The sequence below is a fragment of the Theobroma cacao genome, chromosome 5 (assembly GCF_053813885.1).
Source record: "Theobroma cacao isolate CCN51 chromosome 5, ASM5381388v1, whole genome shotgun sequence".
In the NCBI taxonomy this organism is placed as follows: domain Eukaryota; kingdom Viridiplantae; phylum Streptophyta; class Magnoliopsida; order Malvales; family Malvaceae; genus Theobroma; species Theobroma cacao.
In genome coordinates, this window is record NC_142643.1 from 5,629,971 (window position 1) to 5,702,059 (window position 72,089).

The window sequence follows — 72,089 nt, forward strand, 5'->3', positions numbered from 1 at the left end:
TCTTCTATTTATACACAAAGCTTAAACCTTTAGCACCCAACCTTTGTAGAAGCATTCTTACTATACTTTTTACTCCTCTTGTAAAAGTTCTAACTAAACCTTGAAAAGCTATTTATGGTTTTATGGTTGAGCTTGTTAAAAATCATTATTGAAGAGTTTTGCTTGTTCTCGTGAAAAAGTGTTGTAAGGCTTTTGCTTTCTCCCATGAAAAAGCATTGTTGAGGTTTTTCCCGTCAAAAAGCATTGTTAAGAGTTCTGCTTGCTCCTATGAAATAGCATTGTAAGGGTTTAATGCTTGATCTCGTAAAAAGCACATTTCTTTAAGTGGATCTGAAATTCTTTGGTTCCCAAGGGAGTGGATGTATGCAGTAAAGAAAGTCAAACCACTATAAAATCTTTATGTCTTGATTTTAGTTTTCTCCATTGTGATTTATTGCTTCCATTTACCATAGAAAAATCTTTATTTTGTTATATAAAATATTCTTATTTTATTTCTATTTAAACTTAAAATACTAAATATAAAACTATATATAATGCATAAAATATAAATAGTTAAATACGATATACAGAATCTCACACAATGATTATATATATATAAATAGTTAAATAACATAAATAGAATGAAAAAGATAAAAGAAAACTTTACCTCTTCTTAATTTCACACAACGATTGTGCGTGATCCTTATCTTTCCTTGTCTAAGCTCACAAGCTCATAAATATCTTTTGAAGAACAAAGTGTGTTTCACTAGTGAGTTATAAAAAAAAAAAGAGTAAAGTAAAAATAAAAAGACAAAAGAGAAGAGAAAAAAAAAAGTGAAGGAGGTGTGGAGAAACTTAAGAATTAAGGTAAAATTGAGTAAGACTTGTGGACTCATTTTATTATTTTATTATTTGTATTAATTATTAAATAAAAAAAATATTTTGAGAAGGTTATTAGAAAATATATAATACCAATAAAATTTTAAAAATTTTGGGAGCCATGACCCTTATATATTTACTACCCTTCGCCCTTGATTAAATATATATAATAAATAAATAAATTTAAAAATTTGAAGGGACTACCCTTCGCCCCTAGTTATGGATGTTATGTTGAAGTGAAGGGATTTGAATCTTTAGAAATAAAAAATTTTATACCTTTATCTTTTAAATTTTTTTTTGAAAGAATGATGTAAATCATTGATTCATCAAGACATCTTACAAAGTGAGTATAACAAAAACTTCTAATAAAACATCTCAGTTTATTTGACACCCCCTCTTTATATATAACTAAAAGCCTCGTTAAAAACCTTCTTATCAAAAACCCAATAGGATAAAACCATGGAAAGGGAAAAAGCGTACCCTATAGTCATATAATCATCAGGAAAATACAGTAACCCCTCCACATATTAATGCTTTCAATTTGAGCTCTTAATATCTTGAACCATAACATGTTGAATATTGCTAGACGTATACTTTATTTTCCTCCACGCCACAGCTTCTTCAACCATCTTTTTCACTCCTTTTGCAATCAAATGAGCTACATTATTACACACCTTAGGACCATACTGAACAGATTCACGTCCAACCTCTTACATTAGATCAATACAATCTCCCATTATATTACCTAACACTCCATCAACTTTCTTTTCTTTAATCCAATTAACTACCATCAAGCTGTCCAATTCCAATATAGGTATTGTTAATCCTTCCCTTTCACAACACTGTAAAGACCACAAAACAGCTACCAATTTAGCTTCTGCGATAGAGGTTCCAAAATTCAATTTACTCGCACCAGCAAGAATCAATTTCCCATTCTCATTTCTGAATATAAAGCCCACACCCCGTTTTAATAAAATAGATAATATAAAAATGATAATATAGAATTATTCCTCTTGCGAAAGTTTAGATCGTTAAAGAAAAAAGTGAAAAATTAGTCTTTTTTTAATCAATATAATTTTTTATATAAAGAAAGAATAAAAGGTCAAAGACTCAAAGGGGCCCACGTTGGTCGAGGTGGATAATGGGTAAATATTAAAAATATTTTATATAAATATTTAATAGTACTTTTCATAAATAGGCCTCATGCATAAGGCGTTTTTGAGAATGGTCCTCCCTATAATTTTAACTATTTTTAGCCAAGAGAAAAAAAATTGGACAAAATTGTCCTTAATGAAACCGACCTATTCGCTAGGTTCCGCGCCTTAACCCGAAACCTATTAACGAGTCAAGTATGTCCTTTATGCGGACCACAACTCTTCGATTTTCATCGAGAGATCGTACATATCCTCAAAAGCAAGTTTGCAAAAGCATTCGTCGACAGTTCAACTTTCGAGCATTTTGCCAATGGTAGGAGCCTTTTGGAGTGGTTATTATTCGCATAAAGGTAGTTCACATATTGAGCAGTGTGAGGAAGTTGACATTACGCTAAGAAAGATATAATATTTTTTTATAAATTTTTTATTTTATTTTGAACCATGTAGAGGTTTTTGACAAAATGGTTATTGTTCATGTTTAGGGTTAAGGTTTTTAAGCATAAACTTATACATATTGCACGTTTATATTGATATTTTTGCTGTTTGAAATTTTTGAATATAAACATGAATGTGGTATTGTTGGTGTTGTTCGGGTGGAAAGGTGGCCAGCCATGTGTGACTGGTTGATATGTATGTGTTAGGAATTCGATTGAGGGTTTAGATATTGCGTGAGTGAGGGCGTGCATAAGTGGTTGGCACCTTTTGCATGAGTGGATTTTGGCATGGGGTTACGTTAGGGTTGCGTGATTGCAAAAGGGTTTAACTTAGCGTGACTGATTTCTAGGTTATTGCGTGACTGGTTTCTAGGTTATTGCGTGAATATTGTTCAAGCATGGCGTCAGTTAGTGTGTGCGTGATTCATTAGTTGTTCTTAGAATTACGTGACTTGCTTATAAATCATTGCGTGATTTAATGTTAGTAATTGCGTGACTAATTGATTAGGCATTGCGTGACTATTGTTGTAGGAATTTGCACGAGTGTCATAACTGCATGAAATTTATCTGCATGGGTTCATTCTGCATTATTTTGAGTCAACTGTAATGCTTTAATGTGTATATGTTGATTTACTTAATAATCCATGCTCCACACTTAGATTAATTATTCTGTTTCAAGGTTGTCTAAAAATAATTAAAAATATTGTTAGGGTTATTTTTTGAGTGAGCTTATGAGAAGGGCTATTTCTAAGAAATTCCTGTCATTTTTTTATTAATCTACAATGATGGTATTGACATGACTAAAATGTGAATGTTATCTATTTTATGTTGCAAATGGCCAGCACAGGAACAGAGTAGGAAAACGTGGAATCCTTGCTTTGTGTGCTGAGGCACTGATGGGGGTTCAATACGGGCATTAACATTCACTGTAAGTGGTCGCATCTGCACGTGATACGTGAGATGCTGTGTTAAGTGAACGAGTTGGAAAACTTTAAGAGAACATGCTTTGGGCACATGATGGATGTCGAAGTAGACAAAAGTTTATTCTGCGTCAATCTCATGCACAATCTAATGCTGCAAAGAATCAACGAACCTGATGCCACGAAGGCAGAGTTATGGTTCGTAATAGGGAAAATGAAGGCCCGCTTTTCTAAGAGGGAGTTCTGTTTGGTGACAGAACTGAAGTTTGGTCCCCTACTGGCCTTCATTGTCAATCCCTACGAGGCCCTTCTTGGAGGAATTCACCAACGATATTGAGGACTTAGGAAGGAAGTGAAGATCCAACAAGTTTTAGATATGTTCAAGGGAGGGCAGTTTCAGTAGGAAGGAGACGCGAGCAAGATGGCCTTCGTCTTGATCGCAACCAATGTTTTATTCGGTCAAAACTATAGACGATCTGTGGTTCCATGGTTGTTGTCGCTGGTCGAGAACATGGACAAGTGGAATGCATTCCGATGGGGCACATATGTGTGGAGTCTAACCGTGGATTACTTGCTGAAGGGTTTCAAACCTCCTGTTGCGAGCAAAGCAAATAAGAAGCGCTACCATCTCTACAGATTCAAATGGGTGTTTCAGGTAGTCTACCATAGCCTAATGTTTATCATTATCATTATTGTTTTCGCATAAGAATTTATGAGGTGAGTAAAAATGTTACACAATTAATGTGTAGTTTTGGGCGTTGGAAGCAATACTTGAAATCAAAAGCTTGTTTGGAAGGCAGCGACAGTCCGAACAGGTTTGGCCAAGAATGCTTAAATGGCAATGTGTCAAGAGGCCTACAAGCTTCCATGCCAATATTGCAAGTTTGGAGAGAGAGGGCAAGGTGAGTAAAGAAACCAATTTTTTTTATTTTATTAAATTTTATTTTTATTGTCATAGGATAGCGAGGGCTATACTTAATGGCAATGTATGTTTTGGTGTAGTTGTGGACAGTGAGGACGTTGGAGCCAATGATAGAAAAGATGTTGATTGCATACTAGGTGGATATTAAGGTCAATATCTTCGAGGGGTAGCAATACATTCCATTATGGAAGTTGGAGGGTCACCGAGAATTCGATCCCCAGCAAAGGAGGAAAATAATGGACCGCAAAAGGAAAAGTTTAGTACGATGAACCATTAAGCGGAGACGCACCGAGAACGAGGAGGTCCATTTCAATTTCGGTGCTGCTTAGGCACCTCATTCTCCTGCTGTTGTTCATGGTGCTTCTCCTGTTACTCATCATGCTACTACTCTTGCTTCTCCTCTTCCTGCTTTTGTTGTTGCCCATTCTCCTGTTTCAGGTGCTACCCTTCATGTTGAGCCTCGCAACTGGGCGCTACGTTTGTAAATGACTACGATCATTAAGCGAGAGCTGCAAAAGATGCAGACACAGTGGAAGAAAGACCTCCAGTCACTGCAGACGAATATGCAGATACAGATGCAGTCAATGCAGTTGGAGATCCAGTGAGCGATGCAGATACAGACGCAGTCATTGCATGAGCATATCCAACACTCACTGCAAGGGTTTGAAGATCGGATTATCAGTCTACTGATTGACCGTTTTGAGGTATGAGGTTTTATGTTATTCATCGCGTGAGTTATAACATGTACTATGTATACACTGTTCTAATGTGTTTGATTTTTTTGATCGTTTAGGATCAAAGCTCACCTCCCGGTAGCTCGATTGAACATCATCCCTCACCTATCCCATCTCCGGTAAAGACAACTCAGCAATCTCAGCCCACACCTTCTCCCCAGGCTCCACCTTCTGCATCTGAGGTCGAAGAGGTACCTCATCTTGCGAGTAGTGGAACTATAACTTCCGTGCGTCCTGCTCTTGTCCCAACTCCAACAGAGGGCCCCCCGCATGGTGAGATCACACATTCTGCTAAGGCTCCACCTCGACCTAAGCCCGAAGATACACGTGTGATCTTAGCCAGCAAATACCTTCAAAGCCCATACATTAACCCGCTACTAGTCCAACGCAAAGCGAAGGACGATTTGAAAGACAAATATGAGTCCTTGAAAAATGACCAAGTCAGGAAAAATGAAAACGGTAGACCATATTAGGGTTAATGGTTCTAGGATATTTATTAAACAGTCAGCAATACTATAGTTTTAATTTAACTCTATTTTAAATTTACAAGGTTAAATTCTGGGCATCGAAGGGCAAAAGGGTCCTGATTTTTTTTTTTTATGATTAGAGATGTCGATAGAGTTGATGGACAACCAACAAATTGATGCATGTATCAGTTTGTTGTGTAAGCGGGCGTGCAAGCACCATCCACAACACTACAAGTAGAGAATATTGATCATTGACACCACATTTTATGTAAGTATATTATATTTTACTGAGTTGTAATTATTAAAATGTATGGGGTTTAAGGTTACTTAATTGCATCTAACTATTGTGCATAACGTAATTGACAGCTTATTTTGCTCCAACTGAGCCAAGAAATGCAACCTTCCCCCACCGAGAAGACATTCAAGCCGAGTGCGGCGGTTCTGCCAGACGATGTGCTTGAGTATGCAAAGGGTGGGAGACCTTCGTGGTGTTTGCCATGGCATGAGGTTGACTTAATTCTCGTACCGTGCTTTTTCGACCGTCACTGGGTGGTAGTACACGTTAACTTGTTGAAATGGACTATGATGTTAGTGGACTCATCGTACAGTTGGAAAGAAACACTGAATTTTGGCTTGCGTGATAAGCAAATGAGTCCACTAACATCATTATTTCCCATTATATGCCACCAAAAGGGGTACTTTGTCAGCTCGCGCTGTTAAAAATGAGGTTTGACGAGGATGAAATATAGGTTAAATGAGAAAACCCCAATACAACAAGATTCGCACAATTGTGGGGATTGGTTATAGCCTCGTTGCAATGGTTGATCGGCTAAAAGATTCAGACGCTGAAGACAAACGCCATAGAGGGCATTCGAACAAAGTTTGCCTTTAAGATTTTTGCTAATAGCTCAAGTTGTTGAATTTTTTAATCTGTTTATTCTTTTTCAATCTGTAAATAACATTAGCATTATTCTGTATCATTTCCATATTAGTCTTTGTCGTATCATTTACATATTATTCTTTGTATTCATTCATGTGATAAGCATACGGGTCCAATAAGAACAACATTATTTTTTTTCTTATTCATATCGTAAAGTCTGTTAGTATTCTACACAATTTGCATGACAGCGTTCATTCGTTTGCATATACCAACCCCCCTTTACTTCTTGACTTTATAGCCTATATGACATGTTGAATTGCATTGCATGACATAGGGTTGTAAGCAGTTGCTATTGAATTGCGTGAATGGTGTGGATGGAATCGCGTCACCAGTTGATATTGATTCGTGGGAGTATTTGTTATGGAGTCACATGAGTACTAAATTTTGAATCACGTTAGTAGTTAATATGGAATCACTTCACTAATCCACTTGAAAACGTGTGAGTAGTAAATATGGATCACGTGAACCGTTAAGATTTAGAATCGCATGAGTATTTGATATTAACTCCCGTTAGTAGTAAATATGGAGTGACGTTACTAGTTAATATGGAAGCGCGTGACATGACTTTTTTGTGGAATCGCGTCACTAGTTTATATTGACTCGCGTGAGTAATGTATGTGGAGTAGGGTTACTAGTTATTATGGAATGGCATGAGTATTTATTCTAAAATCGCGTGAGTAGAAAAATGGAGTCACGTGACTAGCTATTATGGAATTGCGTTACTATTTGATATGGAGTCACGTGAGTAGTATATATGGAGTGACGTTACGAATTCTTATTGAATCGCGTGACTAGATTATATGGGATCACGTGACTAGTTGCACTTGCATCGCATGACTCACCTATTCTGTGTCTTGTTCTTCGAATAAGGGTAAGCTAATTATCATCGACAATATCAAACCATAACTCAACCCCAAACACCATCATAACAAAATATCGAGTTGAACACCCTAAACCCTCAACTAGATGAAAGTTAAAGCACATGTTGAGGGAATTTAAAGAAAACAAAATACCACAAGTTAATTATGAGAAATACAAACTACAGTATCCATAATCCAATTATACAAACATTCTCTATTAGCCAATACCTACCACCATGTGATATGTCCCTAAACCGTAAGGGAGAGCACAGATCATTACCTGGTCAATTGAAAAACCAATTGATATGGCAGGCAGTTGAAGATCTAGTTTCCATTTCTTCGTTGATCGTAGGCTAGATTATTCATCATCACCCATACTTTGGTCGCCATTGTCATGGACATTGGGTCTGCTCAAAGATGCGGCCATTACTGAAGACAGTGCAGGACGGTTCAACTTTAGTGGTTCAACTTCTCTTCACCCTTAAATTAAGTTTGGAACGATTGGAAGATGAAACGACAACTATCGATAGATATTGGGAAGACTGAAATATGAACGAAATGGTTGAAAGCTATCTTATGCCCTTTATGTTTTTTGATTACAACGGTCGACATTAAGAACAACTATTACTATTATTATACATTATTTTATGGGCAAAACTATGAAACAAGATGCCAAAATCAATCATGTAAATATTATTAAATTAAATATTTTGTACTTTATTTAATGGTTTATAAAGAAATACAAATTATTAAGGAGTATAATGAATTTGATGATCCAACAAATGGGCCAAGTACTGTAATTGGAATTTGATGATCCAACTATGCAATGGCATTTTCATAAATAAGGGGAATTGTAGTCAACTATAGGATAAATATCTAATTTTTTTCAGCACTTTCTCCTCACTTTCAGTCGTTTATTCTTCTTCTTCCCATCCTTTTTAGTAAGGTCACTTCAAAACGCCTTATAATGTGAGAAAATATCTTCTTGCTCAGAAGTAAACATGTCTAATCTTTGTGTTGTAGCAGTGTACATTGCAGCCATACTAGAATAATCATTCATGAGTCCAGCTGACTTCAAAGGATGATTCTTCTTACCAGCATCTGAAGCCCAACGACGTGAGCCCCTACACTGTCACGTGATTGATGCTGTTTTTCACTTTAAGTGCTACCCAAACCATTTGGTGTATCCTAGCCATTTGAACTTGCTGGTTGATTTGACTCATTAAGAGAGCCTCAACCTTCATAACATTCTGGTGACTTTTGTTGTTCCCAGCCAGTAGATTTGGATGAATCATCCAAGGTTTTCGTAGGAATGACATCTTCTGTTCCCCAACCAAACCGTGAAAAATCTGGTGCCTCCAGGTCAAAAGTCCTTTGCATCAGGTTATCGATGAGGACATGCATCTCCTGCTGGAATATAAGGAACCGGTCCCTCAAAGGCACCTCTTCCTTTTCGGAGGTTGCCTCTTTCCCCTTCTCGACTCTTAGATCTTTGAAGGTCATTTTTCAATTATCTGAGATTGATTAAGATAATTGAATTTGATTCAAATGGTTAATGGTTCCCTTTATTTATAGGTATGAATGTTGACTCTTTGTTTTCTACACCCATATCAGTGCAATGAATGAGGGCTGAATTGATTATTAAGTACCTGTTCGACTTGCCCTTTCAGTTATCTACCTCTTAAAAACAAAAGACAGGCTAAACATCATTTTCCAAGAAATTCTTAATAAAAAGCAACTTAAAGGTTTCCTCTTTTTTTTACCAATCAAAAAAGATTTTAACGTTACCTCTTTTCTCTTTTTCAAGAAATTCGTTATCGTTTCCTCTTTTCTCTTTTTTTTTTTTAATTTAAGCATCATGGTAGACCAACCAAAATCTAATACTATTGCTACTATACAAGTCTGAAATTATATATAAACTTCAAGAATTACATTAGAGCTTATTAGGTTATTGAAGATGACACTCAATATCATTTTATGGTACTTTTAACCAATATTACAACTTATACAATTTATTTTGTTAAACAGTTTAACAAACAACTTTAGCCTATTTCTCTTCTAATTTTACACAATTTGTTATTAAGCGGGTTGAATCAGTAGATAATCACCTTCAACATTAGGTAGCTAAAGTCACACAATGCCTACAAACAAGTCATGCAATGCTCAACAAATATTTAGTCACGTAATATTCAGTCACGTATTGCCTGTCACGCAACGCTCAATAAATATTCAGTCACGTAATGCTTATAAAGAACTCACGTAATGCTCAACAAATATTCAGTCAAGTAATATTCAGTCACGTAATGCCTGTCACGCAACGCTCAATAAATATTCATTCACGTAATGCCGATAAAGAACTCACGCAATGCTCAACAAATATTTAGTCACGTAATATTCAGGCACCTAATGCCAAATAAACAGGTAACGATTCCTAATATCTAGTCACACACCCTAATATCTAGTGACTCAATGCCTAACAAATATTCACGCATTGCCTATAAACTGATTGATTTCGCTACCCCTAGCCAGATTTAAGTTTCCAAACTCATATATTTAGGCACCTAATGCCAAATAAACAGGTAACGATTCCTAATATCTAGTCACACACCCTAATATCTAGTGACTCAATGCCTAACAAATATTCACGGATCGACTATAAACTGATTGACTTTGCTACCCCTAACCAGATTTAAGTTTCCAAACTCATATAATTTACCCATCAACTTTTTCATTCTATGAATAACCCTAAATAAAAGCAAGAACCTATAACAAATACCTTGATGTCATCTCTGCACTTTGATATCGTGAGAAAGTTGGCTGCTGATATAGACCTCGATGGTGTTGGAGAGCTGGACGGAGGGATAGCTAAATCTAAATTGAGATTTAATTTTGAAATTTTAAGCTGAATGGCAAGAGAGCAGAAAGAAAGACACTGAGACGTAACTTCATTTGGATTAATTGGGTTAAAGGGTATTTTTATCAAGTTGTGTCAAAAATTAGCTAAAAACAATTAAAATTATAGAGACAGTCATTTTTTAAGTCACCTTATTATGAAGATCATTTCCCATAATTTCCTCAATATTTAATATGTATAAATAAAATAATTATTAATTAATATTTATTAACTTTGATTTTTCAATCAATTAAGTGGAAAACTTTTCCTATCAACAAACGATCGATTAAACTGCTATAACCAAAGCATCCTAAATAACCATTTGCCCCAATCAAACCGACCAATTCAACTCAGATTGAATTCGGATCAATCGATTGGATCAATTTGGGTTTTTTTTTGCTCACCCCTATAACGAAGTGATGATATCATTTACTTAAGATTCCTTTGCTTTATAACTATTATTGTTCAAGTTCCTTTTTCTTATACCTTTTAGGTTTAAATAACCAAAAAAAAATCCTGAACTATATGCGTTGGGCTCCTATATTTTTATTGTACCTAATTGAGCTCTTTGTGCTAGTATGGATTTTCCAACTGATTACATGGTTACTTTTCCTTTTTTGCCCTTTCACCCACCACTTGTCAAAATATCATTGGATGGTGAAATAGGAAATCGGGGTTGAACAAATTGAGGAAGATTTTGTGGAAGAACAAAACTTTTAATTTTCAAAGAACCCTAAACCCAAACTCAAAATTGGTAAAATTGAAGAACCTTAAACCTAAAAGTGATTTTTAGACTCAAAATCAATAACGAATTTGAAACCTCGAAATCCAGAACCTTGATTTGCTCATTTTCATTTGTTATCTATTATAATTATGAACTTTTTCCAAAAACAAGAAACCTTACAAAAATTTTCTTCTTTTACTATCAATTTTGATTATGAAATTAAGGAGATGTCTTCAAACTCCAATTCATCTATTTCAAGTAGAAAGAAATCAAATCCAAGTGTAAGAAATATATTGCAAACCAAGGTTGAACAGAAATATGAAGGGGAGTCAGTTTATTGTTTTTGCAAGATGAAATGTCTTAAATTGACAACCTAGAAGGAATGGAATTCAAGGCATAGGTTTTATAGTTGTCCCAAGTACAAGGTATAATTCTTTTGTTGTTTATGATATCTTTGAGTATTTGATGTTTGGGTATTTAGGGATTCACAATGATATTTTGATTCTAAGCCATAGATTGTGGGTTTTTTTTTTTTATGACTTGATGAGAAAATAACAAAAAAGGTTTAATTTCTAATATATGAGCTGAAAATGGAGAATGGAGAATTGAAAGTGGAATGAGGTATTAAGGATGATGAATGCTTGTGAAACTTTCATGTCTGATGTTATTGATGAGGGAGAGAATTGATTTTGTCACATAAGAATGCAAACCAGCTGAAAAAAAAAAAAGACATTTTATGCTTTTGGGATGTACATATCTAGGTTTTTTCAATGTTTCTTATTTTTCAACGTTAAATGAAGTGGACTGACGTAAATATACAAATTTGATTTATGAAAATGAATGTAAAATGCTTAATGTATTTTGGATGTTGAAATTATATTATATTACTATTGAATTGTCTTATTGTTGTTATATAAAAATTAATGCAAACTAGTTGCAAAACTTTATATTAACTATAGGTAGTTGTGTTATGCAAGTGATCTACAGACAGTATAAAATTGTTGTAGAAGTTTGCGTTAACAAAAATAACAAAACATATTACTGCATCAATCAGAAGTTTGCAACATAGTGTTTAGCTATACAAAAAGAACCAAAATTAATGTAGCGTTAAATTTCTTGCTAGATTAATTGTGCTTTAATTTGAGTAGAAGTAGAGTAGAGGTGAACGGTATCCCATGGGGTAAATTGTTTGGAATTACATGTTGGTTTTTTTTTTTTTTTGTAAACGGAGGAACTCTTTTATTTTTGAAAGGAAGGTAGTTTCCATGGAGGGACGATTGAATTTAATTCATAGCTGGCCTACGATAGTCCATTCGACTTGTTCTCTCAATCTGGTGGATGGGAATTCTACTTAACTTAGCCATGAGGAACAGCTGATTGGATGGGCAACACCCTCTTTGGGATGGATTGCACTGAATTCTAATGGTGCTTTTCGGCGTTCCACAGACATGGCAACTGCAGGGGGTGTGTTACAACATGCTCATGGAGAATAGAAAGGTGGATATACGCTTCAACTTGGGAGATGCACTACTTATAGGATTGAGCTTTAGGTAGTTTATAAGGGCTTAAATTTAGCATGGGATTTGGGCTATAGAAGGATTGATCTTCAAATTGATAAGAAGATGGTAGTATAAGCTATTACTTATTTGCTGTCTCATCCTTGCTCCAATTCAGATTTGATTTAAGCAATCCAGAGCTTACTTCAGCGACAAAGGGAAGTGATTCCACGTCATGTATTTAAAGAAGGTAACAGATTAATTGATTTCATGGCTAACGAGGGTTTTATTATAGAAAAGAGATATTTAGTGTTTAATAGTCTGCTAATCGACACTAGAGATTTATTGATGTTTGATGTAATGGGACTTTATTTTCCTCAAATGATTCGAATATAGAATGTTCTTCCTTAAAAAGAAATTCTTGTGTAAGTTTTTAATAACAAAAAATAAGATGCATCAAAAGTTTGCAACATACTATGCCGCACAAAGTCTTTAGCTATACATATTGAACTATTTTCATGAACTATTTCTTCACATAAAAATATTCATCAATCACCACATAAGGGTGGATTTAACAATAAAAATTCATTGTTCTATAGTCACCAAATGAGGATGGATTGATAAAAAGAAAAAGAAAACATCATTGTGCTACAATTATTGGTCTGCATTTGAGGATCGATTTTCACTACCTTGAGTTTCAACTTAAGGTACTTTTAAGATTTTGATTACCTTGAGTTCCAACTTGAAGTTAAGTTGCCCTTTGCCCTATTTGTGTAACCTTTATGAAAATGGTCATATTAGGTAAGATTAGTTGCTCCAATTTTTCTCTTTGTAAAAAAAGTCTTTTAACTTGCTCTCCTAGGTTATCAAAATTATTAATATATTTCATGAACAAACCATAAACACAATACTTTAAAAAAGTAACAAGTTTACCAACTACTTACATTCCTGACTTGTTCAAGAGTGTATGATTTGGTATAAATACAAATCTTTTCAAATCTTTTTCTTTTCTTTAGTTTGGGTTTTGTTAAGATTTAAGGTGTTCTAAATTGCCATCTTTTCCTTCCCGTTCCTTTTGGAATCTTCTTACTGTCATTTGTGGATGAGACATTGGTTGTTTTTTGCAATATTCAGTGTCAAAAAATATGGAGAAAATTAAAAATTAGTACAATTAATGAACACAATTATTTAAAGAAATACTTAAAGAATCATATACTTCAGCTATTGGTTAGTTGATTATGGTGCATTTTAGCCATTGTCTTGCGTGGTAACAATGGCAGAAGATCAATGTCCTAGATAGTAGAAGCTTCCAACATCACAACCTAGAAATTATTGTCTTATTCATTGTATTCATCTCAAAACAACCAATAATTTACTCTTTTATTACTTAGTATTATATAAAAGTTAAAGAAAATAAAAAATTTCACTAATACCTTAAAGTTTAGGTTGCTTATCTTTGTTCTTTGAGGACATCCTTGCCTGTTGTGTCTATATAAATCACTAAGTTTACTAGTTATTTTCACTCTTTTTTCTTTTCAATTTTCCATTCCTTTTCATCTTTTGGCTTCATTTTTATCCTTCATTCTTTGCTTTTCTAGCTTACCAAGTAGCTTCCTAATAGTAGAATGCATTACTGGGTCATTATCATTTGTCCAAAATATTTTCTCCAAATTGGTTCCAATGAATGCTTGTAAGCCTCAACGTATTTTGTCTTTCTTGTTCCAATCAAACCCATAATTTTCAAGTCCTTTATCGTCATGGTAAAATGCATAAATTGCTTGAGGTCATGGAATACCATTTAATTCCCAAGCCCAACATGTGCATCGCATATCTATCAAACTTATGGTGTGTTGATCATCTCCATGAACCATCTCAAAGCCACCATTTTCATTTCGAATCATACAACAATGGAGTGACGTTGCCATATTCTTCACTAGCTTAATCAATGCATTTTGTGCAATGTCAGTTTCTCATTTCTTTACATCTTCCCCGTTTTCATGCATCTTCATCATCACCTTCACTCTTATTGCATCAGACATACTAATGATTGATTTAATTTTAGGATTTAGGATCTAAGAATTGTTATCTTCCATATCACACGCTAATCTTGGATCCATGTAAGATTTGCACTAACATTATGGTGGTATCTTTGAAGTATCATTCTTTGATCTAGGTGTCATAACTTTCAATTTATACAGTTGATCATTAAATTCTTTTAGACATGTTACTCTCACACAATTCCAAACCTGATAATTCAATTCATCTCCCTTCTATTTTTTCTACTATTTGGCATAAATTTGCTTGGCACACATCTTATACTCCACAAGTGGCATTATTTCCTTGATAATTGGCAGTAAACCCTGTCAAACATCCAACACCAATAAATTCGATCAAATTAAAATTATTAAATTTAAGGTGAAGTATGCATACAATAAATAAACATATAGTAAACATATATTATGGTTGGATTGAAGGTAAATAAAACCCCTATATATCTTATTTTTGAAATTGAGCCCATATATATATATATATATTATCTTACCCAAAAAGTGCCTAAATTATATTAATTTTTACAATTGAGTTCCTTCTATTTTTATTATAACAATAGAAACCGCTTAACCATATTGGATTTATAATTTAGACCTTATATTTAGAAAAAAAAAGTATAGATACAATAAATAAAACTCTAAACATATGGTAAACTTACATACATTTGCATGCCTAAGACCACAATTAATGCTCTCCATATGTAAACCCAACATCTGCCATCAAATTCTCCAAGAACCACTTCCATGTGGTCTTGCATTCCACCTCCACTATTGCCCATGAAGTAAAAACATTCGTTTGTTTTCACAAAGGGCGGAAGGTATGGCCCCCCAAAAATTTTTGAAATTTTTTAGTTATTATATATGTTCTTTTAATGGCCCCGAGAGTAGTATATTTATGAGGGCTGTGGCTCCTCCAAAATTTATGAAATTTTTTATTTATTATATATATTTTTAATGACTCACTCAAAATAATTTTTTTATTTGATAATTAATATCAATAAAAAATAATTAAATGATCCTACAAACTTTACTCAATTTTATCTTAATTTTTAAGTTTCCATGATATATCTTGGGCAAAGGTTAATATCATCAACCACATCTATCTGTGGAGCATCATTATCTAGTTGATGTATTCTTAGTGGCAATAGATTTTGAGATACAAGAATTGAATTTGAGATTTAATGAGCAAATTGTGAAACTTTTAACTTTAAGCATTGTTTTGGATGCTAATAGCAATTACAAATCATTCAACATTGATGATATCTGCAAGTTAGCAAAGAGTTTTTATTTTTAGGATTTCATGAAGCTAAAATAACTTCTTTTGAGGTTACAATTGAGGCATTACGAGCTTGACATACCTCATCATCAAGATTTTGAAGATATTTAGACAACTTTTGAATTGTGTCAGAAATTAGCAAAAGCATGAAAGTCAAGAAATTACCACTTGATTGATAGATTAATTCGCTTTGTTTTTTACTTTTCTTGCTTCTATAGAAACTATAGAAAGAGCCTTTTCAATCATAAAAATTGTGAAAACAAACTCTGGAACAAAGTAGATGATGAGTTTTTTACAGATAATTTAGTTATTTATATTAAGAAAGACTTTGTTAGGTTTTTCAATACATAGTCAATAATTGATGAATTTAAATCCAAAAAATATCGTCGATCACAACTTGTCTAAAAGACTATTGTAAGTCTTTATTTTTTGATTTATTTTTATTTACATTTTATATAAAATTATTATTTATTATGAATCTTTTAATTGTTGGTTAAATTCAACTTATTAATTTTAAAAAATTTTAACTTTTATTCCTTTTCGTCTTTGGCCCACCCCACCCAACAAAAATTGGTTAACTCCACCTTATTTTCACCCCTTCCTACAACCACCGACAACTCTCTTTAGCAAACACCTTTAAGAGAGCAACCACCCACTCCTGTAATAAACCTACATCCTTGAATCCACCATTCCTTACAAGCTTTAAAACATAAATGAAAGCTCATGAGCACTGTCTTCCTTTCTACGTTCTCTTTGCCTACTTAAAATTTTATTATGGTCCTGGGATTAGTATGCACCAACTTTATAGTACAACCCCATAACTTAGGATACTCATTTATGTAACTCCCCCTTTTTATGCTTGACAATCCTTCTAAGTTGTAACCCTTTAACACATGCTCATTGTGGCATACATTCTGAACCCTTTCCACATTACTTTTTTAAATCTCTAATAATCAAACTTGGATGAGATAATATTCTAGCCTGAAAATGTTTAGAGATGAATTCAGCAGTTAACAACTTATTCTTGTTGCATCTTCTACACTTTGTGCTCTTGGTGATATGTCTTAATACAAAAGTAATGGTGTCTAGAGTCATAGTTTGCAAACAACCTCCATAGAAAACTCTCCTCACAACTTACGCTAACTCTATGTGGTTCATTTTTCATGAACCTTAGTTGCACATCCTTTGCAAAAACACAATCCTTAACTTCTTTTCTGAATTGCTTATTGTTCTCAAATCTCATACCTAAATTGCATATTAGAATGACAAAATTAGGATCATACTTATATCCCATACATTTCATCCTTGCAAGAAGGTCATCATCAAATTGGACATCACTAGAATAATATCCAGGATCATCCAAGTCCATGATATTACTCTCATTTCCCTTGCTGTATCCTTAAATGCTCACCTTATCACAATCATCACCTTTGCGTATCCATATTCACTTTCATGCACCCTCCCATAACTTCATGAATTAGAATAACTATGTCTTCTAAGTCATCATTTTGTTTACTATTTTTTGTTTGAACTCTTTTAACTTTTGTCTAATTTCCTAGATTTCCTTATCCCCATTTTCAGCTTAAACTAATAAAGCATCTATTGATTCAAGTCATTTGCTATCACCCACTTTTCATTTTCGAAATAGACTTGTCGTCTCTTCTTTTCCTCGGTTCTTTTATCTTTTCCGAATCAATATCATCTATTTGGTCGATTTATCCCATCTTTTCAAAATTGATTTCTACTTCTCTTTTCAAAATCCAATTTTCAAATTTACAATCAAAAATAAGTTTCGGGTTTTCTGGATTTAAAGTGGTTCGATTTCACCAATTTTAGGTCTACGTTTAAAGTTCTTCCAAACTCTGGAAAAAACGACAGCATAAGAAACTAAAAAAGTCCACATCAGCCTAATGCCAGGCCTCATCAAAAGCCAGCCACCTCATTAATCACTTTCCTACGTACATATGCATCAAAGAAAAAACAGTCCCAGACGCATTCTCTATAATTATGTTCGGAGATTAACCCTCCATTGAGTAGAATAAAATAATACAAAATTTGAAAACTCTAATGAAAAATCAGAAAGCTCAATTAAGTACAACAAAAATATTAAAACTCAGCTGGAAAACCACTAGAACTTTTGTATCATATAAGCCACCTTTCACAATAAGCAGAAACCAAACAAAACAATCACAAAGAGCAGAAAACGTTGTGTGCTCCATTTCTTATGTTTCTTCATAGAATCTGGCCCTGGATTTGGGGCAGAAGATTTGAAATCATCTTATCTTAACCCTTTTTTTAATTTTCCGGCCATTTTCCAGAATCTTGCTGTTAAAATGATTCTTTCATTTGCAAAACACTGGAGACACAAATATCACGCATTTAGTTTGCTGGCAAGTTTCTGCCCCTGGATAATAAGTACGTATATGACAATCCGAAAAGGAGAAGGAATTTTTCCTGTGCAATTAGACTAGACGCTGAGCTGAGTCGATGGAAGCGGGTCACCAATAAAAAGTAAGGGCACCAACTTGCAAAACTCTCAACCTTGCTCCAAGGTGGCATTAGAGATGTACAAATAGAACCTTCAAATGAATTTTATGCACATCCTATCCTAGGTAGACTATAAAAGTTTGGTATGTCCGTTCCACTGATAATTCTTCTCAGCAAATTAATCCTGCAAACAAAGACTATGAGAACATGGACATCAAGATAAAAGGAAAACCTTTACAAAATGTCGTGAAAAATGCACACCACACAGCAAACACTCCATCCATGCTCTTAACAATGCATGCCAGGTTCATCTCTCTTTGAATATATTCCCAAAACATGACTGATTTGAAATCCAGCCTTTCTCCAAGAGCAAGATAAGACAGGCTCATTACATTACTCACACAGGAAATTGCAGGATGCACAGGAGCACCTCCTGTTACAAAATATATGTGATGGCTAAAACTACCTACAATACAACAAACTACAAACTATCTAATAAATAGGAACACACAGAAGACCTTTTGTCTTTTTGAATTGCTGAAACAGTTCTAAATAATTTAACAGTTTGTCATCCATGGTTTTGCCATAGCTAAGAATAATTAGAGGCCTAAGTCAAGCACCACTACTATGTTCAATTAATTGCTGAGTATTTGGATATTACATAGACTTGCATGATAATTGGCATACCTTCAATGCAAATAGTTTCCGACATTCAACATTGTCAAAAAAGAAGCCTCATGTTACTTCTCGTATTTTAACATTTGGGGAGCCCAAGATATTAGCAGCTGCTTTTCCAAGGTTACCCTTTGCATTTACAGCAGCTTGTCCACCGAAGTGCTTAGTATTGGTTGCTTCGGTCACTAAGATTGATTTCTTTATCTGCCAAAGAGAATGGACACCAGATATGTAAATTAACAACAAAAAGAAAGTTCACCAGAAAGCAACTATTTCCTATTGGCTCAAATAGCAAGCCCACATATAGCTTAGACAATGTCAAGGGCATGCCATCTGTCTCCTCACACAGTCATACATGTAAAAGTACAAAAAATAAATACATCTTTAGTGCTTATGCTATGAAATGGGAAGAATACTGAAGCCAAAACTTACAGCTGCAAGCCGCTCTTTGTGAATCTCATTTGTAAGCTGCATAACCAACAAAGCCACAATCAAGAAAAGTTGTAAATCTAAATCGACTACGGTTAGATTCCTTTTGCAAACAACTGCACATCCAACATCCCCTGTATGGACTATGGATAAAAGAGAACATTTTACCGGCTTTCTGTAAGTCTTAATCTCATCACCACAAAATCCAGGAAGAGTCATATGCCAGTTTCTTTCTGTATCAAGCCATAAAATAATAAAAGTTCAAGTATTAGACATTAAACGATGAATGAAAGACCAAAGAGGATAAATTTACAGAATATCTAACCAAGATGTAGAAGAATGTCTTTTGCTTCCAATGTATCTGATTTTCTATGCTTGGCCAGTGAGCATCCAAATGTAGTGATCTGTTGAAGAGAAAATTTAAAAAAAAAAAAAAAGGAAAGAAAGAACAAGGATTGGATAATGGTCACATTAGCTATTGAAAGTATAGAGAATGAAGTAGAAAGTACTGTATTAAATGCCATAGTGCACCCCTACAATGCAGTAGAAGAAACCAAGTCCACAGCAGAGACAAAAACAAAACATCCTAGTTAAACAAGGCAAATATCAGACAGAGAAAACCAGGAATTTAAGGTCCTTCTTTAGTATTCACGATGTGGAATGAAATTCATTATTATTAAAAATTTTGAACACATTTTTCAAAATTCATCAAAGTCCATGTTTAACTTCAGTTAGCTGATCAACCTATTCAGTGCAATAAATCACAAAGCACAAAAAGGAAATTTTTAGGTTCAGTTCATTTTTTCCTTTTTTTTTTTGGAAAAAAAAAAGGTAAAATCCATAAGTCATTCTTAAAATGTTTTCACATAAAGCAAAATAGGCTCAATCCAAGTAAAATAAGTTTTAAGAAATGTATTAATAAGAAAATCATAGTTGCAAAGTCCTTATGCATTTTGGAATCTGCCCAAGTGTACGTATGGTAAATTCTCAGAATAAAAGTTCCAGAACACTCACGGAATCCACAAAGTCTTCAGCAATGTCTACAAGAATATCTTCAACTTCAGGATCCAACTTCTCAGATGGATCAATCTGCTCAAAAAGAAAAGTCATATTCAAAGATAGAGAAGCATGAAACTCCATAAGAATTTTACAAGCACCAAAAAAGACAAATACATTGTAATCTGTAAGGAAATGCATGTTGCTAATACCTTGCCTGCAATCATCACTCAATAAATGCCTAGAGAAAATTGATATTCCCTAAATAAAATCCACCAAACATGAATGCCGAACATCCAGTGTCACTAGAATACTCGATAATAATCATGAATTTTATATTGCTCATCAACAGAGTCAAATTACTAACATAAATGTTGAAAAGGAACAACACAGTATCCTCCGCATCCAAACCAAGTAGATGAAAGGCATTTAGAGAGACAAAAGGGTATAACACAACATATTTGTGGACAAGAAGAGAAACATTGTTCAATGCCATTAACCTTTTTACATACAATACAACGTCTAGTGAAATTTAATCATTTCCTTATATGACATAAGATGCCGGATACCTTTTTATACAAGGAATAGACTCAGTGAGTTTTTAATCTTTAGTTCACATACAATAAGTTGGTAAGATCTTATGATCCTGTAAAATAATCCTAAGGATCCAAAATGCAAAACTAGGCCCAGTACTATTCACCTGGTTGACTAGATCATGTACGCTCCTTTTGCTAAGAATCCGACCACCAGACTCATCACTTTCTGTGATAGCTGCTTTATTTTGGTTTAGTGGCTGGACTATGCTTGGTTGTATCATTGCAAGAGAAGAAGGCTTTTGATTTGCAGACCCCTGGGCCCTCGAAACTTGCTGTTGATGGGGTAAAGATTGTGGGACCCTAGATTGTGAAAATTGCTGTCCGAAGTGCTCCTGCTGCTGATGTGATGGTAGAGGTTGTGGCACCTGTGGAGATGATACATGCTGTTGTTGTGAAACTGTTGGCAAGGAATGATGTTGTTGGGAAATATGTGACCTTTGCTGCAAGGATGGCGAGTTAATCTGTGGTCTATATGAAGGGGGCGGCAGAGGAGGCTTCCCTTGTGCCCCAGAAGACAGCCATGGCTGATTAAGGGATTGTGTAGTTTGTGGTGTACTTGGTGTTGAAGAACCTGAAGTACCAACAGCTGACACTCTCATAAGGCCATGCCCTTGGAAATTCTACAAAACAGAAAAAGGAAAAAATCAGTCAAAAACTACCAAAAAAACAGGCATGAAACCCAAATTTACCCAGTATTTCTTATCAAGGTGACAATAATAAGTTATATGGTACACGGTAACAACTTAGCTTTACAAATTCCTTAAAACAGCTTATTTCAACCTACCAATATGACACTCAGATAATGATGAAAACAAGAGAGAAAGGAAAGACACATAATTTTCCAAATTCAGCTAACATTTCTTCATCATTTCTTAAAATTCTAAAACATTACTTGAGACTTATATTGCAACATGTTGAACCGCTCATCTACTAAAACCATAGCAGCAAATAGAGGAAACACATAAATCAATGTCATTTCACATGTAAAAGTAGACAAATTTCCAAAGCCAACCAATAAACAAATTAAGTTAATCCTTTAACAGGGTACTAACTTGGGTGGCAGGGGACTGGCTATTTGTCGAAGAAGGTGGTCTAAGAGATGATTGTACAGGCCTTTGTTGATGGTGTGCAGAAAGTCCACCTGGCCTCATTTGCGAACTCGAACCAATTGATGATCCCACCATCCCCATTCCTTGAATTGGCTGCCTTGCCTATTAAAAGAGAGAAAAAAAAAACTAAATTTTAGCATCGAAACTTAAACTTGTAAATAAAAAGAGACCAAAAGGCTTAAAACTCTACCTGGGAAACATTGGAACTAGAGCCTCCACCGAAAGAATGGCCAAAGGAACCCGAAAAGGAAGTGGGCTGCGAGGGCGAAGGAGTTGGGGGAGAAGGGCTAGAATGCGACGACGGTACACCGATAGCAAAGCTGCCTCTGGGCTGAGATGAAAGAGTTGGAGAAGGGGACGACGAGACGGAGGGAGAAGAGGAAGAGAAATGGGTGAACTGGGAAGAGTGCTGTTGCCAGGGCCTCGAGAATGCGGTGGTGGTGATGGTGGTTGAGGTAGCGGTGGTGGGTCTGGGCTGAGGAGCGGGGACAGTTGGTTTCGGTTGCGGTGGCTGTTGGGGTGGTGGTGACGGGGAAGATAAGGGTTTTGGGATTGGGTTAGGGTTAGGGTTTGAGCTTGGGGAGGAGGATGTTGAGGGTGTTGCGGAGGGCGGGGTTGGGGTTGGGATTGGTTGTTGAATTTGAGGCGGTTGCGGTGGTTGTGGTAGTGACGGGGGAGGTTGTTGGGGTGGCTCGGTGGTGGAACTGGTGGGGATGGGAGTTGGGGTTGGGGTCGGGGTCGGGGTCGGGGTGGCGGAAGGAGGAGCCTTCGGGCTTGGCAGAGGTGGTTGTTGGTCCATGGGGCAGTGGAGGGAACTGAGGATTGAGGAAGTTAATGTTGGTGGTGCAGTGGAGATGTATCTAGCTCTGACATTTTTATGGAGCCGCTATGGGCTTAGCTCCTCTTTGTTTCTTCTCCCCTCGGTTAACGAGAAGAACAATCTTGATTCTTCAAGGCAGGGGCTGATATTCAAATTCCCACAACTATGCCTACTTCTTCCTACCTCATCTTCAAAATATATAGGCAAAAAATTCCTCTTGCCCTTTAGATTTGGTTGAAAAAGAGTTTAAGCTTATATAAACTCAATGAGAATTTCTTTAACTAATCAAAGCATAAGCTTTGGAGTTGAGTCTAAATAAGCTTGCCTCCAATGTTCTTAATTAAGGTTTCATAAATTTTGTCATAAGTATGATGTAATGGTATATAATGTGTTTCAAATAACTATACTTTTAGCTTTTGTCATATTTTTTTTATTCTCATATTTGATTATATATTTGTAGGCACAGCCACTTTAGCTTAAAACCATTAAAGCAAGGATTTTAGAACTCAAATTTTCACAAATCCTAATATTTTATAATAATAATTATTATATAAGTAATTATATTATAAATATGTAAAAATTAAGATAATTAATAAAATATCTATCTATTCTTAATAAATATCTATTTTCTCTCACTTATACATCTCTATTAATTTTCAACTATTTATCTCATTTTTTATTAAAAATATGTAAAAGTTAAAGTAACTAATAAAATGGTATATTCTCTCAATCCCATAATTATGTACCTAATAAATTTTAATTTTTTTGTCACTTTTCAATTTTCAAAATACTATTAATTCTCAACTATTTTTTCTATTTTTAATCAACTAAAAAAAATATATTAATGAAAACTTCTTTCTTCCTTAACTTCAATAAAAAAAAGTCTCATTTTCTTAATTTTAATAAAAAAATGCCTCATTTGAATATTTAGTTTTAGTCTTTGAAGATATTGAGCCATGATTATTTGTAGGGTTACGTAAAATCAATTTGAATCGAATCAAAATGAGTTCAATTTTTTCGGTTTAATTAAATCGATATTCAATTATATCAGTTAATTAAGTTAGTTAAAATGGTATTATGTGAGACATTGACCTTTATAGACTCGTAGTTAGTAATATACGCGATATCCCTAATCAGGGGTAATTTCGTTATTTCCTTACCAAACCCATAAAAGTAAGATTTTAAACAATATTATGACCTAAGTAGGCCTAAGGCATAAATGAATGGTGAAATTAGGGGTAAAATGAAAAGGAAACAAAAATTTTGGTGATTTTCACGGTATGGGCAAAATGGTCATTTTTCACCTTGGATTAAAATTTTCAATTTTCATGAACCCGAGTATGTCTAGACCATTATGTACCTTTTCCTAGTGTCAAAGGAGTAAAAAGATTGCACAAAGGATTGCATGAGAACAAGGTAACTAGTCAAAGGTATTTTCGTAATTTTAAGGGAATGGATAAGTTTAGCCTATAAATACCCTTCTTCCAGCAGCTTCTTCTCCCATTTTCCAACAACTTCTTCTCCCATTTTTCAGCAGCTTGTCTTCTTCTTCCTTTTTCCCTCTCATGTTTCTTTAAAACCTCCATGGAAGCTTGATATGGAGCTTGCATGATTTTCTCTCTCTAACTCTAGTTTTCATACTTTTGAGCCATTTTGACTAGAACCCTTGTATTCTTTCACTCTCTCACTTCAAAACCCATGGTAAAGCTTATTTCCATACTTTCTCTCACTAGATGGGCGTTTTAGAGAGAGAAAAAGAGAATTACCCCATTTATTTGGAAGTTATTGGAAGGGAATTCAACTACAAAGAAACCCAAGGGTGAGTAATGAACTAAGCTCGATTTTTATCTGTAAAAAACGGCTAGTAATTTAGATTAAGAGTTGTTTTATTGTTGAGTATGTTCATTACTTTTTTTGTGATTAAGATAGTGAACATAGATAGCCATTTAATGTGATAATTGAAAGCTAGCTAAGAGATAGCTTTTAGGGTTCATAGTGTGTGAATTGACCTATTGCTTATGCTAATGTGATCCTAGGTTCTAATGAAGTCCCATCCTTCCAATTGGATCATTAAGGGAATTAGAGTCAACTAAAGACTCAACAATAAATCGGTGAGTGGACTGCCTATCAAAACTATTTTGGGAATGTGATTGTTTTATACAAAGTGTTTGAATGATTTTATACAACTTTTCTTAAAAATGAGTGGTTTGGGAACAAGCTCTTGAGAAATGGTTTATGTTGTGACATGTGACTATTATTAATTCTTGCACTACCACATTGTGTTGATATATATGTATGAATATATTGTTGTGTAATGACATTGACTCGACTATGTGTGAGTAGGGAGTGCGAATAAGCCGAGGATGACTCGGTTATGTGCGAGTAGAGAGTGCGCATAACCCGGTGATGACCCAACCATGTGCGAGTAGGGAGTACGCATGAGCTGATGATGATGATGATGGGATGGTGTGCATGATGATGATGGGTATATGTATGCATATATACATATGTAAATATGTGTGTTATAGGAAATTAATTAGTAATGGTATATGGTTGTAATGCATGTGAAACTTGACATGTTAAACGGTGAAAGATTGTTATGCGTTTCATGTTGGTTTGGACATTTCAACAGGGTGGGTTTTCTTTGGGAGAAAGGAAAATTTTTCATTGGTGTCCTGTATCTCGCTGCAGCTAGAAACTCTCGGGTTTGAGAACTTTCACCAAAACTGGTTCTCGTTGCAGCGAGAATGAATTTCGCTGCAGCGCGATAGTCATTGTAGCTTCTCGCTGCAGCGAAAAGGAATCTCGCTACAACGAGAAACTCTCTGTTTCATCAGTTGAATTTTGTTACAGCGAGAAAGAATCTCGATGTAATAAGAAACCTTCTGTTTCTGGGTTACAATTTCGCTGCAGCGAGATTCAATCTCGCTGCAACGAAAAACTCTCTAGTTTTGTCCTTTATCTTGTATAATTACTGCCCTATTTTTAACTTCTTTGCTACCATATCTGAGCATAGACTTCCAATATTAAGGACTAAATGGGTTAAGTTTAAAATGTGGAGGTTTAGTGAGAAACCCTCGGCCAGTTGAGAAACCCTCATTCGGCTAATAACTAAATTCCAACGTCGCTGCAACGAAAATTCATTCTCGCTGCAGCGAAGATTCATTGCCGTATTTGACTTGCTTACGTATCATTGAAGCTTTCATTCTTCAAATGGTTCGTTATGTATGGGTTCATGATTTTCAAATGATCAATCATTTAAGGGCCTGATGAGGGTTTTTAATATGAATGAAACTAAATTGCATTGTTTTGAAACAAGTGCATCATGATTTTAAATTCTCCCTTGTTGTTGCTTGTTCCCTTCTTTGTTCACTCACTGGGTTTATACTCACCGTTTTCAACTTCATGTTTTCAGATCATGAGGCAGCTGGTAATTAGGACGAGGTGTCCTTGTAGACTTGTATCCATCTTTTGGTAGGTGTCACGGTATTCAATAGCTGTACAGTCGTCCGAGTCCCTCCGTTGGAAGTCGAGTATTATTTTGTTTTGTATAGACGAACCTAATGTAAATTGTTAAGATACATGTTGTAGACAAATGTATATACACTTGTTTAGTATGCCAGTATGAGATGGCAATGTGTAGTATTATTTTGATTCTAAGTTATGAAATGTGACTTAGCAGTTTATGATGGAATGATAAACATGTCAGACTAATAGGCTTGCTTGAGCTTAGTGGATTACGTCCATTGGCCCCATGCGCCGGTCATGGCCCGAAATTTGGGTCGTGATAATATTAGTTTGATTTTCGGTTTGGAATTTTTCCAACCAAAGTAATCAAACTAATCGAAACTCATATAACTTATATATTGAGGGATACTTTGAATTTCTTTAAATGTTGAAATTTTGAGACTATTGTTGTTGGTTGTTGTATAAAATGTTGTTAAATATTGTGGAATGTTGTTAAATTTGTTTGAGTATGTTCAAATTCATATTTAAATGTGTTCATTAAATTTTAAGAAAATGACCTTAAAGTGTTCAAGTTCGGTTTTCGACAACCGAATCTAATTAACCTAGATAGTTCAATGTTTGGTTTTTCGATTACTAAAGGTACTTCAATTCAGTTTCAATTTTTCCATAAGATGAATTTGATTTTTCAATTTTGAGATTTTCAATACCTATTGTACAACCCTATATATTTTGTAAGAAATAAAAACCTATCCAATAGATCTTACAATTTTGATGTATCAAAATGAAACCAAGTATATTGTCAACCAAGTAAACCAACCTAATTTACAGATTGTATATTGTCAACCATTTATAATGATAATAAACTCTGTGTCTTGAGAAACAGAAAGTAATTTTGCTTCAAAATCTTTTTCATATTATATAAAATCTTTTAAATTTTTATAAATTTTTTTAATAACCCTCTAAAATAATATTTTATTTAATAATTAATACAAATAAAGAATAACAAAAAAATTTTATATGCTTGACTCAATTTTAAAGTTTTTTTAATTTTTTTCTTTCAATTTATATTATTATTATTTATATTTATTTATTTATTTTTATTTTATTTACTTCTAAATCTCTATAGATTTTCTTTCACAAATTTCTATGAACTATTAATCATATTCTTTTTCTTTTTTTTTTATTATGTCATATGTAAATTCTATTTTTTACTTGTTATGTTTTTTTTTTCTGCTATGTGGATTATATTTTCTATTATTTTTATTTTTAAAAATAAATAAATTATTGTCACGACCCGGTACTCCCCTCGAGCCCGTGACAACCGCCGCGGTGTCCCGGTAAACACTTATTGCCCTAAATGTCAACCCGAAACCCCGCAAGGCTTTACTATCAGTTTCTCTGTTCCCTTGTGAGCAACCATTGTCAAATATCGTGTTCTAAAAGATTTTAAGCTGTTTCCAACTTTAAACAAATAAAATATTAATTTTTCGTCTCACAGGGGTATTTTTGTCATTTTTTTTAAAAATTTTAAAACTGGCTAAAACGTAATATACAAGTACCAAACACACAATTCATATTCAAAATGAGTTTAAAAGTCTAAAATCTTCATTTAAAACGAAATTATGGTTATTTGAATATAATAAGAAAATAAAAAAAATATTAAGTAAAATATTCTATTTTCTTATAAAACAATATTTATAGAGTTATACGTGAATAATTTTTATAGCGTAAAAGCTAAATAAATTTATACATACTTAAATACAGTAAGCCAAAATATTTAATTTAATTTACAATAACAAGAGTGCCCCTGAATAAACAAAAGTAAAGAGGACTGTGAACCTACAGTTTGGAAAATGCAGATCCCACTGTAGTCCTCGATGAGATCAGCTATCTACAGTCTATACTGAACCTGAAATGGGTGGAAATGAAGGTGGTGAGATTATAAAATCCCAATGAGTAAACAAACATCATCATAAACATCTAGAGTTGAGTACATGGAGACAATAAAGTAAATCATCATAAACTGGGTTATAGCATTAGAACACATTTTGTTCAAAACACGTAAAGAGGCTTATGAATCTCATAAAAATCTAGGCTTGTGCCATAAATTCATTCTCGGGGACACCTTGGCCGAGGCATCCTACCGAGACCGCCAAGGCTATTAAAATTCACATTTCACATAAATCATGTTTTTGTTTTGAAAATATAGCCGTTCCTTGGCGTTGGCTGAGTTCCCCCTCACGTGGTGGTTTAGCGTGAAGTGAACCCTAAACTTTACCCCAGGAGATACCCTACGCGCCTCTCCGTTCGAGGTAAGAATATAATGGGGTTTACCGTGCCCCTCTAAAAGGCTGGTCCACAGAAACCCCCTACTGCAGTGATTAATTAATATATAATCCACCATATAATAAAACTCAATAATATGATATGACAATTTTGTAATTCGTAGTTTTTCAAGGTAACCAAACAATTCGCATTTCAATACAATTGCCAACTAGCCAATCATGCTCGATTTATCATAAGCCAGTTAATTTAAACAATCAAATTGCCACAATTAACAGTCTCCGTGTACTCTATTTTTCAAAATCACTATTAATTTCAAAACAATTTATAATTTAATTTCATTGAAACTCATTTATTCATAAAACATGAAAATTTATCTTTTTAAATTCCTTTTTCCATAGAATTCATGAAAGCATTTAAAAACCACCCTAGATAATTAAAATGACAGTAAGTTCACTCACTATATCTAGAATGCAGACTTTTGAAGCACTCTGTCTACTGGTCCTCGGATGCAATTTCCTTGCCTTTATCGGAGGACTCACCACCTTGACACAATACAAAATCGAGAGTTTCACCAAGTTGGTACTAAATCAAAATTAAACTAATTTAGATTACCAATGCATGATATGGAATGCAAAAATGCACTGGTAACTATTTAAACCCGGTATTGGCCTAATTCGTCTTATCACCCGATTAAATTCCTAACGAGTCCATTTAAACTCCAATTTAATTCTTTTCAGTTTCTATACCTCAATTGCACCCAAATTAACTTAATGTCCCTCAGTGTGGTGCAAATTATCAGTCCCAACAGTAAATTACGAAAATACCCCTAGTGGGTAAAAATTCGTATTTTTGCTCTAAAAATTCCCATTATTTTTCTAGGCTCATAATTCATCATTCCTTAACCAATTCTCCTAGAATAAAATCAAACTCATCCTCACTCACTACATGGTAAATTCAGCCATTAATGGTTGGGGGAGAAAATAAATTCTTTTCTTGTTGTTTTGTTTCTAAATATGCTAAACTAACTAAAAACACTAACATAAATTAAAATCAAATAAATCCAACAACTTTCTCTCTCCTAACCCATTTTTTCAGAATTGAATTCATCATGAAAACATGTAATTTAATCATGGAAAATAAAGAGAAATGCTTGGGAATAAGAAAACTCAAGCTTAATAGAAAAAACTCACCTTTTTCACTTAATTTCCTTGAAAATTCACACTTTTTCTTTGATTTTCTCTCTCTAGGGTTTTTTTTTGTTTTCTCTCTCTTCTTGCTGGTTTGGCCGGCCATGGGGTGGAAGATGGGCTGATTTTGTGCCTTTTAAAAAGGAAAATAATAAATTAATAAAGGCATGACACATGGCATCATGTCATTGGCCCGTTTTTAAAATTTTAAAAATTTAAACATTTTATCTCCACCACATGTTTAGTCAAGGGTCAAAGATGAAGACAAAGGAAGACCATGTGCTGAAAAAAATATCCTGGTGGTGGAAAATTACAATTTTGCCCCTGAGGTGGCAAAATTACCATTTTACCCCTATACTCCAAATTATACCGAAATTAAAATTTTTCACTTCTAAACCTCAAATCATACTTCAATAAGTCAAATTATACTCTAATAAGTCAAATGGGGTCAAAAAAATCTTTTCTAAAATTCTCATTTTGTCCCTAGGTGGCAAATGACCATTTTGCCCCTAGTTAGTGAAAATTTCGATTTGACTCCAAATTGATCCTCAAACTCCAAATTACCATTTTAAGTCATCCATGAACTGTGAAACTCTTAATCTCACCTTAAAATTCCTATTTGATCTAGCTCGAGGATTAAATAAACTTTGTTGTACCTCTAGGTACAATACCGACTTTTGTAAATTTTTCGGGACTCTCCTAGCATGCAATCATGCTATCATCACATGTATGTCATGAATAGTATTTTATAAGGTCGGGCTTTACAATTATTATGTAATTTTCAAATATAAATTGTAGTGTTACACTATTGTTTAGAATTTCATCAACATATAATTTTATATTCAGAATAATCAATTCATTCTAGCATGCATGTTGCAAACTTTAAGTAACAAGGACATACATATAAATTAATAGAATAAAATAATTATATTTCTTTCAATACAAATTTATTTATTGTATATATTTTTAAAAGCTTTCAAAATAGTATTTTATTTAATAATTAGTTTCAATGCAATTTTATTTATTATATATATTTTTAATGGCTTTCAAAATATTTTTTATTTAATAATTAGTTTTATTTTTCAAAGTGTTTGATAAAATTAGAGTCATTATGGTTAGCATATTACTAGTTAAGCCCAACAAATAAATTATAAATTAATATATTAAGCCTATCAAATTTTTTTAAAAAATGAGTATACTAATCCAAACCTATTAAGTTTTAATATAAATCTAAATCTATTATAACATGTTATATCTTAACAGTCTAACCTAATAATCTATCATAATATATTATATCTCAATAATTCAATCTAATAACCCAATATATTAATTAACAATTTAAGAGGTAAATAGAAAATAAGAGGATAGTTAGAACATATAAAGTAAGGAGGTAATTTATTTAAATTTGAAAAATTATTTTCTTTTCCACTATTGCACGCAAAGAGTGAGAGAGACTCATTTTATAGTTTCATACAGTCATATATATAAATGATACCATCATTACTATTAATGTACATTTGTTGTGTGTCAAATATTTTTTGAATTTTATTTAATTTTTTAAATAAGTATAATTGAATTATATATAAAATTCTCTTTAACTGTTTAAAATCACTTTCTATTTGACCCTCCCTCATAAATACTCTAGTTCCGCCCTGCTCATCGTATGACATCCTTCTCCCCATCAGTCTAATCCTAGTAGCCAAATTGTAGATAGGAAATGTGTTAGTTTTAGCTTTAAACCATCCGTCATGGTTCAATGGCATTTGCAAAGGAGATTACATATTTCCGTTTGTCACCAATAGAAAATGGGGGAACCTATTAGAAATTCTCCAATCAATTGAAGAAAAATTATGAACAAAGGAGATTGACTGAAATAAAATAATTAAAATAAACCTTTATCCATGGAAATACAGTGAATATGTCAAATTGTATATATGGGTTTGATTTACCAAGTTCATTACATCAAGGGACAACATATTTTGCAGGTAGCTAGAAATAAAGTTTGGTCTTGTCACTGAAGGAAATCATCCACCACCATGAGCCTTGCGGACGAGGATTATAAATACTTCTCTTTATCTTTCCAAACTGAAGCTCCTCTTGCGGTTGATAGAGAGATTCTAAGGGAAAAAAACGATAGGAAGAATAAAAGATGGAAAATCAAACTTCAAACAGCCACACAAGTATACTGCAGGCGGAAAAAGCAAAAAGAAGGGAGGCATGGGAGTTGCATGAGGCATAACTATGGGGCAATAAGATTTTGATTGGTTTTGACTTTCCAAGGTTCAAAGTTTACCATGGCAGTCTTGGGACATAGAGCTCCCAACACTGCCACAAGCAGCTCCTTTTCCTCGATCCCTCATGAAGCTAAGACTCGTCCCTAGATGGCATATTTTCATCGTTAAGCACTTGGTATTGTACACTGTGGTTCGCATCCTCGAGAAGTGGTGCAGGGACAGGATCCTTCTCACTATCAGAAAAAACAATGACAAGGGTTATTTTGCATATGATGAAACAAGTTAATGTTTTACAAGGATTAAACTTACGTCGTTGAATAGATGACGAGTCCAACGACTACAAGTGCAAAAGCAAGAAAATATAGCCAATCAACCTGCAATGTGAATCATGAAATTTCTTCAGGTGACACTACTTTCAGAGAAACCAAAGGCATTATGCTTACACGATAGTTATAGAAGTGCATTAATTCCAATAATTCATAATCCAGAATCAGCGGGGAATCAATTTGAAAACAATACCTGCTGCTGATAGAAAAGGATGCGAACGACAACTGCCCACATATCAGACGTGAGCAGAGAGAGATTAAACATTGTGGCCCCACTCAACTGCAAGTAAAATACCTCCCATTAGTGACTGTAACCATGGATGTTTCTTATAGAAGGTCATCTCTAAATGTAGAGGCAGCTTCATTATTTATTTGTAGTTGCATTATTAGATCAGCTGTCGTCTTTTCCCTTCATATAGCCATGAGAATGGGATGATGAAAAAGATGATGATTACAGTGGAAAGAAATACACATTCCTAAATAAACTTCACATGATGTCAAGTATTATCCACTGAACCATTACATTCACGTTGTTTAGAATTCATTGGAAAGGACATGGCTGCAAAGCTAATCAGTTTAAATAAGAAAGAAATTCACCTTGAGAACGAAGGGCGTGATTGTGTAGAACATGAAACCTGACAAGGTGTATCCGATTCCGGCTAGCATCTGAAAATAAAAAATAACATAAAATGACATTTTGGCAGAATAAAAGAGCATGTATTTGGAAATGAAATAATGGGAACAATCATCTAGGACACCTACAATGCAATGGCTAAATCACAATGCCTTTCCTTTTCAATCCCATTTGAAGCTTGAGTGCCAAATGCAACATTATATACAGTTAATTATTGCTGCACTAGATCAAGCATTTTTCTTTTTCCTCATTAATATTTGTCATCCCCTCAACTCTGTATTATTTTCTGATGGAAAAAAAGAAAGAAAAGTGAAAAAGAAAGAAAGAAGGAGAAAAATGAAAAGAAAAAAAAAGGAATAATGATAAATTCCTCTTCCCTTTTGGATGTTTGTTTTTTGATTGCTGTTTTTTTGGGACTTTGGGAACTTTGCTTGCGTTTCTCTTCCTGTGTCAAGGTTGTTTTTTTTCTCTTTTTTGCTACCTTGTGCGTCTTGTCTAGTATGTGGATTTTGGCCTCGATGGTTATGTTTTGATATTCCTCTCTTTTCGCTGTTTTTGATCGTCCTCGTTTTCTCCTTCAGTTTGGTTCAATTTCCTTCTTGTGTTTGATTTGGTTGAATATTGTCTGTCTGCGTCTGCCTCGGGGGTTTTCTGATGCTTCTTTCTCCTTGTTATCGCCTTTTTTTTTTCCCTTTGTTTTTTCTATTTTGTTTACTTTAATTTTCCACGGTTTGTTTTGTTTTGTCTCATGAAATCCCCGAGCCAGTTTGAATCCGGAGGAGTTTTGCTTTCGTCTCGTTTTTCCAGTTTGAGTCATTTGTCCTATCCTTTCCTGTGCTTTGGAGGCTTTTCCTTTCCTCTTGTCTTGGGTTTCACTGTTTGTCTTTCCCAATTTCCTGAGTTGATGATGCTTTTCATTTTGACGATCTTCCTCGCCATTGACGTTGGAGAAAACCTGATCAGAAACTGGATTTCGGTGGGCCTCGCTTTTGCTGCTGCTGATCTAGTCCTTCTTAATGGTTGCTCGGATCTATCTCATCTTTGACCAAAAGGGATGAATCCAGTCTGTTTGATGAGAATGCAAGGGCAGCAGGGGTTTTTCCTCCTGTACGAGAGCTTGATGAAAATGTGGAGGGACATCTGATAAAGCAGGCCGAAGCTCGTGTCTCTTCTAAGTTTTTTGGGTTCATTCTGTGTGCCACCTGCTGAGGATGACAGGGATTTTCTGGGATCCTGATTTGGATATGGATGTTCTTTTTTCTTTCGATTTTTACTGGTCTTTTGGGTAGGTTGGTTCAAATGTTTCCTTGGGTGCAGCTTAACTCTTTTTGGTTAGGGGCTGCTTCTTTTTGTTCTGAGGATGATTGCATCTGGAGTTGAGTCGTTTTGATTGGGTTGTAGTCACAGTTCCAAGTTCTGTATTTAGCTTTCATGCCAAAAGCAGTCTTTTACCAGATAAAGCTCAAGACTCAATATGGCATTTTAGCTCTTCTATCAATAAAACACCAACTTTCAAAAAAAAATATTTGTCATCCCCTAAAGTCAATGTAGTTCACTACTCCAAGTAGTTGTTGCTGGCTTAAGTCTTTTAGCAAGAATAGAGGGTAATATCATAACATCAAACATTATGAAGCAAACTGATTGCTCTTTCAAGTGGCTGCATGATTGGATTTGGATTTAACTGTAAATCATGTGATTCTTTATACATTTAAGTTTTATATCCTTCATTTTCAGGAATCTCCACTAGCACTCATCAAGAAAAGAAAGAATCAATTGTTTGTATGTTAACTTCTTAAATTTGTCCTAACAGAAGGAACTGATACGTGGAAAAAGCTACGGCTAAAGACATGATTTTGTGAAAGCATTGAAAACAAGAAAATGGATTACCCTACAAGAATAGATTACTTACAATATCTGTAGACCACGTTACTGATTCCAGGCTCCTTAGCTCAAATATGGATCTAAGAGAAGGTTATGGAATTAAACAAATATTATATTTAATGTATATAGAACGATAGCATGTAAGATAGTTGAGAGGAATGCAGAGTTTCAGATGCATTGAAAATTCATATATGTATCTTATACCGCCTAGAAGAAAGGATACAACTCCACACCACTCACTAGCATGCCAAAAAGACCAAGCATGGAAATCACTTCAACACGGTCTTTTTTCTTAACACAAAATTCCTGCAATTTAGAAATGAAAAAGAAGTGAAGTCAAATGATCAAAGAACGTAACTTTTGAAGGATCAAATCAAATCTGGCACCAGTGGTCTTGCATAAGAAAAATAGAAAGCAGATCACTAAGATGAAAAATCTTAGCTCCCCTGGTTTATCCCACTGACATAGAACTGCCCTTTGGAGAATTAACTGATAGAGTAAGAGTTCATAGATCAACCAACCTCCCCAACATTGCTCATGGCAAAGAAGAGTGTGCCAGAAATGACAAGTGCATCTCCCAAAAGAGGTTTTGAACCATCTGAAAAATGGGAATATGACTGAGAATGAGATATCATATTATTACTAAAGTTATTGGTGCAAAGAAACAAGTACCTAAGTGCAGAAAAATAGAACTGCTTCCATTAATGTGCCAATTACGGATCAAAGCATCCATAAAGAAACACCAATCGAAACTAATACTTTAGAACATTACCCAGAAAATGGACAGAGACCAGACTGAGAGTAGAAAGAATTTTACCTCCACCACCCACCCCAGCATCAGAGAGGAGCACTAGACCAAGACCAAGCACACAGAGAGCTGCACCAAATAACTGCCATAGAGAATATCTGGTGCCTATGAAGATATATGTAAGAATAATTGCCCATACTACGGTCCAGCAGTCCAACAGTGTCACACTAGTGATTGAGGAGAACTGGAATGCTTTATTAACTGCATAAAAGCAAAAGGAAGGCTCTTCATTGCGGTGATTGACAATTCAGTATAATTCAGGTAATATCTATCCAAATCAAACCCCACTCTACCATTATTTTTCTATTCAGAACATGCGCTACGACAAAATCAGCTGAACTTCTGAATTATTGATGAACTTTGTGAATTACTTTTAAGTAAAAATAATTTGCTTAAAAGTTCATACACTGATACATATATGTGATGGAAGATGCAATGTGTGAATCAAAAGTTTCCCAATCCAATTATCCTACAGATATCTCACTTACAACTGAGACTGTGAGTCATACCATGCCATTCCTTATATGCAGCTTCCTCTCCATGGCATGACTCAACTCAGTACTTATAATTCGATTATTATTAGCTACCACATTAATTTCTAATTTCTAACCAGTTATGAGCCATCTATCCCCATCACCTCGACCTTCATATAGTTTACAATTCCCAGCTTACACATTTTATATGCAGACTGCAGACACATATTTACCTGATTTTTTTCGCCTCTTAAATTAATCCCTCATGCACTACTAAGGCCATAGGCCATAGCATGTATGTATTTTGAGAGAATATGAGATGTGAACAACTAGTAGTCTAGTACTCACCGAGGTAATTTCCTTGGACATCAACAAAGCCGAGGGCGAGATACCAATACCAAGGAATCTGCAAACAGAACAGGATTCAAGTTTCTTCATCAATTCTCAGCTTGATTACTATTTAAAGGTTTAAACTAAGAACAACAGAATTTTAAAAATAAATAAAAAAACAGGTTGCTGTATGTAATATATTAATGCATATTACCAGTACCTTTATCGTTTGCACAATGAAATGTCAAACAAGCCAAAAAAAAAAGAGAAATCAGTTGGGATGGTTTTCTGTTTCTTTCTTCCCCAAATAAATAAATAAACAATTAAAATTACTCTAGTCTATTTTGTCATACAATGACAATATTCAGTAACCAGAGAAATGAATATGTAATAGCATCCATTTGATTAGTGGAGTTGATAAGTGATTAATAGATGATTACCCTCAGCTTTTGACCCCTGTACAGCAAGATGCTACCATAAACCACAGCCAAAGTGAGGTAAGTGAAGGAAGACTGAGTGATAGGCGCATCAACACCTAAACAAATACCACAATAAACATTAGCATACAAGAATGTAAATGCCAAATTTATGTGAACCTCCCAAAACCAAAAATGGAATCTAAAAGTTAACAAAAGCAGAACAAAGACCATGGAATCTAAAGTACTGGGGTTTAGTTGACTTTACCGAGACTGGCTATTAAGGACGAAGTAAAGCTCATAAGTGCAAGAACAAAGGAAACAACTTGACCCAGAAAAAGTCTGTACAAATTGTGCAATGTTACATGGCTTTTGAACCAGCTGCCTGCAGCACTCCAGCTCATTTTCTCAAAATTTGTTTGAGCCAAGTTCTCTAAAAAGCTTGAAGCTCAAAAGGAAAGAAATAGTCAAAGTAGGTTAGTTGGGTTACTGTCCTGGCCGTGAAAGCATAAGAAAAATGATGTTACATCAACGGATTAAAAAGCTGATTTTTTTCAGTTCCACATGCAGAGATCTGCATCTTAGCTACCATTCTTGGGTTCCTTGGAGTTTGGGAGCCTGAGAGCACGTTCTTAATAGGTTCGAGAGAGAGCTGCCTCACCCAACTGTTACCGTTGTTAGTTGAAAGTTACCGTGGTTGCACCACGTGACACTGTCACTGACAAGAATTTGGATTTCTGAGCAGGAAGCAAGATCTTTTCAGATTATATTTGCACGTTCAATTGATACGAAGTTATCAATAGTGATGTATACTAAATGATACAATGCTAACATAACAGTAATATTTTCACAAAAATAAAAGTTTGTTATCATACATATCATCGCTAATATGATTAATATATAATTTGGAGAGTTGTGATTAATTTTTAATATTAGATATGCAACAATTCGTAACAATCATTTTTTTCATTATTGTTTAATATTATTATATTGATACCAAATATTGAGATATGTTTGATGCGCCAAAGGACATAGGGAAGAAATAAAATAATTATTTCTAAAAATAAAAAAAAAACTATTATGTAATTTGATTTATAACATTAGAATCAAATAAGAGTTATTATTTTTTTTAAAGATTAGGAATTATTATTATTATAACTTATTATAATATTTTGCTGGCAAAAATTGTAAAACCCGACCCTATAAATACATGTCATGACATACATGCATTGAGTAGCATGTTATTATGCTAGGAAAGCAAATAAGAAAAGACGAAACCCGATATCGTACCTAACGGTACACTTGAGTTGATTTAACCTCGAACTAGTTCAAATAGGAATTGTAGGATGAAATTTAATATTTTATAGTTCAGGAATGACTAAAAATGATTGTTCGGAGTTCGAGGGTTCATTTGGGGTAAAATTAGAAATTTTGATATTCAAAGGCAAAATCGTCATTTTGCCACCTAAGATAATAATTTGATCATGGAGTGAAAATTTTGATCAAGATTAACTATTTGGAGTATAATTTAATGATAGGAAGTGAAAAAGTTTAATTCTGGTGATTTTTGGAGTGTAGGGGCAAAATCGTAATTTTGCCATCCATGGACAAAATTTGAGATTTTAAGAGAATTTAGATCAAATTTGAGAAATTGGAGAATGGTATGAGTATAAGGGATGAAAAATATGTCTATGGGCAATTTTTCAATTTTTGGGGTAAAAATGTAATTTTTGACTTTTACGGGGGCAAAAGTGTAAATTCCAAAAATTACTCCACCGAGACTTTGGATGAGTCTGAGAATTTTATCTAAGCTATGAATATATGAGACAAGTGTATGGTGAAAATTTGGAAACAAATGGATGAAATTTTAAAAATGGGCCAATGGGAAAGTGACACATGGCATTTTTAATGAAATAATATTATTTTAATGAAAAGTCAGCCATTTAAACCCAAATTTTGAGTGCTGGCCGGCCATAAGGAAGAAAAACAGAGGAAATAGAGAGGAAAGGAAGAAGAAAAGAAAAACCAAAGAGAAACAAGAAAATTCAAAGAGAAATTCACGGTTTTCGACCGTTTAAGCGTCTAACGGTAAGATTTTTCGATTTTAGCTTGATTTCTACCTTTCCTATGCCTTTATTTCCATTTAGCATGCTTGAGGAGAGAGATCAAAAAGTGATATCAAGGGTTGGACGAAATTCTAGGAGAGAGAAATTGAAATTTTTAGGTTTTGATTTTTAGTTAAATTGATAGTTTTAGTTAGTTAAATGTGTTTAGAAATTAAATTGGGCAAGAAATCAGTAAATTTTCACAATACCCACTCTTGGCTGAATGCTCAATGCTGTACAATGATGATGAATTGATTTTATTCTAAGGAAAATGAAGAGAAATGATGAAAAACGATTAAACGTGATAGAAAAACAAAGTAGAAAATTTACCGAGTTAATGTCCCATTTTTGGTCGAATTTTCCAAGGAAGGGAGTGAGCTGATTTTGTTGTTTTTAGAAGGTTATTGGCTGATATTTAATGGTTAGAAATGTTGGAGAGAGAATGGGATGATTTAGAGCTAAAATGGAGCGCGTTAGCAATTTATCGGGCAAAGTGCCAAAAATAGGTTAATACCGCATTTAAGCCGTTTTAGGCTATTGCATTTCATACCATGCATTAGTATAGGATTTAAGTTAATTATATAGTGATTTAGCATCAATGTGATGAATTGTGTAAATTTTTGTAATGTGTCTAGGAGGAGAGCCTTCCGGAAAAGGCAAAGAAGTCGTACCCGACGAGTAGTGATCGGGGCGCTTAGAAAGCTTTTATTTTGTACAAACGGTGAGTAAACTTATTATTATTGTAAATTATCTAGAGTTTATTTTTAAATGCCCTTTATGTATTTTATGAAATGAAAACGGGATTTTTGATGTTTTAGGAATAAATGTGATAAATAAAAATATATTGTATTGATTATGAAATTGAGTAATTGGAGGCTACAAATTGACTTGAAAAATATATATTTTCCTAGGAATGGCTTATGCGAAATGAGTATATGTGGCTATATTTTGTGAATGCATTGGGAAATTTATGTAAGTTGTTTTACTATGCAGGCTGGATAAATAAATAAAAGCCACGTTATACTGTCGAAATTTTATTAAAATTGGTGGGTTAGTCACTGCAGTGACGGGTTTCCGTGGACTGCCTATTAGAGGGGCACGATAAACCCAGTTATATAGTTACTCCGGTTGTAGAGGCGAGGAGGGTAACTCCTGGGGTAGTATTAGAGTTCACTTCACGTCGAACCCCCACGTGAATGTGTAACTCGGCCAACGCCAAGGAACGGCTGGTTTTAAAAATAAAAATGTGTTTCACGTGTGAATATTTTAACACCCTTGGCGGACTCGGTTAGATGCCTCGGCCAAGGTATCCCCGAGGATTAGTTTTGGCTTGAGCCTTGTTTTAATAAAAGACATAAGCCTTAACAATTGTTTTGGTAAATTACAAATATTTTATGGTTTAAGAAATAAATTGAAAACATTATGCAATGGGTTGAAATTTATTGTTTAAACTTGCCTCCATTTTACTCGCCTTTAGATATTTATGATAATGTCTGTTTACTCATTGGGATTGCAAAATCTCACCCAACTCCTTTCCACCCATTTCAGGTTCAGTATAGACTGTAGATAGCTGATCTCATCGAGGACTACTATTGGATCTGCATTTTCCAAACCGTAGGTTCACAGTCCTCTTTACTTTTGTTTATTCGGGGGCCCTCTGGTTATTGTAAATTAAATTAAATATTTTGGCTTACTGTATTTCAGTATGTATAAATTTATTTAGCTTTTACGCTAAAAAAATTATTCACGTATAACTTTATAAATATTGTTTTATAAGAAAATAGAATATTTCCCTTAATATTTCTTTTATTTTCTTATTTTATTCAAATAATCGTAATTTCGTTTTAAATGAAGAGTTTAGACTTTTAAACTCATTTTGAATATGAATTATGTATTTTGTACTTGTATATTACGTTTTAGCCAGTTTTGAAATTTTTGAGAAAAAAATGACCAAAATACCCATATGTGGCGAAAATTTTATTTTGATTGTTTTTGATCTAAAATAGTATATATTCTCTAAAGACTCGATATCTAACAATGATTGCTCACAAGAAAGGAAAGAAACTGATATGTAAGCCTTGCGGGGTTCCGGTTGGCATTCCGGATAATGAGTGTCAATCGAGACGTCGCGGCGATTGTCATGGGCCTGAGGGAGGTTCCGGGTCGTGACAATTCTATTGGTATCAGAGCTTTTGGTTTTAAAGATCAAAGTTTTTAGTTTTAAAGTTGTTTTAAAAATTTACAATATCAGTGTGGCCCCGGATTAAGTTAAGTTAGGTTAGGTTGAATAGAATGCATGCATCTGCATATAGAGCTTAAGGTTACCTAAACTTGCTCGTATTTTTTTTATAGATTACAATGCCTCCTCGACGCGGACGTCCACCTCTCACTAGATCGGTTGGGAGGGGAAAAGGTTGTTCCCAACGTCATCAGCCAAATATAGTAGAGGAGGAATCAGCTGCATCTACCATTCGGGCAGCACCTGCTGCTGAGCAGGCCGATAGTCCTCCACATCCTCCATCTCCTCAGCCACCTACGGGTATTCCCGCCATGCCTACTGAGGCAGCACAAGCATTGGCAGCTTTCTTTGCAGCAATGGCTTGTCAAGCTCAGACTGGTCAAGTTCCACCTGTAGTGCCTCCAACTACTCCTTTAGTTCCACCACCAGTACAGGATGTATCCATTTCCAAGAAGCTGAAGGAGGCTAGGCAATTGGGTTGTGTATCTTTCACGGGTGAGTTGGATGCCACGGTGGCAAAGGACTGGATTAATCAGGTTTCAGAGACTCTCTCTGATATGAGATTAGACGACGACATGAAGCTGATGGTGGCTACGAGATTATTAGAGAAGAGGGCTCGTACTTGGTGGAATTCGGTGAAGTCCCGTTCCGCTACTCCTCAGACATGGTCTGATTTTCTCAGGGAATTCGATGGTCAGTATTTCACTTATTTCCATCAGAAAGAAAAGAAGAGAGAATTTTTGAGTTTGAAACAGAGAAATCTAATTGTAGAGGAGTACGAGACTCGTTTTAACGAGTTGATGTTATATGTGCCGGATCTGGTGAAATCTGAGCAGGATCAGGCCAGTTATTTCGAGGAAGGGCTCCGTAATGAGATTAGAGAGCGGATGACAGTGACTGGTAGGGAGCCGCATAAGGAGGTGGTACAGATGGCTTTACGAGCTGAGAAGCTCGCGACTGAGAATAGGAGGATTCGGACTGAGTTTGCAAAAAGGAGGAATCCTGGTATGTCTTCTAGTCAGCCAGTAAAAAGAGGCAAGGACTCAGCGATTTCAGGGAGTACTACTTCTGTTTCCGTGACATCTCCTCGACCTCCATTTCCACCATCACAACAGAGACCTTCGAGGTTTAGCAGATCTGCTATGACTGGTTCTGGGAAGAGTTTCGGAGGTTCTGACAGATGCAGAAATTGTGGGAATTATCATAGTGGGCTATGTAGAGAGCCAACAAGATGTTTCCAATGTGGACAAACGGGTCATATTAGGAGTAATTGCCCACGGTTAGGACGAGCCACGGTAGTTGCATCATCTTCACCAGCTCGCACTGATATACAGAGGAGAGATTCTTCTGGGTTGCCACCGAGACAGGGAGTAGCCATACGGTCCGGTGTGGAGAGTAATACCCCGGCACATCCACCTTCGAGACCACAGACTCGTACCTCGACAAGAGTTTTCGCTGTGACGGAAGATGAAGCACAAGTCCGACCTGGAGCAGTGACAGGTACTATGTCTTTATTTGATAAAGATGCTTATGTTTTGATAGATTCTGGCTCGGATAGGTCTTATGTGAGCACCACATTTGCATCAATTGCTGATAGAAACTTGTCACCATTAGAGGAAGAAATTGTAATTCACACCCCTTTAGGAGAAAAGCTAGTTAGAAACAGTTGTTATAGAGACTGTGGGGTAAGGGTAGGCGAGGAAGAATTTAGGGGTGACTTAATTCCTCTAGAGATCTTAGATTTTGATCTAATATTGGGTATGGACTGGTTAACTGCACATCGGGCGAACGTGGATTGTTTCCGAAAGGAAGTTATTCTCCGAAATTCGGAGGGAGCAGAGATTGTGTTTGTAGGAAAACGTCGAGTATTACCGTCCTGTGTAATCTCGGCCATCAAAGCTTCGAAATTAGTGCAGAAAGGGTATTCGACTTATTTGGCATACGTGATTGATACTTCAAAGGGGGAACCTAAGTTAGAGGATGTCCCGATAGTAAGTGAGTTTCCTGATGTATTTCCTGATGATTTACCGGGACTGCCTCCTGATCGAGAGCTTGAGTTCCCTATTGATTTACTTTCGGGTACCGCACCTATTTCTATCCCTCCATATAGAATGGCTCCGGCAGAGTTGAAGGAGTTGAAAGTACAATTGCAAGAGTTGGTGGACAAGGGTTTTATACGCCCTAGTATATCTCCGTGGGGAGCACCGGTTTTATTTGTGAAAAAGAAAGACGGTACACTTCGGTTATGTATCGATTACCGACAGCTTAACAGAATGACCATTAAGAACAAGTATCCGTTACCGAGGATTGATGATCTTTTCGATCAATTACAGGGAGCTACAGTGTTTTCCAAGGTTGATCTAAGGTCTGGGTATCATCAGTTGAGGATTAAAGAACAGGATGTACCCAAGACAGCGTTCAGGACTCGGTACGGTCATTATGAGTTCTTGGTCATGCCTTTCGGGTTAACTAACGCACCGGCAGCTTTTATGGATCTCATGAATAGGGTGTTCCACCCTTACCTGGACAAGTTTGTTATTGTGTTCATTGATGACATACTGGTTTACTCGAGAGATAATGATGAGCACGCTGCCCACTTGCGTATAGTATTACAAACTTTGAGGGAAAGACAGTTGTATGCAAAGTTTTCGAAGTGTGAGTTTTGGTTACAGGAAGTGGTATTCTTGGGACACGTAGTATCGAGAACTGGAATATATGTTGATCCTAAGAAAGTAGAGGCAATTTTACAATGGGAGCAACCTAAGACAGTGACGGAGATTCGTAGTTTCCTCGGATTAGCCGGTTATTATCGGAGGTTTGTTCAGGGGTTTTCCTTAATAGCAGCTCCTTTGACCCGTCTAACTCGTAAGGGAGTTAAGTTTGTGTGGGATGATGTTTGTGAGAATCGATTTCAGGAGCTAAAGAACAGGTTAACCTCCGCTCCCGTTTTAACACTTCCTGTTAATGGTAAGGGATTTGTAGTATATAGTGATGCCTCAAAGTTGGGGTTAGGGTGCGTATTGATGCAGGATGAAAAAGTTGTGGCTTATGCTTCTAGACAGCTAAAGAGGCATGAAGCAAATTACCCTACCCATGATTTAGAGTTAGCAGCAGTGGTGTTTGCTTTAAAAATCTGGAGGCATTACTTGTATGGTGAGCATTGTCGGATATTTACGGATCATAAGAGTTTAAAATATTTGCTCACCCAAAAGGAGCTTAATTTGAGGCAAAGGCGATGGTTGGAGTTGATAAAAGATTATGACTTGGTGATAGACTATCATCCGGGGAAGGCGAACGTTGTAGCTGATGCCTTAAGTCGTAAGTCTTCATCGTCTTTAGCAGCACTTCAGAGTTGTTATTTTCCAGCATTAATAGAGATGAAATCTCTTGGGGTCCAGTTGAGAAATGGTGAGGATGGATCCTTATTGGCAAACTTCATTGTGCGACCTTCGTTACTTAATCAGATCAAGGACATTCAGAGGGCTGATGATGAGTTAAGAAAAGAAATTCAAAAACTGACCGATGGAGGAGTTAGTGAGTTCAGATTTGGAGAGGATAACGTCTTGATGTTTAAAGATCGAGTTTGTGTTCCTGAGGGAAACCAGTTGAGACAGGCGATCATGGAAGAAGCTCATTCATCTGCTTATGCATTACATCCCGGAAGCACCAAGATGTATAGGACTATCAGGGAGAATTATTGGTGGCCGGGTATGAAGCGAGACGTAGCAGAATTCGTAGCAAAGTGTCTCGTATGTTAGCAAGTTAAGGCGGAGCATCAGAGGCCAGCAGGTACACTTCAGTCTTTACCTGTTCCCGAGTGGAAATGGGAGCATGTAACTATGGATTTTGTTTTGGGATTGCCGCGGACACAAAGGGGAAATGATGCGATTTGGGTGATCGTAGATCGGTTGACTAAGTCCGCTCACTTTTTAGCTGTCCATAGTACATACTCTATTGAGAAGCTGGCTCAGCTCTATATAGATGAGATTGTGAGGCTACATGGAGTTCCCGTTTCTATAGTGTCAGATCGAGATCCTCTATTCACTTCTCGATTCTGGCCGAAATTTCAAGAAGCTCTTGGAACCAAATTGAAATTTAGCACTGCTTTTCACCCACAGACGGATGGTCAGTCAGAAAGGACTATCCAGACCTTGGAGGATATGTTACGGGCTTGTGTCATTGACTTTATTGGGAGTTGGGACAGACATTTGCCATTGGTGGAGTTCGCGTATAATAACAGTTTTCAGTCTAGTATTGGGATGGCACCATACGAGGCTTTGTATGGAAGGAAGTGCCGAACTCCGCTCTGTTGGGATGAAGTAGGTGAAAGGAAGTTAGTGAGTGTGGAATTGATCGAGCTAACTAATGACAAGATCAAGGTTATACGAGAGAGGCTAAAGGTAGCCCAGGATAGGCAGAAGAGCTATGCAGATAAACGGAGAAAAGACTTGGAGTTTGAGATCGATGATAAAGTTTTTCTTAAGGTTTCTCCTTGGAAAGGTAATAATTTGAATACTTTGAAGTATTAAATCTTATTGATTATACTATCATGATAAATTATGGTGTTTTATTGGATAATGAAAGGTGTGATTCGATTTGCGAAGAGGGGAAAGCTCAACCCGAGATATATTGGACCATTCCGAATAATTGAAAGGATTGGACCAGTGGCTTATCGGTTAGAATTACCTCCAGAGTTAGATCGGATCCACAACGTTTTCCATGTCTCCATGCTTAAGAAATATATACCAGATCCCTCTCACGTCCTCGAAGCACCTCCGATCGAGTTGCATGACGATTTGAAGTTCGAGGTACAACCTGTGAGTATCTTGGATCGAAAGGATCGAGTACTGAGAAACAAGAGTATTTCAATGGTCAAAGTATTGTGGAAAAATGCTCGAATGGAGGAAATGACATGGGAAGTAGAGCATCAGATGAGGAACCAATACCCGCATCTATTTGTCGAATCTGGTAAGTGAAATTTTGAGGTCAAAATTTTATTTTAAGGGAGGTAGAATTGTAAAACCCTACCCTATAAATACATGTCATGACATACATGCATTGAGTAGCATGTTATTATGCTAGGAAAGCAAATAAGAAAAGACGAAACCCGATATCGTACCTAACGGTACACTTGAGTTGATTTAACCTCGAACTAGTTCAAATAGGAATTGTAGGATGAAATTTAATATTTTATAGTTCAGGAATGACTAAAAATGATTGTTCGGAGTTCGAGGGTTCATTTGGGGTAAAATTAGAAATTTTGATATTCAAGGGCAAAATCGTCATTTTGCCACCTAAGATAATAATTTGATCATGGAGTGAAAATTTTGACCAAGATTAACTATTTGGAGTATAATTTAATGATAGGAAGTGAAAAAGTTTAATTCTGGTGATTTTTGGAGTGTAGGGGCAAAATCGTAATTTTGCCATCCATGGACAAAATTTGAGATTTTGAGAGAATTTAGATCAAATTTGACAAATTGGAGAATGGTATGAGTATAAGGGATGAAAAATATGTCTATGGGCAATTTTTCAATTTTTGGGGTAAAAATGTAATTTTTGACTTTTACGGGGGCAAAAGTGTAAATTGCAAAAATTACTCCACCGAGACTTTGGATGAGTCTGAGAATTTTATCTAAGCTATGAATATATGAGACAAGTGTATGGTGAAAATTTGGAAACAAATGGATGAAATTTTAAAAATGGGCCAATGGGAAAGTGACACATGGTATTTTTTAATGAAATAATATTATTTTAATGAAAAGTCAGCCATTTAAACCCAAATTTTGAGTGCTGGCCGGCCATAAGGAAGAAAAACAGAGGAAATAGAGAGGAAAGGAAGAAGAAAAGAAAAACCAAAGAGAAACAAGAAAATTCAAAGAGAAATTCGCGGTTTTCGACCGTTTAAGCGTCTAACGGTAAGATTTTTCGATTTTAGCTTGATTTCTACCTTTCCTATGCCTTTATTTCCATTTAGCATGCTTGAGGAGAGAGATCAAAAAGTGATATCAAGGGCTGGACGAAATTCTAGGAGAGAGAAATTGAAATTTTTAGGTTTTGATTTTTAGTTAAATTGATAGTTTTAGTTAGTTAAATGTGTTTAGAAATTAAATTGGGCAAGAAATCAGTAAATTTTCACAATACCCACTCTTGGCTGAATGCTCAATGCTGTACAATGATGATGAATTGATTTTATTCTAAGGAAAATGAAGAGAAATGATGAAAAACGATTAAACGTGATAGAAAAACAAAGTAGAAAATTTACCGAGTTAATGTCCCATTTTTGGTCGAATTTTCCAAGGAAGGGAGTGAGCTGATTTTGTTGTTTTTAGAAGGTTATTGGCTGATATTTAATGGTTAGAAATGTTGGAGAGAGAATGAGATGATTTAGAGCTAAAATGGAGCGCGTTAGCAATTTATCGGGCAAAGTGCCAAAAATAGGTTAATACCGCATTTAAGCCGTTTTAGGCTATTGCATTTCATACCATGCATTAGTATAGGATTTAAGTTAATTATATAGTGATTTAGCATCAATGTGATGAATTGTGTAAATTTTTGTAATGTGTCTAGGAGGAGAGCCTTCTGGAAAAGGCAAAGAAGTCGTACCCGACGAGTAGTGATCGGGGCGCTTAGAAAGCTTTTATTTTGTACAAACGGTGAGTAAACTTATTATTATTGTAAATTATCTAGAGTTTATTTTTAAATGCCCTTTATGTATTTTATGAAATGAAAACGGGATTTTTGATGTTTTAGGAATAAATGTGATAAATAAAAATATATTGTATTGATTATGAAATTGAGTAATTGGAGGCTACAAATTGACTTGAAAAATATATATTTTCCTAGGAATGGCTTATGCGAAATGAGTATATGTGGCTATATTTTGTGAATGCATTGAGAAATTTATGTAAGTTGTTTTACTATGCAGGCTGGATAAATAAATAAAAGCCACGTTATACTGTCGAAATTTTATTAAAATTGGTGGGTTAGTCACTGCAGTGACGGGTTTCCGTGGACTGCCTATTAGAGGGGCACGGTAAACCCAGTTATATAGTTACTCCGGTTGTAGAGGCGAGGAGGGTAACTCCTGGGGTAGTATTAGAGTTCACTTCACGTCGAACCCCCACGTGAATGTGTAACTCGGCCAACGCCAAGGAACGGCTGGTTTTAAAAATAAAAATGTGTTTCACGTGTGAATATTTTAACACCCTTGGCGGACTCGGTTAGATGCCTCGGCCAAGGTATCCCCGAGGATTAGTTTTGGCTTGAGCCTTATTTTAATAAAAGACATAAGCCTTAACAATTGTTTTGGTAAATTACAAATATTTTATGGTTTAAGAAATAAATTGAAAACATTATGAAATGGGTTGAAATTTATTGTTTAAACTTGCCTCCATTTTACTCGCCTTTAGATATTTATGATAATGTCTGTTTACTCATTGGGATTGCAAAATCTCACCCAACTCCTTTCCACCCATTTCAGGTTCAGTATAGACTGTAGATAGCTGATCTCATCGAGGACTACTATTGGATCTGTATTTTCCAAACCGTAGGTTCACAGTCCTCTTTACTTTTGTTTATTCGGGGGCCCTCTGGTTATTGTAAATTAAATTAAATATTTTGGCTTACTGTATTTCAGTATGTATAAATTTATTTAGCTTTTACGCTAAAAAAATTATTCACGTATAACTTTATAAATATTGTTTTATAAGAAAATAGAATATTTCCCTTAATATTTCTTTTATTTTCTTATTTTATTCAAATAATCGTAATTTCGTTTTAAATGAAGAGTTTAGACTTTTAAACTCATTTTGAATATGAATTATGTATTTTGTACTTGTATATTACGTTTTAGCCAGTTTTGAAATTTTTGAGAAAAAAATGACCAAAATACCCCTATGTGGCGAAAATTTTATTTTGATTGTTTTTTATCTAAAATAGTATATATTCTCTAAAGACTCGATATCTAACAATGATTGCTCACAAGAAAGGAAAGAAACTGATATGTAAGCCTTGCGGGGTTCCGGTTGGCATTCCGGATAATGAGTGTCAATCGGGACGTCGCGGCGATTGTCATGGGCCTGAGGGAGGTTCCGGGTCGTGACAAAAATAGTTTAAAAATAACTAAAGAATAAGTAAATGACCAAAATACCCTTCAAATATTTAAATAATATAAAATAAAACAATTAAAAAATCCTACTTTAAATAACTAAAACAATACCAATTTCCATTTCTATTATCATCAAAACAATAATAAAACAAATCTATATCTTTAATCAGGGAGCAAAGCATAATATTCTGGATGTATTACCCTTTTTCCAAATTCCTCATTTTGTAATATGTCGACTAACTTCATTATATCAACCTTTTCTTTCCTGTCCTTTGGCAAATGGAAAGTTGGATTTCTTGTCATGGCTTTTCTAGGTTGAATATATGTGATGGCAATCAATTTTTTTTGTCTATATTTTATCTCATTGTCTTTCTAGGTTCAAACATTCAATATGAAATTCTATTAAAAACAAATCATATAATCTCATATGGGCTGTTAACAGAACCTGAATCTGGTTTTAACCAAATTTGACATTAATATTTCATGATTCATGCAATCTTCCATTTGCAAGTCATTTTCAATTTTTTCTTGAATGTACATAATAAATCATTGACTCAATTCCATGTTTTCTTTCTTTACTTCACCAAATCCAAAAAAACTGAAATACATAATGGGGCTCTTTTAAAGAGAAAAGGTGTGAGGAAGAGAGAGAAAATAGAGCCATAAATGGGGTTGCTTAGCTGCTTTAAAGAGAAAGAATGAAGAAGAGAAGGAAAACAAAAAATATGGTTGTTGTAAAGAGGAGTGAGGAAGAGAGAAAAAAGAATAGGTTTGAACTTATATAAGAAGGTAATTTTTTACATTGTAAGGAGGTAATTTCGTCAAATTTTTTTTCTTATTCCCACTGGCTTGGCATAGACATTATTGAGGGGGTCTTAGTAATGCCTATTCTGGTCCCTTAAAAAATGGCCATTTTCATGAACCAAATGACTGATTTGATCGATAATATAGCCATTCCCCTCAACCAAATATGTTGTTGGACTGTAAAAAAGGTAATTGACCGACATGCAGAGTTCCTCAAATTTAATAGAAAGCTTTACTTTAAGAAGCATGGGGGAAACAAGGCTTCCACAATGCATGTATTTTTAGTCATTATTATTTCGTCGGGGATTATTCTTTTTGGCAATAACAGTCATCAAAATTTAGTGCACATTTGTCATTCATGGTAGTTAGCTATGATGAGTAAATCCATAATTTGATGGTATAAAACTTGGTACATATTCAATGTATTTATGTAAAAATATTTTATATAATTGTTAAAATTATTAGCATTTGGATCCTTAGCATCTTGATAGACTTCAGGACTTTTGGATGAAGAGTCCGATGCTTATTCTTTTTAATCTTGTGTACATATATCGTACCATGACTTTATTGGTTTTTTAGTGGGAGTATCCTCCTTTTTTGCTTTTTCTCTATCTCTCAATTTTGAGGGCATTTTGAAGAAACTCTCTGGTGAGAAAATCAGGTAAAGAGTTAGAATCTCTTTTTATGTATTTAATATCAAAATCATATATGCTTAAAATTGTTTGCCATCTAGCAAAAATTTGTTTTGATGTAATGTTTTGAACATGTTTTTGTAAAACTTCTTTTGTTGATTTATAATCAATGAGTAAGAGAAATTTTTGGTTACGCAAATCACTTCAAAATTTCGTACTACATAAAACAATTAATAAATTTCTTTTTTGATAGTACTATAGTTTTGTTGAGTAAGCGTCCAATGCCTAGAGGTGAATTGAACTACTTGTTCCATATTGTTTTAACTTGTTTGAGGATCTCACCATAACCTATCTTTAAGGCATCAATTTCTACTATCTTTGGAGAACTGAGGTTTGCTAAATGTAGGCAGGGTAACACTTTTATTTGAGTTTTAATCTATCAGATGACATTGGTATGAATTTGGTTCCAAAGATTTGGATTTTTCTCGAGCCTATCATTTAGGGGCTTGAATATTTTGCTAAGACCTAGATAGAAATCCATGATATAATTGAGGCTTCTAGTAACCTTTAAAATTGGGTTTTATTTATGATTTCATCAGATAATTTTTTTGAAAAAAATATTGACCTTTCATAGGGGGAATGGTTCCTTAGGTCACATAATTCCCTAGAAATCTGACTTTGGTTTGAAATAAGCTTATTTTTTATTTGGACACTACAAGGCCATTTTGATTAATGATTTTGATAGAAATATTGAGATGTTTGAAAAGCTTTTCTAAATTTTCTAAAAATGCTAGAACATCATTTATATAAACTATCGTAAATTGGGAATAAAGATTGAAGATGTCGTTCATTATTCTTTGAAATTCTAATGGTGCATTTGAATAATATTTAGCCGAAATTATTGCTTCCTTGATACAATTTTTGTCTACACCTGTATCAAAAAGTGCTATTGCTTTTAACTAAAATTCATTATTTGTTAAAAGGTGTAATCTTATGAAGTATCTTTGAATTGATACTTCTGTGAGAATCATTGTCAAGCCCGACCTTATAAAATACTTTCCATGTCATTCATATGATTGACAATATGCTTGCATACTTGGAAAGCCCTGAAAGAAAAATCGTTAAAAGACGACAATGTACTAAATGGTACAATTAAGTTAATTTAAGCCTCGAACTAGATCAAATAGAGAATTTAAAATGAAATTAAGAATATTAAAGTCCCAGAATGGTTTAATATGGTGATTTGGAGTTCGAGGATCAATTTAGAGTCAAACCGAAATTTTTACTGTCCAGGGGCAAAATAGTCACTTGCCACCTAGGGACACAATGGGAATTTTTGGAAACGAAAATTTTTTTGGCCCCATTTGACTTATTGGAGTATAATTTGAGGGTTTGGCAGTGAAAAAGTTTAATTCCAGTGATTTCTAGAGTGTAGGGGCAAAATCGTAATTTTACCACCCGCGGACAAAATTTGAGATTTTGAGAGAATTTAGATCAAATTTGACAAATTGGAGATTGGTATGAGTATAAGGGATGAAAAATATGTCTATGGGCAATTTTTCAGTTTTTGGGGCAAAAATGTAATTTTTGACTTTTATGGGGGCAAAAGTATAAATTTCAAAAATTACTCCACCAAGACTTTGGATAAGTCTGAGAATTTTATCTAAGTTATGGATATGTGGGACAAGTGTATGGTGAAAATTTGGAAACAAATGGATGGCTAGAATTTAAGGAATTAATAAAACATTAAAAAAATGAATAAAATAATATTATATTATTTTAGCCTTTAAAAAGGTAAAAATTCCAGTATTCTCATCTTCTTCAGCTGTCCAAACCAGGGGAGAAAAGGAAAAAAAAAACAAATAAGAACCCTACCTGAAAATTTGGGGAAAATCAAGAGAAATTAAGAAATCAAGCATTGAAAAGGTAAATTTCATTGATTTTCCTTGTGATTTTCACTACCCATGCATTTTTTTCTCATTTCCATGCAAAATTAGAAAGTGGGTATGGACACCCATGCTGGCCAAACCTCCATGGATGAGTTTTGAGCTTGATTTTTGGTTGATTTTAATTGAATTAAGTGATTTTAGTTAAGTTATATTGAAATATAGCAAAAATAAGCTAGAGATATAATTTTCTCCCATTGAAACCCATTATGCCAAATTTTCTAGGGGAATATTGGCTGCTGATCTTGATGTTTATTTGAAGAATTATGATGAATAATGATGAATTATGAGCCTAGAAAAATAATGGGAATTTTCGGAGCAAAAAATATAAATTTTTACCCACTAGGGGTATTTTCGTAATTTGCTATCGAGATTGATAATTTGCACCACACTGAGGGACATTAAGTCAATTTGGGTGCAATTGAGGTATAGAAACTGAAAAAAATTAATTTGGAGTTTAAATAGACGCGTATATCGATTTATCGAGTAAAAGATCGAAATAGGCTAACACCGCATTTAGGCAAAAATTTAGACATATTTGCATTCCATATCAAGCATTAGTAGTCTAAATTAGTTTAATTTCAATTTAGTACCAATGTGGTGAATTTCTCGATTTTGTACTGTGTCAAGGTGGTGAGTCCTCCGATAAAGGCAAGGGAATTGCACCCGAGGACCAATAGTCTGAGTATTTCGAAAATCCCCACTCTAGACACGGTGAGTAACCTTACCATCATTTTAATTATCTAAAGTATGTTTTTATTCGATTTTGGTAAATTTTATGAAAATGAGTTCAAATGGTAAATTTTTATGTTTTGTAAACAAAATGAGTTTAAATGAAAATATTTTATAAATTGTCTTAAAACGAAATAACGATTTTGAAAATAGAGTAATTGGAGACCACTGATATGTTGTAAATTTAAAATTGAATTAACGACTTATGTTATTGTATTGGCATGACTGGCTGGGCTGTGTTTTTTATGAATTGTATGAATTACTTTATTTTACCCTTGCAGGCTGGATAGTAATATATTAGCCCTGACATGCTGTCAAAATTTTATTGTATGGTGGGTTTGACCTACTGCAGTGGGCTGAGTTCTGTGGACTAGCCTATTAGAGGGGTACGGAATCTTGTTATATTTTTACCTCGATTGGAGAGGCGAGTAGGGTAACTCCTGAGGTATAACTTTAAAGTTCACTTCACGCCAAACCACCACGTGAAGGGGAACTCGGCCAACGCCAAGGAACAACTATATTTTCAAAATAAAAACACGACTTTCTAATAGTCTTGGCAGACTCAGTTAGGATAGCCCTCGGCCAAGGTATCCCAGATAACTGAGTATGATAATAATTTTTGGCATAAGCCAAGTTTTTTAAGAAATTCAAAAGCCATACTGATTACTTGTTGTAAATAAATTGATTTCATTTGGTTGAAATAAGTTGAAAGATGATAAATTACAGTTTGATGAAATGTTTTAATAGTCTCCTTTTACTCGACTTTAGGTATTTTGAGTGATGTTTGTTTACTCACTGGGATTTTATAATCTCACCACCCTCATTTTCAACCATTTCAGGCTCAGAATAGATTGTAGATAACTGATATCGGCGAGGATTACAGTTGAACTTGCCACATCCAAAGACTGTAGGTTCATTTCTTTTGATACTTTTGGTCATTCGTGGGCCTACGTGTCACTGTAAATTAAATTTTATACTTTGGTTATCTGTATTACAGTATGTAATAATTTATTTTGCTTTTACGCTATAAAAATTATTTATGCAGTGTTCTTAAAATATCGTTTTATGTGAAAATTGAATATTTTATTTAATATTTTTATTTTATTATGACAGTCATAATTCCATTTTAAATGAATGTTTTAGACATCCAAAATTATTTTTGATTATGAAATATGTGTTTTCCACTTACATACTATATTTTTAGATGATTTTGAGATTTTTGGGATAAATGACCAAAATACCCCTATGAGATGGAAATTATTATTTTATTTGTTTAAGTTTGAAACAGTTTAAATGTTTTAGAATGTGGTATTTGGAAACAGTTACCCACAGGGAAAATGAGAAGCTGATATTAAAGCTTTGCGGGGTTCTAGTTGACATTCCGGTAATGAATGTCGATTGAGACGTCGCGGCGGTTGTCACGGGCTCGATGGGGTCGTGACAATCATTATATATTCTTATGAGTCTTCTAGTTCCATTTTTGAATCTGAAGAATTTTGCATTTAAATTTTTGACTGTTGCAAACTTTTCATTTGGTTTTTTATTTCTTTTTGTTCATTCCTAAGTTTGGAAATTTTTAATTTTATTTGTTTAATTTCTATTTGTAATTCTAGATTTGTTATTTGCTTAGGTTTTGAAGATCCATATTTGTTCAATATGATATCTCTTATATTATACATTTGTTTCTGGTTTTACATTGTTGGTCTTTCTGGTTTCTGTTTATTGAAGTTTTTAATTTCTCAAGCTATTCTCTTTTAAGTGTCAAGTCTTGAATTTTATCATGGATTTCGATCATAGGTTCTTGATCTTTTGTTAGAACATTAATTTGTCTTTCATTATTTGTCAAAGATTGGAAAGTTGTTTGTAATTCATCCACTTGAAATTCATATGTGCTTTCCATTATCCCATGATCTGATGTTGTTGATTCTAATAGGATTTCATTAATTTTTTGTTCAATTTCTTCATCAAGATAAAGCACATTGATCTTTCTATTAACTTTGCAAAATTTTTAGGTGTGACCAAATTTACCACATTTGTAGCATTTTATTATTTTATCAGTTCTGTTTACTATCTTTTGTTTTTGTTTTTCTTTCCTTTTTTTTGGATTTTGGTTTTTTATAATAATCTAGGGTAGATTTCCTATATTTCTTTTATTTTGGTTTTGCAGGACAACAAGTTTTTGAAGAAGAAGGTTCGTGTTTGATGTCAAATTGGTGGCATAATGATCCTAATTTTTTCTTACATAAATATATTTCTTTTTTCAATTGTTTTTGAAATTTTAAGTCTCGACAGATTTTTAATCTTTTTTTTTTGGGTCAAGTTAATAAGTTCACTATATGTAAGATTTTCATAAGAGATGATTCTTTTATTTGGTTATTAACTTTTTCTCTTAAAAATCTAAGAAATTCTACTAAAAATTTTTTTTCCAGAAGGGTTGTTGGTTATCAGACCTCTACATGACCCTTGTCATGAATATATCTTTGTGCCACTTAAAATATGTTAATTTTTTACGTTTTAGTTTTAATAACAATTTTGAATTTCTGTCTTTAAGGAGTGAAGGATCTTTTATAAAATGTTTTGAGATTCATCTGTAATAGTCCTCATAGATTCCTCCATAACACCTTTGGATAATTCTACAACACTTCATTATTTTGATTCCTTGCGGACACATTTTCTAACTTGATTCTTTTAAGTCTTTTAAGGCTTTTATTTATTCTTGGAGCTTTTTTGTGTTGCCAACACTTCTTTCTTGGAGATCTGTTGTTGGTTTGCTACCGATACTATACCTCTTTCTTGAGCTGATTTAGTCATCGTCTTCAGCTAAGTTGGTGGTTTTGTTAGAGTATGCTGAAGTTTGCTCTTCATCATATTCCGAATCATCTATAATTTGAACGATATATAATTTGACATGTTTGATTTTGGGTTTTATACACGTTTAATACCATTATCATTTGTTGAAGGATACTAAGAATGTTTTATTCAAACATCTCATCAATATTCCATTCGTAGGTAGTACTGGCATTATATTTGTTTTGAAAAGTAGGTTTTTCTTCTATGTTTGGTGTTGTAATTTTTAGATAATAAAGTTTTTTGGGTTCCTTCCAAACCATCTTATTGAGTTGTTGATCATTTGTATGATCTGAATCTATTTGTTGATTTATCATATTTATTGTCAAACCCTGTTTTGTAAAATAATTATAATGTCATTCACATGCTCGATAGAATGTTTGTATATTTAGGAAGTTCGAGAAATCGTTAAAAGACAAAATTGCCCATAATGGTATCAATAAGTCGATTAAGCCTCGAACTAGTTCAAATAGAAATTTTAAGGTGAAATTAAGAGTTTCACAGTTCAGGGATGACTCAAAATGGTAATTAGGAGTTCGATGATCAATTTGGAGTCAAATAGGAATTTTTACTATCTAGGGGTAAAATTGTAATTTTTCCACCCACGGACAAAATTTGAGATTTTGAGAGAATTTAGATCACATTTGACAAATTGGAGAATGGTATGAGTATAAGGGATGAAAAATATGTCTATGGGCAATTTTTCAGTTTTTGGGATAAAAATGTAATTTTTCACTTTACGGGGGCAAAAGTGTAATTTTTAAAAATTTGCTCCACCAAAACTTTGGGAAAGTCTAAAAATTTCATGGAAGACATGGATAAGTGAAGAGAATTAAGTGGTAGAAAAAGAAAGTCACAAAGATGGCTAAAAAAAAATAAAATAATAAAATATTCAAAAGGTAAATAAAATAATAATATTTTATTAAGCCTATTAAAAGGCTTGAAAATTTCAGAATTCTTCATTGGGATGGTCAGCCAAAACCAGCAGGAGAGAGAGAGAAATAAGAACAAACCCTAGAGTGAGAAAATTCAAAGAAAAAGTGTGATTTTTCAAGGAATCAAGTGTTTAAAGGTATGATTTTTCAAGCTTAGCTTAAGATTTATCATTTTCATGCATTTCCCATCATTTTTCATGGTTGAATCATCTGAATTGAGGATGAATTCAATTCTGAAAAAATGGGTTAGGAGAGAGAAACTTGTTAGATTAATTTGATTCTAAGTTATGTTAGTGTTTTAAGTTAGTTTAGCATATTTAGGAACAAAATAACAAAAGAAGAATTTATTTTCCTCCATTACCATTATTGGCTGAATTTTCTAGGAGAATATTGGCTGCTGATCTTGATGTTTATTTGAGGAATTATGATGAATAATGATAAATTATGAGCCTAGAAAAATAATGAGAATTTTCGGAGCAAAAATACGAATTTTTACCCACTAGGGGTATTTTCGTAATTTGCTACCGAGACTGATAATTTACACCACACTGAGGAACATTAAGTCAATTTGGGTGCAATTGAGGTATAGAAACTGAAAAAAAATTAATTTGAGATTAAATTGGACGCGTTAGTAATTTAATCGGGTAATAGGTCGAATTAGGTCAGCACCGCATTTAAGCGGTAGTCGGATTAGTTGCATGTCATATCATGCATATATACCAAGCCTGAATTGATTTTATAATGGTCAAGCATTGATGTGGTGAATTATGTATTGTACATTGTGGATAGGTGGTGAGCAAATTACACTGGTAAAAGTACAAAAATTGTGCTTGAAGACTGGGATTAGGAGTACATTGACTCCTAGAACTGTGAGTGGACAATTTATCGTCTTAAATATCTAGTGTAATTATACTTGTTTGATATTTTTATTGAATGGTGAGTTTAAATTATAAAATATTATGTTTTCCAATTAAAATATTTTTTAATAAAAATAAAATTTATACTGGTTTTGAAATCATATATTGTTTTGGGAAAATTGAGTATATGGAGACTGTGTTGAAATTTATGATTTTATATGTTATTGAAATTGGGGCTTATGACATTATGGTAGCATGATGGCTAAATTTTTGGGGTTGGCATGAAATATATAAATAGTTTTAGATTGGTCTCGGTAGACTGAATTATATTTTATTCACCACATTATGTTACTGAAATTTTTATGGGTTTGGTGGTATATTAAACAGTCACTGCAGTGGTGGGCGTTTCCGTGGACTGCCTATGAGAGGGGTACGGTAACCTAATTATATACTTACCTCCGGGGGAAGATGTTGGATGAAGTATCTCCTGAGGTAAGATTTGAATGCACCTCACGATCACTGCAGTGGTGGGGGTTTCCGTGGACTGCCTATGAGAGGGGCACGGTAACTCAATTATATACTTACGTCCGGAGGGAGATGTTGGGTGAAGTATCTCCTGAAGTATGATTTGATTGCATCTCATGTTCGGGCCACCACGTGAGAGTGAGACTCAGCCAACGCCAAGGAACGGCTGTGTGTCAGATGTGAAAACATGTTTATGGGTATGGGTCATTGGACAGCCTTGGCGGTCTCAGTGGGATACCTTGACGAAGGTACCCGCGAGAATGATTCTGGTAGGGGCCAAGTTTAAGAAATTCATAAGCCGGGAAATTTTGATGAAAAAAAATTATTTGGTATAGATTGAAACGAAATTTGTGTTATGAACATTATTGAGATATAGCGTTTTTATATTGTCTTCATCTACTCGGCTTTAGATGCTTTTGATGGTAATTGTTTACTCACTGGGATTATTTAATCTCACCCCTCTTCCTATCCATTTTTCAGGCTCAGGACAGTTTGTTGATAGTTGATTAAGACGAGAATTAATCTCGGAGTTGCATTATAGGAAGTAAGGGTTCGTAACTCTACACCTTCTTGGTTAGTTGGGGGCCCACGTGTCACTGTAAATGAAATTTCATACTTTAATTATCTTTATTACTATATGAATAAATTTATTTTACTCTTACGCTACAAAAGTTATTTTAGGAAGACTTTGAAAATATTGTGTTTTAAGAAAATATAATATTTTATTTAATATTTTTATTATATTCAAATAGCTATAATTTTACTTTAAACGAATGTTTTAGACTTCAAAATTTAATTTAAATCATGAAATATGTGTTTCCACTTACATATTACATTTTTTACGGATTTCGAAATTTCAAAAAAAAATGATGAAAATGCCCCTGTGAGCTAGAAAATAATATTTTATTGTTTTGAGTTGGAAACAACTTATGTTTTTTTGAAATGCGAGATTTAATAACTGTCGCTCACCGGGGAGATGCGGAAGTTGATGCTAAGTCTTGCGGGGTTTCGATCGGCATTTGGGGTAATGAGTGCTTATCGAGACGTCGCGGCGGTTGTCACGGGCTCGATGAGAGTTCCGGGTCGTGACATTTATGGAATGACTTTGTTGGAGAGGTGTATTCAGAGCTACCAATCTTGAGTTTTGGCTTTCCAATGTAGTGGCAAAAGCAAAAGGGTGGCCCTTCAGTTTTAATTTTTTTTAATTTTTATGAGTATAAAATTGCTAATATATAGCTTTGCCACCCTTTTATAAATTAGATGAATTGGTTTGGCATAATGGTAAGTCATTTAAATGAAATTTTTAAAGGCTTGGGTTCAATCCTTTTTAGGCGTAAATTTTAGAATTATTTTTCTTTTCTTTTTTTTTCCTTCATCTCTTTTTTTTTCTTGCTTTTTTTTAAGCCAATTTTTTTCTCTCCCAAATTTTGTCAAATTTTTCCCTTTTTTTTTCCTAATCACAATTTGGAGGATAACAATTTTTCCCTCTCTCAAATTATGGAATTTTCCCTTTACTAAACCCCCTTTCTCATATTCTTTTCTTTTTTCATTTTGAACATTGCATTATTGTATATAATATGTTATGGTATAACCTATTTTTTTCTCTGAAATTTTGTCTAATTTTCCCTTTTCTTCTTGATCAGAATTTAGAGGATACCAATTTTTCTCTCCCAAATTTTAAAATTTTCCCTTTACTAAACCCCCTTTCTCCTATTCTTCTTTTTTTTTTTTCGTTTTGTTCATTGCATTATTGTATATAATATGTCATGGTATATTCTTTATTTTGTTAATCAAATTTTAATCATTGCTAGAGTGAGTTTCTTTAACTATTAATATGCATTTTTCATTATTGATCCAAAACCCCCCTTCTCCTATTCTTTTTTTTTCATTAATCAAATTTTGATTATTGCATTATTGTATAAATATGTTATGATATTTTTTTTTTGTTAATCAAATTTTGATAATTGCTAGAGTGAGTTTCTTCAACTATTAATATGCATTGTTCATTGTCGATCATAATTTGGAGGATTTAGCTTTAGCATGTAATTTCCTAGGTAATTGGATCAACTTGAGTATGAGCATTTGGCATAACTTTACTAAAATATTTTGCATTATTGTATATAATATGTTATGGACCTATGGAATAAAAGATGCATTGCTTAACTGTGTAAAGAGTATAATTTTTTACTTTGACTTTTCATACAATCTGTTGATTCGATTTGAGTACTTAAGCAATATGTCATATGTTAACATGAAAAACTAAACAAGAATGTAATTAAAATATTTAAAAATTTTCAATAATCTTATCTTATTTTTTCAAATCAAATAGGTATAAAGTGATTGTTAGAACCATTGACACGAATTTAGTCATCGATGAATCTAAAAGCATGAAAGCACAGAGCACAACTTGTACTACCTAACGTGAAAATCTAATATTAATTTTTCTTTCTGCTTTATGTCTATTTATATTGATGAATATGAAAACTTATATTTAAATTATTGATGAAATTTTATATTATAATTTAATTTTATTTCAAAAGTAATTAATTTTATTCTCCGAATCGAATCAATGACTCGATCCATGACCTTATATGATTGTTCTTTAGCCACTCCTCATACAAAATCCTAGATCTGCCATTGTTTCAAGGTATCAATCCTATGTTGGATTTCTTTTAAGAAATCATTTTGGTGTGTTTGATGAAACTTTCTTGGTATTTCAAAAGGTTTGAAAGTTGATTCTTTGGTTTTAGTAACTGTTGTGATTGTTGATTGTTTTTAAATGAGTTTTGGTTCGTTCTTAATCAATGTTCTTTTTAAGAAAACTTGTTCTCCTAAATTTGAGGATGTTACAACCCTTCCTCGGTCACTACCGGCGTCCGAGAGCTCCGAAAGATCCCGTCAAGTCCCGAACAAGCCTTAATGAAATTTCTCAATAACTCATTGTACACTTTTACTAAACCATATTAATATTTGAACCATATATATTCATAACGTGAATTCAACAACAAGCATAGCCATTAAAATTTGACTTTAAGTCATGATATCACAATTAAATACATTGAGTTCAAAAATCTCAAATTTTCGTTTATATCAAAACTAATATTTGTTTACATAGTAAAACCAAGTATTACAACTCAACCTTTAACAATGAAGTGACTCGGGATAAAATGTTATGAGATGCCTTTACCTATCTGTAATGGACCGTACGCGCTGACGATTACACGCTAGATAGATCCCTGTCTGCAAAAAGGGAGAAAAGAGGGGTGTGAGTCTCACAGACTCAGTGATCATCGACTCCGTGAGTAAGGCGTAGATGGGAAACAAGCAAATAACAGATCAGTTGAATATTAAAATGCAGGATTATAAAAACAATTTATTTCAAACGGGAGTTTGTGCCTTATATGAAAAATCGAGAATTTCTTACGCATTGTAACGCTTCAATTGGTAAATCAACCAAGGTAGATAAAAATTTTTGCTACAAAACAGATCAATAACCTTATTCAAGTCAATCATTTGAAATATTGAATTAAAACAATTTTACATAAAGAAAATTTCACCGTCAAGATCAATTGACATTTTGCTCAAATCAAATCAATATATTCGGTAAGCTCCCATGAAATCGAATGTTAATCAAACTTATACGTAAATCACAAATCACCTCGCACTTGAAGAGTTAAAATTCATTTCACCGTAAAAATAAAGGGAGCTGCAGAAAAACCTTTAAATTTCATTTTCACCATGCAAAGAAATATGAGTTTGTAAATCCAGAGATGCCACTCGTGAGTAGGAAATGAAAATAAACCCGTGGTCTCGGTACCACGTAATAATATCCAGGAGCATCGTTTCCACCGGATTCCCATGTGCCATGGCAGTCTCATGATGTTGGCTGACATCGGAGAATCAAGCGGTCGTAACCGCATAATCATTTAGTGGCCTAGCCACACATACATATATCACAGGTCGTGGCCCCAACCACTCCTAACCGCCCTTCGACTACCCAATGGTTCTCTAGCTAGAGCTCACTCATGCATGAGGGTCACACTTAACCGATGTGACATTTGACCTACTCTCGACGCTCTCAGTTTGTCTAAAATGTTTTTTAAAAAAAATTTACATTGTGTCCTTGAAAATTTGTGCCCAATTATTTTCGAAGCGTCAGATATTGGGTATTATAAAATCTATCATTTTCTCAAAATAAAATTTATACATGAATTTTAAATAGTGATTTGCATGGTGAGTAAGCAATATAATCATGAATGCACATTGCACATATATATAAGGCACATTTTGATGTAAAACAGTGTGAAGGGCTTGCTTTCCAATTTTTAAAACACTTTACATATAATTTATACATATATATATATATATATATATATATATATATATATATTCAAAACAATTTCTAAACATAATTTGCAATAACAATTTCTTAAGATTGCTACCAGTACATGGTATCCACAATTTTCACGTTTGAAATAAATCATACGTATAGGTATATATTTATGAAAATTTTAAAATTGGCATTCCTACTCACCTCACAATAGCAAGATGTTACATCGCTATTAATTCAAAGACGTATCGAGCTACTCCTTCTTAACAATCGTTCGTTATTTCCTTCAACCTTTCACCACAGTGCACCACTTATTTGTTTCTCCTAAATATTGAAACCCATTTAATTAATATATCTATATATCTTATTTTATTCTAGCATCATTATTATATATATATATATATATATTCTTTTCTTTTCTTTCTCTCTTTTTCTTTTTTCTCTCTCTTGTCGGTCAGTAGCACCTTGCTTTTCTTTCTTTTTCCTTTTGTACATGCACAAGTTGCCCACAATTTCCTCCTCTCTCTCCCTCTCACTGCCAGCAACAAGTTCTTACTTCTTCCAACCAAAACTTTTCAGCAGCCAAAGCTGCTCATATCAACCTCAAAATCAATAGCCAAGTTGTTCTATTCTTCCTCAAAAATCAGCAGCTAAGCTGCTCTATTTGTCCTCCAAAAATCAGCAGCCAAGCTGCTCCTTCCTCCCTAAAAACTAGACAGCCAAAGCTCCCAAGATCAGCAGTAAAAACCGCACGTTTCAGCCTTCAAAAAATCAACAGCTAAAGCTGCTCCTATCACCTTCAAAATCGACAACTAAAGCCTGAAAAATAAGCAGCCACAATTGCTCCCTTTCCTCCTTAAATGGCAATAAAACCGCTTCCTCAACTCAACTCCTTCTCATTTCCCTTTCTTTCTCACCGCTCGGCTTTCTCTTATTTTCTTTTGCTCTTTTTGCTTTCCTTTTTGCTCTCTTATGCTCGACGCCTTCTTTTTGTTTCTTTTTCTTCTCTTCCACTAACCGACTTCTCTATTTCTTCTTCTTTATTTTACTTATTTACTTATTTATATATATATATATTTCATTTGCTTTCCAATTTGGCCTGCCCCTATCTTTCTTTTCTTCTTCTCCTTGTTCCACATGGTCGGCCCCCCCTTTCCATCATATATAAAAATTTTTGTTGACCCTTTTTATTGACCACATGGGCGGCTGCCCATGTTGGTCTTTTTTTTATTATTATTATTTTACTAGTTGTTTATTATATTTCTTCCATTTAATTGCACTACATAATCCTTCACCCTTTATATTTTAAAATTCGATCCTTTCGATACGTCTAAAAATTCTAATTTTTATCTATCTTCCTTCCTCTATATGTGTACCACCAAAATATCAAAATTTCACTTCAACACGGTATTACCATAATATTTAAATATTTACTTATCCGCGTTGGCTCAACTTAGCAAAACACATGTATTTCACTTTCGTTATTCATCTCCAAAAATTTATTTGTGTTTCTTCTCCCCCACTTGGATCAACCATATGATCCATCTTTATGGAAAAATTTCGACACTGAATAAAATATTAATATTTTAATATTATTTTATTAATAAAATATTATTTTATTCTAAAAATTTTCTCTTTTCTCCTTGGTACCTAAAATACCTTATTATGCCTCAATTGACTTCCGAATCACCTTTTATCTCACAAATTCTCTTCTGATAAAAATATTATTATTTTATTATTATTTCCTCACGTATGAAATATTTTATCCTAAACTATTCTTTTAATCTTTCATCACTTTGAAACATTATAATTGGCCTAAATTCGCATCTGATAAGCTTTATTTGTCACCATATCAAAGTATGGGGTATTACAGAGGATCTCATTCTTAAAGGAGTTGTCCTTATTCTTATATTTTTGTGGGAATATTGGATGTTGAGATTCAACTTCTCTTTTATTTGTTTGCCACTTAATTATATTTTTTTAGTGTTTATTGATCCTAAATAATATTCTTCAAACCATGCAAAGAATTTTATCAAAATTTTATGATTTTTCATAAAATTCTAATATTCTTGAAGGATTTAATCCTTTTCATTTTTATAAGTTTCTAAATAATTTTTTCTTATTTTTATCAAAGTAGAAATGCTTTCTACACCATTCTTTATTTATTTTAAACTCTTTTCCCAGTATAAAAATTTCAAAGTTTTCTTTTACGTTGGCTATGGTTATGTTTGGATTATTTGTCACTGATGAATATGTTGGACACATGTGAAGTGAGTTGGTTGGACTAAGCTCTTGCTTGTTGTATATTGGTTGGGATATATTTGAAGAATTATCTATCCCTTATAAATTTGTCCTAATAGTGGATGGTACTGAAAAAAAGAAAGCTCTAACATTCCTAAAGTCCATTCTATGGGTTATTGTGGATGAATCGTCTCCCAGAATATTTAAGCTTATAAAAGAAGCTGTGGTTTGTCCTAAATTAAAAGATTGTCTTAGAGGCATTCTTGGTGGTTTGTTAAAATCTAATTCTACAGATCCATCTTTGTACTGAGCTACATGGTTTTTTTTATGTATTTTGGATGGAAACAAGAGCCATAACTCCTTCAAGTCTCTATCTGTTTGGGAGTTGGACTTTATGCCAATGTATGGTCCTTGGTATGATAGTTTGAGACTGGACATGTTTGTTTGAATTAAGAGAGTTTCTCCTCTTGGGCACATCGAAAAGCTCTTGTTTTTAATCCATATATGGATTAAAGCCTCGGAATTAACCACTGAATACATAGCCTTCTAATATAAACTAAGGTTAATGGTTCAGATGCTGGCATCATCTTGTAATTATGTGTTTGGATTTGGAGTGTCAAAGAGTTTAAGATATTTCTTTTAAGGATACCATAAAATTGGGGAAACAGTTGAAATGTATTGATCCTCTACACATACTTGTTTCCACTGTCCCTAATAAAGAGTCATTAAAATGAAGATGACTTTTATCTTTGAGAGCTATAAGGATGGAAGCATAAGCGAACTCAGAAATTTTTTTGAGTGGTGTCATAACTAAAATAATAAACAAAAATTAAAATTTTTTCCTTGATTCAAGATTTACCAAAAGAGTACTTAGATCAAATTCGATACGATTTTACTTAGAAAATTGTTGAGTACCATCATTAGTAGAATTATGTTGTTGTTGGCCAAGACTTAAGTTTTGCGAGACAATTTTTTGTATTTTAAAATATCTCTTCAAGAAAAATTTATCTAAAAACCTGTTAAAAATTTACTATTCATTTCTCATTAGTATAAACTAAATTATCAAAATAAAATAAAATATAATCTTGCATAGTAAATTATCAAGTTCAACTAACAATTCGACAAATTTTTATTCATTAATCAAAACTAAGTATAAGCATCAACAAACCACATAAAGTTAAATGCAAAAATCAAATAATTAAACAATATATCTACAAAATAAAAAAAAAGAGAAAGACTCATAATTTTAAGATATTATTTGACATGCAAACCTATTGTCTATTTGCTAGTTTATAATTATGAACCCAAACTATCAAATTAATCAAAAAAATTTGGAAATGATGTATTTAAGAACTTAATTTGGGTTAAAAATTACTTACAATTGAAGCCTAGATAAGTTGTTTTAAAAGAGTAAAAAACATAATAAAGACCAAAAAGAGTAAGACTTGAATTTTTAGGTAGAGAGTTATAAGAGGAAATTTTTTATCTTTTCCTATAGAATTTAAATATTAATATATAAATTACTTTTTAATAAATCTATTTCACTTGAAATCTTTGACCCTACTCCTTACAAAATTGTAAAAAAATTAATAGATTCATTGATATATTAACTACATAAAACTTTAAATTAGTAGTATAACAAGCAAACAATTTTGGTAAATGAGTGGTGTCATGTGACACCATTCCGTCTAAGGTAGGTTTGCCCTTGGATGGAAGTATTCAATCCTTGTTTTGTGAGCGGTTTAGTTCTGACTTCCACTAATCCAAAATGAATATGATTATATTTTTGGTGTTTGAGTTTTTCTATTAACTTTTGATCCAAGAGTTGATATTTTCATATTAGTTTTGGATGGGTATTCCTTTTTCTTTAGTTTTGATCAAATATCCACATAAAGAATGTAGATACAGGTTATGAAAGGTTAATGATTTATATATTTGGTTTTCGGACTTTTGGAATTTCCTAGTTATCTATTTCTTGGATAATGTTTTCAGAATGAATGTTTTCTTCATTGACCAATTTGGTTTAATTTGATATTGACCTTGAAGAAAAAGTGATTCTTAGGGAAGCATTTTATTATTATAAATTATATTTTCCTACAAAAAGGGTTTTTATCGCATTATTTAACAATATCGTATTTTACCTACAAGGAGAAAAATTGTCGTAACATGTCTAACTTTTGGTTTGCTAGACTATCATTTTTATGAACTCAACAAAAAAGGATATGTCAAGCCTGACTCTACAATATGTTTATTATACCAATCTTACATAAGAATGTATGTTTGCTTACTTGGGTACCTTGAAAATCGTTAAAGGACGGTATTGTACCAAATGGTACAATTAAGTTGAATTAAGCCTCGAACTAGTTTGAATAGATATTTTAAGATGAAATTGAGAATTGTAAAACCCCAGAATGACTTAAAATGGTGATTCGGAGTTCGAAGACCGATTTGGAGTCAAATTAGAATTTTCATGGCCTAAGGGTAAAATGGTCATTTTGCCACCCGAGGTTAAGATGTGAGTGTTGGCTGGAATTTTTGACTAAGATTGATCATTGGGAGTATAATTTGAGTTTGAGAAGTGAATAATTTTAAGTACAGCATTTTTTTCGAGCATAGGGGCAAAATAGTCATTTTTCCACCTCAGAGGCAAAATTGTAATTTTACACCACCCAACACTTGTCCAGCACATGAATTTTACCCAATATTATCATGGATAATTGATAAAATTTAAGTGGTAGAGAGAGATTACTTAATGGCTAAGTATGACACATGGACCAATGGAATGGTGACATGTGTCAAATTTATATCCTTTTATTCTTTTTGGCTTAAAAATCAGCATAAAATCAGCCCATTTCTCATTCATATGGCCGGCCAAAGAAGAAAAAAGGAAGAAAAGAAAGAACAAGAACCCTAGGGTGAAAATTCAAGAGAAAAATTTGTGGATTCCAAGTAATCAAGCAATCAAAGGTAAAATTTCTTGATTTTGACTTGTGATCTACCTTTCCCATGCATTATTTTGCATTTTCCATGGTTGAATCACAAGATATCATGAAGGATTCATGGCTGACCGAATTTAGAGAGAGAAGATTTGATGATTGATTTGGTTAGATTTTAAGATATTTTAGTGTTTTTAGTTAGTTAGTGATGTGTAGCATGAAAATCAAGCAAGAAAAATTCATTTTCTCCCATCACCCATCATTTGCCGAATTTTCCATGTAGAGTGTGGATAATGATTTTTATTTTATTTCAAGTGAATTGGTTAGGAAATGATGATTTAAGGTGTGAGAATCAAGTAGGAAAATCATAGTATTGATGCACCCACCATGGCCGAATTTTTCCAAGAGAAAATGTGAAGATGATTTTGCTAGATTTTATGTTATTTGACTCGTGTTTGATGATTTGGAGTATTGGGAGAAAAATGGAATTATTTGGAGTTAAATTGGATATATTGGCCAATTAATCGAGAGATAGATCGAATTAGGTCAATACCGTTTTATTTATGTACATAACTGAATTTATATTGAACACCGTATTTAGATAGTTACCCGAGTATTTCACATCCCATTTCATGCATTAGTATAGAGCCTGAATTGGTTTATAACAATTTAGCACAAATGTAGTAAATGGCTTATTGTGCATTATGTCTAGATGGTGAGCATTCTGGCAAAAGTAAAGAGATAGTACCCGAGGATCAAGAATCGGAATACTTAGAATTCGCCTCCCGAAATAGTGAGTAACCTTATTATCATCTTAATTATCTAAAGTATGTTTTATTCGATTTTGTGAATTTTATGGAAAATGAATTAAATGATTAATTTTTCAGTTTTATAAACAAAATGTGATTTAATGAAATGATTTCATAAAATTGTTTTAAAATTGAATGATGGTTTGAAAATAGAGTAATTGGAGACTATTTTTGTGTGTTGTAAATTCATGATTCTAATTGATTGGCTTATGGCAATATTGGCATGAATGGTTGATTTGATAAATGTGTTGGAAATGTATAAATTGTTGATTTGCCTTGAAAGGCCGTAAAATAAAATAAAATAATTGCCATCTCATGCTATTGCAAATTTTATTGTATGGTGGGTTTAGCTTGCTGCAATGGGCTGGTTCTGTGGACCAGCCTATTAGAGGGGCATGGAACCTGGTCATGTTCATACCTCAGTATGAGAGGCGCAGATGGATAATTCCTGAGGTTAACACTTTAGAGTTCACTTCATGCTAAACCACCACGTGAGGGTGAACTCAGCCAATGCCAAGGAACGACTATATTTTCAAAATAAAAACATGATTTATGCGTACATAACTTTTTAATAGCCTTGTTGCACTCGGTTGGGATAGCCCTAGATTAAGGCATCCCTGATAACTAGGTATGAGAATGATTTAGCAGGAGCCAAACTTTTCAGGAAATCATAAGCCATGTTGATTACTCGATTTATATGAATTGATTTTATTTGGTTAAAATGAGTTTGAAAGGTAATGAATTACAATATATTAAATTATTTTATCTGTCTCCATTTACTCAGGTTTAGATATTTTAGATGGTATTTGTTTACTCACTGGGATTATATAATCTTACCACCTTCCTTTCCACCCCTTTTAGGCTCAGGATAGTTGGTAGATAGCTCATTTTGTTGAGGGCTACAGTTGGACTTGCATCCTCAAAAATTGTAGGTTTACTACTTTTAATGCTTTTGGTCATTCGTGAGCCCACTTGTTACTATAAATTAAATTAAATACTCTGACTTACTGTATTACAATGTATATGAATTTATTTTGCTTTACGCTGTAAAAATTATTTATGTAGTGTTCTAAAAATATTGTTTTATAAGAAAATTGAATATTTTATTGAATATTTTTATTTTATTATAATAATCATAATTTCATTTTAAATGAAGGTTTTAGATGTTTAAACTTATTTTTGATTATGAATTAGGTGTTTTGTACTCGCATACTACATTTTTAGAGGATTTCAAAATTTTTGAGGAAAAATGACCAAAATGCCCTTGTGAGAAAAAAATTATTTTCTATTGTTTTGACATGGAAATAGTTTATAATCTCTCAAAACATGATTTTTGTGACTAATACTTACAGGGGAAGCGAGAAAAACTGATGTTAAGCCTTGTGAGGTTTCGATTGACATTTCGGGTAATGAATGTCTATCTAGACGTCGCGACGGTCGTCACGGGCTCGATGGGAGTTCTGGGTCGTGACAGGATATATTATTGATAATGTAATTAAAATCAAAACTCAGAAAACAAAATTTATATTTAATAAAATGCTTTCAAATATGTCACGACCCGGAACTCCCCATCGGGCCCGTGACAACCGCCGCGAGGCCTCGACAGACATTCTTCACCCCGAATGTCGATTAAAACCTCGCAAGGCTTAGCATCAACTTTCGCATCTCCCCGGTGAGCAACAGTTATTAAATCTCGCATTTTAAAAAAATCATAAGTCATTTTTAAATAAAAACAATAAAATATTATTTTCTGGCTCACATGGGTATTTTCGTAATTTTTCGTCAAAAATCTCAAAACTTGCTAAAAATGTAGTAGGTAAGTAGAAAATATATATTTAATGATTTAAAAACAATTAAGTATCTAAAACGTTCATTTGAAAGCAAATTGTTGACAACTAGTACTATTCAAAAATAATAAATAAAATATTTTATTTTCTCATAAAATAAATTTTTATAGAAATATTCGTAAATAATTTTTTTGCACATGAAAGTAAAGTAAAAATTGTATGAATAGAAATACAGATAACCAAAATATAAGTTTTGATCTGCAATGACACGTGGGCTCCAATTGACCAAGAGGATGTAAGACTGTGAACTCTTACTTTCTATAATCCAGTTTCGACCTTAGTTCTCGTCCTACTCGACTATCTACAAATTGTCCTGAGCTTGAAAAATGTATAGGAAGAAGGGGTGAGATTTTATAATCCTAGTGAGTAAACAGATATCATCTAAAGTATCTAAAGTCGAGTAAATGGAGACAATTAAAATAAGTCATCATACTGTAATTTCATTACCTTTCAGTTCATTTCAACCAAATAAAATCAATCCATATAAATCGAGTAATCAACTTGGCTTATGAATTTCTTAAAACTTTGGCTCGTGCCAAAACTCATACTCGGTGATACCTTGCGCAGGGCATCCAACCGAGTCCGCCAAGGCTGTTAAAATTTTGTATACACTTAAAATATATTTTTAGTTTGAGAAAAAAAACAGTCGTTCCTTGGCGTTGACTGAGTTCCCCTTCACGTGGTGGTTTAGCGTGAAGTGAACCCTAAGCTTTACCCCAGGAGATACCCTACGCGCCTCTCCATTCGAGGTAATAATATAATGGAGTTTACCGTGCCCCTCTAATAGGCTGGTCCACAGAACCCCCTCTGCAGTAAATAACTAATATATAATCTACCAATCAATAAAATTCATTCTAGCATGACATGGTAATTTATCGCAACCTAGCCTCTCAAGGCTGAATACACAGTATAAATAATTATAACACCAAAATCAGTGTAGCCATTCATGCTCATTTATTGTCATAAGCCATTCAATTCAAAACCATAAAATTTACAACACAAACTAGCAGTCTCCAATTACTCTATTTTCAAAACCAATATTCGATTTTTCAGAAAATTTATAAAATCATTTTATATAATTACAATTTCTCTTAAAACATAGCAATTTACCATTTAAACTCATTTTTTTATAAAATCACACAATTGTATAAAACTACTTTAGATAATTAAGACGATAATAAGTTTACTCACAGTATTAAGAGTAGAAATACTCCTATCTTCCGCCCTTGGGTGCAGTCTCTTACCCGAAACAATTAACTCACCACCTATCCATAATCCATGACACAAAATTCAATAGATTGTGTCAATTTATC

The 72,089-nt window shown here is 33.8% G+C and overlaps 3 protein-coding genes across 3 annotated transcripts; 1 reads left to right on the top strand and 2 right to left on the bottom strand.

Moving 5' to 3' along the window:
* Nucleotides 1–17,794: 17,794 nt before the first annotated feature.
* TAF12 (TBP-associated factor 12) lies at nt 17,795–23,088 on the bottom strand. The gene is made up of 9 exons (XM_007027627.3): nt 22,209–23,088; nt 21,962–22,120; nt 21,014–21,529; nt 20,332–20,406; nt 19,643–19,721; nt 19,486–19,550; nt 19,321–19,356; nt 18,901–19,092; nt 17,795–18,397 (listed from the first exon to the last, which is right to left on the bottom strand). Exons 1-8 carry the CDS (start codon nt 22,815–22,817, stop codon nt 18,949–18,951), a joined length of 1,683 nt encoding a protein of 560 aa, XP_007027689.3. The 5' UTR covers nt 22,818–23,088; the 3' UTR covers nt 17,795–18,397; nt 18,901–18,948.
* An 8,555-nt stretch (nt 23,089–31,643) lies between these two features.
* LOC18598205 (uncharacterized) lies at nt 31,644–37,472 on the bottom strand. Its single transcript, XM_018122477.2, has 11 exons — nt 37,150–37,472; nt 36,906–37,000; nt 36,484–36,541; nt 35,672–35,863; nt 35,376–35,452; nt 35,078–35,160; nt 34,883–34,934; nt 32,937–33,005; nt 32,533–32,619; nt 32,323–32,387; nt 31,644–32,246 (listed from the first exon to the last, which is right to left on the bottom strand). Exons 1-11 carry the CDS (start codon nt 37,283–37,285, stop codon nt 32,144–32,146), a joined length of 1,017 nt encoding a protein of 338 aa, XP_017977966.2. The 5' UTR covers nt 37,286–37,472; the 3' UTR covers nt 31,644–32,143.
* A 3,968-nt stretch (nt 37,473–41,440) lies between these two features.
* Nucleotides 41,441–48,814, top strand: LOC148762382 (uncharacterized). The gene is made up of 3 exons (XM_088806835.1): nt 41,441–42,725; nt 47,796–47,881; nt 48,709–48,814. The coding sequence occupies exons 1-2, from the start codon at nt 41,537–41,539 to the stop codon at nt 47,840–47,842; spliced, it is 1,236 nt and encodes a 411-aa protein (XP_088662961.1). The 5' UTR covers nt 41,441–41,536; the 3' UTR covers nt 47,843–47,881; nt 48,709–48,814.
* Nucleotides 48,815–72,089: the final 23,275 nt, after the last annotated feature.

Bases quoted from the DNA above. Each gene is read 5' to 3' on its own strand.
- TAF12 (XM_007027627.3), bottom strand. From the start codon at position 22,817: ATGGACCAACAACCACCTCTGCCAAGCCCGAAGGCTCCTCCTTCCGCC. The intron at 22,121-22,208 runs GTAGAGTTTTAA...CTCTTTTAATAG, and splicing joins CTAGTTCCAATGTTTCCCAG to GCAAGGCAGCCAATTCAAGG. The intron at 19,093-19,320 runs GTAAGTTTTGGC...TCTCTTTGGCAG, and splicing joins ACAAAGAGCGGCTTGCAGCT to ATAAAGAAATCAATCTTAGT.
- LOC18598205 (XM_018122477.2), bottom strand. From the start codon at position 37,285: ATGAGCTGGAGTGCTGCAGGCAGCTGGTTCAAAAGCCATGTAACATTG. The intron at 37,001-37,149 runs GTAAAGTCAACT...GTATTTGTTTAG, and splicing joins GTCCTTAATAGCCAGTCTCG to GTGTTGATGCGCCTATCACT. The intron at 33,006-34,882 runs GTAAGTAATCTA...TTTTATTTTCAG, and splicing joins TAACGTGGTCTACAGATATT to ATGCTAGCCGGAATCGGATA.
- LOC148762382 (XM_088806835.1), top strand. From the start codon at position 41,537: ATGCCTACTGAGGCAGCACAAGCATTGGCAGCTTTCTTTGCAGCAATG. The intron at 42,726-47,795 runs GTACTATGTCTT...TAATGTGTCTAG, and splicing joins CCGACCTGGAGCAGTGACAG to GAGGAGAGCCTTCTGGAAAA.